The sequence below is a fragment of the Pleurodeles waltl genome, chromosome 5 (assembly GCF_031143425.1).
Source record: "Pleurodeles waltl isolate 20211129_DDA chromosome 5, aPleWal1.hap1.20221129, whole genome shotgun sequence".
NCBI classification, from domain to species: Eukaryota; Metazoa; Chordata; class Amphibia; order Caudata; family Salamandridae; genus Pleurodeles; species Pleurodeles waltl.
In genome coordinates, this window is record NC_090444.1 from 1,604,336,512 (window position 1) to 1,604,408,600 (window position 72,089).

Consider the following 72,089-nt stretch of genomic DNA (forward strand, 5'->3'; position numbering starts at 1 on the left):
AAAATGGCATTCTGACCGCAGCGGTCACCGCCGCGACCGACCGCCACTTCCCCACTCCGACAGCCACGGCGGTCATGACCGACGGGCTGGAGTCTGCGCACTCCGGTCCGGCGGTCGACCCAAGACCGCCAACGGTATCATGACCCTGCTTACCGCCGCGGTTTCTGGCGTTCGGGAACCGCCATGCGAACCATGGCGGTAGGCACTATCGGGGCCAGGGAATTCCTTCCCTGGCACTGATAGGGGTCTCCCCCACCCCCCAGTGCCCCCCCGAGTCCTCCCCCCACACCCTCCACCCCCCTGCCACCCCCCAGAGGTGGTACGAACCCCCTCCCCACCCCCACCCCGACATGCACATACACGCACCCCGACATGCACACACCCCCAACATGCACATAAACACACCCCCTACACACACACATACACAACGGGGACACATACCCGCACACATACATGCCGACATGCGCACCCGCCGAACTACACACATTGCCCATAGGCACAGCAGCACTCCCCGCCCGCATGCACGCACTCACACACCCCCTCTACACACTCACACGCACACCCCCATGCACGCACACATCACACAACACCCCCCCACCCCCTCCCCTCACGGACGATCAACTTACCTTGTGCGTTGGTCCTCCGGGAGGCGACGGGAGCCATAGGGACGTGACCGCCAACAGAAGACCGCCAACAGAAGACCGCCACACAGAAATGTGGGTCGTAATTCTGGGGGCGGTGTTCTGCTGGCGTGGCGGTGGAGGTTGACCAGTCTCCACTTTCCCGCCGACCGCCAGTGTGGCTGCTGGCGGTATTCCGGCGGAACGCTCCCAGCGGTCGGTATATGCGCAGCGGCATACCGCCGCGGTCGGCGGTCTTTACCGCGGCGGTAACTCGGCGGTCTTGCGAAAAGACCGCCAAGGTCAGAATGAGGGCCTTAGTCTCTTTTTTGGATGTTTTTCTTTACCGGGACAAACCACGAAGTCAGGCCGGGTCGCGGTTGAGGCAAGCCGGCTAGAATTTCCGCGGCGGGTCGGTCCCTCTCTGGAGCTTTTTTCCAAAAATTCTCAAATCTTTTCCAAACTTCTGGGGCTTCACCCAGATGTTCTTTTAAGGTTCTTTTGGGGTCCACAGCTCACCCCTGGGGTCCAGAAGTTCTGTGATGGTCCTTGGGGGGTGCGGACTTCAACTCCCAGAATGCACCTGACGCAAACTCCTTTTTGGCCACTGGACAGTGGTCAGCTGGTCGCTTTCTTCAGGAGTTGGTGCAGGGGACTCTGGTTTAGTAATTTTTCATCTGTAGCAAACAGGGAGTCCCTCCTTGAACCAGTTGAAGCCAGGCAAAGTCCTTCTTGTGGTGAAGCCCAAGTGTGCAGCTGGTGCAGTCCTTCTGAGTGCAGGGTCCAGGTGCAGGCCAGGGGTCCAGCAGGGCAGTCCTTCTTCTTCTTTAGTTCCTTTCTTGTTGAATTCTGGAGGGGATCTGAGGTGTGGGTGCAGGTCTGCCAGTTTTATCCTTGCTCCTGGGTGAAAAGCAGGGGGGCCCTGGTTCTCCAATCAGGGACAGGGTCGTCCCCCTGTGATGACCACTTCCTGGGAAGTGTGGCAAAAATCCATCCCAGAAGGCAACAGTCTCTAAAAATCCAACATGGATGAATCTGATTTTTGGAGGTTACATCTGGCTGAGCCCACCCACTGGTGTGGCTAAAAATCATAAACACACCCCTCTCCTGCCCTCTCCTAATCTAATCAAGGGGGCACCTAGCTGTCTGGGGTTGCAGGATGTGGGGGTGTTGCTGGGTGCTGCAAATGTCCTTCTCTGCCTTTGAAGACCAGTTTGGCAGCCCTCCCCCTTCCTGCCTCCCCATCTGCTGAGGGGAGATTCTCTCCCCCAAGCACATTCCTTTGTGTGAAGCCAGGCCACTTCACACCTAATCAAGGCAGCCTGGCAGAAGCTGCTGCAGGCTGGCCAATCAGAGCACAGCAGCAAAAACAATGCAGAGCTGAAATTGGCAACTTTTTAGGTAAAGTCTAAACTTTTTACCTGGACAAGTTATATTAAATCCAACAACTGGAAGTTGTGGGATTTATTACAACAATCAATTTGATACCAAATTCTTGGTATGTAACATTTAAGGAGACTTTAAAATTTAAAATAAAGTCTGCCCATTCTAGCCTATGAAGGCCATTTACTTCAATGAGGGAAAAACGAATTTGGCTGTTTTTACCTCACCAGGGCCTATAAATCTATTTTTATAAAGTCCCTGCTTATAGTTACATGGCACCCAGCCCTAGGGGCACATAGGGCACACCTTAGGGGTGACTTATATGTAAAAATAAGGTAGTTTAAGACTTTGGAAGTACCTTTAATTCCAAAGTCGAATTTGCATATAACTTTAATTTAAAAGCAGCCAGCAAGGCAGGCTTGCTTTTAAAATGACACTGGGCACCTCAGCAGTGCACCTAGGTGTGCACCACCTATGCTGTGGTCCCTAAACCTACATGCCCTACCATATACTAGGGACTTATAGGTAGGTTAACTTAGCCAATTATAATTAGCCTAATTTGCATATCCATTTTACACAGAGCACAGGCCCTGGGACTGGTTAGCAGTACCCAGGGCACCATCAAAGTCAGGAAAACACCAGCAAAAAGAGGAAAATGGGGGCAAAAAGTTATGGGGCCTCTGCAATCAGCCCTGTTTTCTCACACAACCCCCCCCCAGCCCACACGCCCAGGAGACTCAGCCCAACCCTGGGAGAGTCTTCCTGGCTTGTTAGACGAGGAAGACAGTGAAGAAAACTGGCTGTCCCTTTGCAGGGCCTACTCTGCCTTATATCCTCCTGTCAGGGTCACTCCCTATGGGTAGTGAAGCCATCCCAACAGTAAAAGGACCCAACTCAAACTGAAACTTTCCTCTAGGGGGGTCTTCCTCCTTTCTCTCTGCCAACTTGGGTAGTGAGGTGCCCACCTCCCCTACTCCAAACTTTGCTAGGGCAACACCTAGCTTACCCAAAGAGGTCACCCAACACTTGAGCAACCCCACCATGACCAATAGGGTCAGGGGGCCTAATTTGCTATTGGCCCTGGGGTCTGCCTCCCAGGCCAAGTACAGTGCTGCCAGGAAGGCTAGCACCCAGCAGAGGCTACTGACAGCTGTCAGTACCCAGAACCACACCCTAAGCTCTCCACTGACAGGTGGCTGAGCTGCTTTAGGGGCATCTTTGGGGTCCTGGCACCCCTCTTGCTGTCTAGAGTGGGGGGCTACCACCTCCTGTGGCAGACACCCTCTTTCCACTCTCCCTTCTGTCAGTGCAGTGCAGTGCAGTGCAGTCTGGACAGCTGCCTGACTGCTCAGGACTTCCTTGGGGTCAGGTGAGGCCTCACCAGTGCCAACTCTGGGCTCCCCCCTTACTGGGGCAGAGGGCCCTTGGCTCCCTGGAACTCTCTTTAAGAGTGGCCTACCCTTCCTTTTCTTCTTTCCTTTTCTTGGGGACCCCTGTCTCCTAACTGTAGGGACCGACTCCCCAGGACTTTGGGTTGGGGGGGCGCCCTGGGCGACCACCCCATCTGTGACCAGGCTCACCTCTGGGAGGTCATTGCCCAGGATACAGTCTAGGGGGAGGTCAGCACTGACTACCACCCTAATCCAGTCAAGGATACCCTCCCTCTCTAGGGGCACTATGGCTACAGGTTTGGAGGTGACCTCCCCTGTGGCTATCCTGACTTTCTTTGTCTTTCCTGGGACATACATGTCTGGCGTCACTAACCGGTCACTCACTATAGTGTGACTGGCACAGGTGTCCCTCAGGCCAGTGGTAGGGATCCCATTCACTTGAATGTGGTGGAAGTGCATACTCCCACCCTCAGGGATCACCAGCTTACCATCTGGTCCTGTCTCCCAGCACAATGCTAGGAGGACTTCATCATCTGAGGAATCCTCCTCTATGGCTACACTGGACAGCCCAGTGCTAACCACCTTCTTTGGACAGGCTGCATCTCCTCTGAAGTGACCTGTCTGCTGACAGTCAAAGCAAGCCCTACTGTCCAAGAGCTTTTTTAACCCTGGGTCTAACTGTCTCTGCTGGTCAGAGTGGGATTTACTCTCCTCCTTCTTAGGGTTCTGGGGTACAGAGGGAGTCTCTGTGGTGGGCTTACCACCTCCCTCCTTAGGTTTTTGGGGACCTGTCCCCCCCTTCTTGGAGTCTCCCCCCTGGGACTTGACAACCACCCTGGTTCTCAACCACTCATCAGCTGCCTCCCCTAGCTCTCTAGGGTTGGTCTGCTTAGAGTCCACTAGATGCTGGCGTAACCTTTCTTGGGTACAATTGGTCAAGATGTGCTCTCTCATGATCAGATTGTATAACCCCTCATAAGTATCTACTTTGTTACCAATAATCCAGCCCTCTCGTGCCTTTAGTGAAATGTCCACAAAGTCAACCCAAGACTGGGTACTGACCTTCTGGGTGTCCCTGAACTTCATTCTATATTGCTCTGGGGTCAGACCAAACTTCTTGGCTAAGCACCTCTTCATACTAGGGTATGAATCTGCCTCATCCCCCCTTAAGGACAGAAGCCTATCCCTCCCTGAGTTGGGGACCAACTCCCACAAAAGGGAACCCCAGTATTGAGGCCTAACCCTTCTCATTTGGAGTGCCCTCTCAAAGGCCCCCAGCCACTTATCTATGTCATCCCCCTCTACAAAAGCAGGAACCACCCCCTTGGGTAATATGGGGCAAACTCCCCCACCCATGGACACCTCAGCTTCTTTATCGCTGCTTCCATCTCTTTTCTCTTTGTATGCCCACTTTTTCTTTTCTAGGGCCAGCTTCTCTGCTTCCAAAGCTATGTATGCTAGCTGGGCCTCCAGCTCTCTTTCTCTGATGGATGGGTTCTCTCCTCCTGAAAGGACCCCCTTCCCACCACTAGCTTTTGATCTGCCCCTAGTGACTGTGTTTACTGAGGACCGTTCTTCCTCATCCTCACTTGGGCTCAGATGCCTTCCCTCCCCTGAGTGGTTAGAGCTTGCATCCTCCCTTCTTTCTCCCTCCTCTGGAGCTTCTTCTGACTCTACCTCTTGGGCCTCAGCCCATGCTGTCAGGGATGTGATCAGGATTTGCTTCCTGAGATCACTGGTTGCAGGCAACCCTCTTTCAATACACAACCCCCTAAGCTGGACTACTGTCAGTGTGGGTAGGCTAGCCAGATCAAGCTCCATGGTTCCCTAGTTTTGTGTCAACAAAAACTTTTTGCAAAAATTGGAAACAAGAATTTAGAAAAATTAAAAAAATTCAATAATTGAAATTAATCCCAAAAAAATGAAAAACAATTTTTGCACTAGGACAATTTAAAGGATTTTTAATTTGTTTTACTCAAAACTGTAACGTGATATTGAACACAAGTACAGGATCCCGTCGCTGCTTCCAATTATGTTGGAAAATGGGTTATTGGTAGGGCAGGTAGGTACCTACACCTAGCAACAAGCCACTAACCTCCACATAGGTACAGTTAGGTCTCAGTAAATTAATCCCAGCTCAACCCTTGGTAGCTTGGCAACGAGCGTCAAGGCTTAACTTAGGAGACAAAGTGTAAAGCATTCAAATATCACAAAACAGTAATTAAATAAAACACAGGAAACAGTTTAAAAATCCAAAACCAATTTATAAAAATAGTTTATATTTTTATCTTTAAAATGACACAAAAACGATTAAAATCGGTTCAGGGGAACCGGAGATATGAATTTTTAAAGAATTATTACTTTTCTAGCGCTTTGAAACAAAAAGCGCCAATCGGGTCATCTGGTTGCACCTCGACCGGGGCAAAGTCAAACTTTCAGGCCGACCGCGATGGAGCCCTGCTCGGCTACAGGTCGCGGGAGGCCTCGGTTAAAAAGTTACCTTCTGACTTAGTCTTTATTTTGAAGTTTTTCTTCACCGGGACGAACCTGCCAGTTGAATCCGACCTCCTGGAGCCCTTGTCCGGATACGCGATGTGGGTTTCCTCGGTGGAGACTTTTACCTTCGGACTTAGTCGTTTTTTCGAGATGAAAATCCTTCGACCGGGGTACACCTGGATCTTGATCCGACGTCCATGGAGCCCTTCTCGGATACGATGGCTGGGAGGTCCCGGTCAACTTTTTACGTTCGGACTTAGTCTCTTTTTTGGATGTTTTTCTTTACCGGGACGAACCACGAAGTCAGGCCGGGTCGCGGTTGAGGCAAGCCGGCTAGAATTTCCGCGGCGGGTCGGTCCCTCTCTGGAGCTTTTTTCCAAAAATTCTCAAATCTTTTCCAAACTTCTGGGGCTTCACCCAGATGTTCTTTTAAGGTTCTTTTGGGGTCCACAGCTCACCCCAAGGGTCCAGAAGTTCTGTGATGGTCCTTGGGGGGTGCGGACTTCAACTCCCAGAATGCACCTGGCGCAAACTCCTTTTTGGCCACTGGACAGTGGTCAGCTGGTCGCTTTCTTCAGGAGTTTGTGCAGGGGACTCTGGTTTAGCAATTTTTCACCTGTAGCAAACAGGGAGTCCCTCCTTGAACCAGTTGAAGCCAGGCAAAGTCCTTCTTGTGGTGAAGCCCAAGTGTGCAGCTGGTGCAGTCCTTCTGAGTGCAGGGTCCAGGTGCAGGCCAGGGGTCCAGCAGGGCAGTCCTTCTTCTTCTTTAGTTCCTTACTTGTTGAATTCTGGAGGGGATCTGAGGTGTGGGTGCAGGTCTGCCAGTTTTATCCTTGCTCCTGGGTGAAAAGCAGGGGGGCCCTGGTTCTCCAATCAGGGACAGGGTCGTCCCCCTGTGATGACCACTTCCTGGGAAGTGTGGCAAAAATCCATCCCAGAAGGCAACAGTCTCTAAAAATCCACCATGGATGAATCTGATTTTTGGAGGTTACATCTGGCTGAGCCCACCCACTGGTGTGGCTAAAAATCATAAACACACCCCTCTCCTGCCCTCTCCTAATCTAATCAAGGGGGCACCTAGCTGTCTGGGGTTGCAGGATGTGGGGGTGTTGCTGGGTGCTGCAAATGTCCTTCTCTGCCTTTGAAGACCAGTTTGGCAGCCCTCCCCCTTCCTGCCTCACCATCTGCTGAGGGGAGATTCTCTCCCCCAAGCACATTCCTTTGTGTGAAGCCAGGCCACTTCACACCTAATCAAGGCAGCCTGGCAGAAGCTGCTGCAGGCTGGCCAATCAGAGCACAGCAGCAAAAACAATGCAGAGCTGAAATTGGCAACTTTTTAGGTAAAGTCTAAACTTTTTACCTGGACAAGTTATATTAAATCCAACAACTGGAAGTTGTGGGATTTATTACAACAATCAATTTGATACCAAATTCTTGGTATGTAACATTTAAGGAGACTTTAAAATTTAAAATAAAGTCTGCCCATTCTAGCCTATGAAGGCCATTTACTTCAATGAGGGAAAAACGAATTTGGCTGTTTTTACCTCACCAGGGCCTATAACTCTATTTTTATAAAGTCCCTGCTTATAGTTACATGGCACCCAGCCCTAGGGGCACATAGGGCACACCTTAGGGGTGACTTATATGTAAAAATAAGGTAGTTTAAGACTTTGGAAGTACCTTTAATTCCAAAGTCGAATTTGCATATAACTTTAATTTAAAAGCAGCCAGCAAGGCAGGCTTGCTTTTAAAATGACACTGGGCACCTCAGCAGTGCACCTAGGTGTGCACCACCTATGCTGTGGTCCCTAAACCTACATGCCCTACCATATACTAGGGACTTATAGGTAGGTTAACTTAGCCAATTATAATTAGCCTAATTTGCATATCCATTTTACACAGAGCACAGGCCCTGGGACTGGTTAGCAGTACCCAGGGCACCATCAAAGTCAGGAAAACACCAGCAAAAAGAGGAAAATGGGGGCAAAAAGTTATGGGGCCTCTGCAATCAGCCCTGTTTTCTGACACGCAGTGTCTAAAAGCCAGCAAAAACAGTGTCCAAAAAGTGGAGGGAGGCAGTCAAAAAGTTAGGGGTGACCACCCTAAGGCATGTCATGTCTAACAGTGGGCCAAGTGCCTGTGACAGGGAAGAGCCAAAAACATGTCGTAATTGAGGGGGAACCAAAGCGGGTCCAAAAGGGCAGTTTGAAAAAAAAACATTTTTAGGATGACAAGTGGGGCAGACTTTTTATCGGTATAGATGAGACCATACTGGGTGGTAGGAATTTTGTGGATTCCTGCAGATTCTGGAAGGTTCCATCACAAAAATGTAGAAAAAATGTGTGATTTCCAGCAAAGTTGGAGGTTTCCAGGGCATTATGGGTAAGAAAATGGTGCGGGATGCATGTGAAACACACTACCCTAGACTCACTCAGATGTTTGGTTTTCCGCTGTTTCTAGGTCTTGTGGATTTTTCTACATGGCAACATCCCAAAGTCCAAAAAGTGCAGCCCTCACCATTCCAAGTGGGACGATTTTGAGAGTTAGCCAAGCTCTCATGGCCCAAATGTAAAACCAAAACCCAAAATAATCAAATGTCTTCTTGCTTGCCATGGGATAAGATGTTTTAGTGTTGGGGGGAGAAGTGAAAGACTGTTACCCCCTTCAGTTGGAGTGGGGTCATAACCATGCCCATACTGGTTAGTAGCCACCACCACACAATTTTTTTTAATTCCCTGGCATCTAGTAGACTTTCTGCCCCCCCGGGGTGTGGATCGGGGGTAATTGCCCCATCTGCCCACTGGTTTAGCAGAACCACTTTGGCCCCATTTATTTGGGGTGGGGGTATGGCCATACCCCAACCCTCTTATTTTGAAAAAATAAATCTTCCCTGGTCTATGGTGGGCTTTCTGCCCCCCTTGGGGGCAGATGGGCTTTCCAAAAATAGGCCAATATGCCCCCAAGGGGGGCATATATGGCCAACAGTAATGTGCTCCCATGGGGAGCGCCTTGTGCCCAAGGGACTGCCCCCCAAACAAAATACACACATTCACACACCAATCCCTGGTGCCTAAGTGGTTTCTGCCTCCCCCGGGGGCAGATCGTCTAATAGAAATATGCCGACCTGCCCCCAAGGGGGCAGAAATTGCCTAAAACAATCCCCCCCACCCCCGGGGAGTGACACTTGTCTAAGGGGTCACTCCCCTTAACAATATAAATAAATAAAATAATCCTTGGTGTCTAGTGGATTCTGCCCCCCCTGGGGGCAGATCAGCCTAATGAATATAGGCCAATCTGCCCCCCGAGATGGGACAGAAAAGGCCTAATAAAAAAATTGCCCCCTGGGGAGCGACCCTTGCCTAAGGGGTTGCTCCCCTTATCAATATAAATGTAAAAAAAAATCCCTGGTGCCTAATGGCTTCTGCCCCCGGGGGCAGATTGGCCTAATTAATATAGGCTGATCTACCCCAGGGGGGCCGAAAAGGCCTAATAAAATTATTGCCCCCAGGGGAGCGATCCTTGCCTAAGGGGTTGCTCCCCTTATTACATAAAACAAAATAAACAACAAAAAATAATTCCTGGTGTCTAGTGGATTCGGTCTAGTAAATATTGGCCTATTTGCCCCCTTGGGGGCAGAAAAGGCCTAATTATTATTTTCCCTCTGGGGAGCAGCCCTTGCCCAAGGGCCCACTCCCCTTATTACATAAATAAAAAAAAGAAAATCCCTGGTGCCTAGTGGGCATTTCTGCGGACCAATCATATCGCGATCAGGCTGCAGAAATGCTCAGAATGACATCAAAAGAAAGGAAAAGGCTTTCCTTTCTTTTGATGTCTCTCCCGGCACCCTCCTTCCGAGCCGAACAGAAATTCTGAGAATTTCTCCTCCGCATCGCACTGGAAGCATGCTTCCTGTGCGATGGGAGGTGACCTCTGATGAGGTCAGCATGCAATTGCGTGCTGACGTCATCAGACATCACTGAGGGGGTGGAAGCAGTAGGGGGTGGAAGGGGAAGCGATTCCCTTTCCATCCCTGTCCATGGGAGGGGGTGAAAGGCCCGGGGGGCAAGCTAGCTCCCCCCGTGGGCCCGATTCAGGACGAGGTGGTTACGTCCTTGGTGCCTGAGCACAGCGCCACCGGTCGTAACCACCTCGTCCACGGCACCCGAGGGGTTAATGGACAAACACACCCCAAAGTTTCCCAGTCAATGACCGAATATTTCTCGTCTGCCGCAGGCAATGCTCGGGAAGCAAATACAACTACACACTCATCTTCTTCTATTTGGGACAAAACTGCCCCAAGCTTTTCCCACTATCATCTGTAGTAACAATGCTCTTGCGTCTTGCATCAAAGCATTGAAGAGCTGGTGCCATGCAAATGTCTTCTTTGATGCATTCAAAACTTCTCTTGCATTCTTCAGACCATTTGAATTTACAACCTTTCTACAAAAGTTGTCTGATGTGAAACATTTGACCAGAAAAATTGTGAACACATTTAGAATAGAACTCCGCTAATCCTAAAGAGGATCATACCTCATCTTTGTATTGTGGTGTATGGGCTTCCCTTATAGCCTTTACTAGATCAATTTTGGACTTAATACGTTCATAACTAATTTCATGTCCCAAATATGTTACAGCGTTTTTAGCAATCCTGCACTTGGTTTCTTCAGCATCTAAACCATATTGCTCCAATGTTTTCAGTATCCAATTAAGTTTCAAATCATGTTCCGATTTGTCTTTCCTCATCACCAAAATGTCATCCTGGAAAAATATAATATTCTTCTTATCATGGAATAGCTGATACATAAGAGGTTGGAACATAGAGGCAGCTGAGGCTAACAGAAAAGGTACCCTTTTAAATTGGAAACATCCCATGGGAATGATAAATGCAGTGAGATGTTTACTGCTGTGATGTAGAAGGATATAGTGATAGGCTGATGTAAGGTCGATAGCTGAGAGCTACCACATCCCCTTTGCTACCAATAGCAACTCACTAATAAGGGGCAAAGGAAACATGTCCACAAAAATGTTTTTGTTTAATTCACGCAGATTCACACACAACCGGATGTGACCAGTCGCCTTCCTAGCTACCACAAGGGGAGAAACCCAATTGGACGATTCCACTTGTTCAATTACACTGTTCTTGACCAACTTATTAAGTTCCTTAATAACATCCTCTTTCACACTTAAAGGAATGTTCCTTAATTTGTGAATTCCGTTAATACAATCTTATGTATGAATCCTCTAAGTTCATCCACTTCACCGGTGAACACCCTAGGATATTTGTCAACAACATCAGACCTTTTGCTTCTGTTATCACTTACCATTAAAACAGGGTCAGGGCATTTAGGATCCAGCATTATCCCTAACTTCCCCTAAACCCACCATCCTAAAACACATCTGCTTCATACAACTTGCATTGTGCCTCTCTCCCTTTGAATGTGAGCAACAATTTATGGAAACCACACAAATTTATATTTTCTCCAGTGAAACTTTGTGGATGAATATCAGGTTCCTCTAAAACCGTGCCTATTTTGTTGTAAAATTAACTTCTTCATGTATTTTTATTGATTATAGTGAATGGTGACCCAGAATCAGCTACCAATGCTAACTGAACTCTACCTGCCACCGAGTAACTAATGGATTTATTATCCTATGTTCAATTTCATTTTTATCCACACTTAACACACCACCCTCCTGTATACATAAAACATGTGGATTCTCAACATCCGTACTAGAGTGTTCATAATCCTGTTCCCACTCCTCTACAATGCACTTGACTTTTTTGGCTTTACAGCACACTTGAGCATAATACCCCTTGATAATACAAATAGAACCCTTTTGTCCAAGAGCTGGACACTTTTGTATCCACAGCTAAGTAAGCTGTACTACCACAGCGGTAAAATTTGCTTCTTAAATCTTCCATACTTCTATTAAACTTCTGTTTTGTCAGGTTTGTATTTTTTTTTTTATGGCACTTGGTTCATCCTTTGTGAACCTTTTCTTCTTGAAAATCTTAACTAAATCTTCAACCTCATTTTATTTTAGACAAATTACCGCTTTTGTACATCTAGACATACGTTCAGACTTGCGAATAATACCGGCGACTTCTTGTAAACTAGACTTGCCATGAAGCCAAACTTTGACCTGTAAATTTGGATTACTGCAATGCATAATCAATTGCTCTCTTATAAGATCCTCCCAAACTTGCACACCAGGGCTAACTTCCTCAATGCGCCTGCATAGTCCTCTATCTTTTCATTTGCTCCTTGTTTCCTATGGTAAAAGCTATACCGATCTATTACTTTACATACTGTAGGAGCAAAGTATGCATCTAGATCTGCCAAAGCATAATTGAAAACATCCCCTTCATCTCCAGAGTGAGTTTTTTTCTCCATGCGATTGTATACTTTTAATCTTCCTGGGCCTAAGCAATGTAATAAGATTTGTTTTCCTTTCTGGATTCATATCATCACTTCGAAATGTTTCTATGTAATTTATAAAGTAATCTTTCCATTCTTCCTATTTTAAATTACTGTCTATATCCTCTGTAACCATAAAAGGCTGTGGAGAAGTAAGATGTATTGTGGCCATGTTGAATCTCTAATGAAATGTTCCCAAAATTAAAATAATAATAATTAAAAAAGTTAATAGTGTGCTTTTTAGATATAATAAAACATTGCGTGACACATGCCGAACGTAAATGGAGTGCCTGTCACCCTGGAAGCAAGATTTCCAAATAGTTAATTTCCTGAGAAAAACTTGATGTAAACACAGTCCCTCCTCGTCCATTTTTACTGGCTTGTGAAGCTCCAAGCCAATATGGTGAATACTGAAGCCTTTCATGTACGGCTTCACCTCCAAAGGATGCGTCTACACGGAAGTTGAGCTGATGCACAAAAGTCTTCCACTCAATACACGGCTTCCAAGCACCAAACAGGTAACACGCTATGCAGGATAAGTGAGGCAATAATATTCTTCTCTCGCAGACAGTTTGCTCAGGCCTCATGCACCAATACTGTTTCCTCTCCAGACACTGACTCCCTTCTCTTGCTCACAGATGCTATGCGTTACCGCCATTATAGTTTGTCTCTTCTCGCACTGACTCCAAAGTACACGCTCTATTGAATGACGAATAATTTCCTTGAAAAAACTATTATGATGCTGCTTGACCATAAACGTAAGAGAGTATAAATGTACTGTGGTTTCTAACTGATGCCGTTAGATCCAGTCTGGACGGTCTCCCCAACATGGACTTTACTGGATATAGCAAGTAACACAATGGAAGTATGTATGAAATCCTTAGTTGTTGCTGGTCGTGCCAACACAATCTTTATAAATATTGCAAGTAGCACAATGGAGGTATGGATGAAAAGAAACTCTTTCTGTAAATGAAATACTTGTGCACTCCAATGGGTTCGATGATTGGTTTGGACCGCTCGTCACCAATTATTATATTTTTTTAAATAAATCTTTTTATTTGGTTTTCAACAGGTGCATAGCATATCCAATTAAGCTTTACATAGTTGTATATCATCAAAGCACCAGAAATAGAAAGAGATAACGAACAATCCCATCCCCAGACACATGAACCCACAGTTCATCCAAGCAATCGTCAGTCCCATTCCTCATCTATCCACATCATAATCCATAGGCCATTCAATATTCGGTAGCAAATAGCCCTCAATATGGCCCACAGGTCAATGCTCGGCTAGCGTTTGTACCTCCAGGGAGTAATATGTCATCCTGTCCCCTCACACTTTCCTGAACTTCCATGGGCAGCCTCTATTCATATAGGTCACCTTCTCTCCCATCATAAACCCATCCATTCCCCTTCTCTATGGGTCCACAGAGGGACACATCTCAGAGCTCCAGAGGTGGGCAATATCCCTCTTGGCCACCACCACCCTGAGGCTGCAGAATTTAAGCTTCCTTCGGGGCAGATCAATATCATTGGGAATTCCCAATAGAATAAATTTGGGATCAAGAGGGATCTGCTCCGATACTATCCTCCCAAGCTCCCCAATAATCCTGGATCACAGGGCAGTCCAAAGTGTATGTAGGAAGGTTCTGATATTCCCACGACATCTAAGACAATTTGGTTGCTGTGCCCCTCCCATCATATGTAAACGTTCTCTATCATAATATATCCTGTGAAGGTTTTTTAATTGGGTCTGAGTCTCGACCGGATAGCCACTTCTTTTGGAAACATCAGCGCTACCTCCCAGTCTATGTCCTCTAGTTCCCCTAGCTCAGCCTCCCACCACCTATGCAGTTTTAGAAGTGAGTTTGGAATGTTATTATTGATAGTCTTATACGTCATAGACGTCACTTTTGTGTCAAAGCCTTCCATCAATAGTCTACCTTCTAGTTGGGTGTAGTCACGTATTACCTCTCCCGGGAGGTCCTCCGCTTTCCACGTGTGTCGCAGTCCCACATATCGGAGGAATTGTGTTTTGCTAAGATCATAATTGGCCTGGAGGGATGGAAAAGGCATGATGTCATCCCCTTCCATCACGTCTCCCACCTCGGAGATACCAATGCAGTCCCAGGTCTTAAAACCTGTCAACGTACCGATTTCCAGCAGCCAACATCCCTCCCAGAGGGGGGTCTCCCTCGTGAGATGGCGGTGTCATCCCAGTACCGTGGTAGCCCTAGTCCATGCCCTGAGGGACACCTGAGTGGCCGGCAGGAGATGTTGACTCCCCCCTCCTCCATATAGGTACTGTGTACAGGATTTTCTTTCCCATTACAATCTCTCTAAGTGGAAGGTGGGATGGTCCCCAGGGGCAAATAGCCAGTCATTTATGTTAATCAGATGCGCTGCCAAGTAATATACCTCCAGATCTGGGAAAGACAAGCCCCCTGCATATTGATTGCGCTGTAGCATCTTGAGGGCTATTCTCTGGTGTTTCCCCTCCCACAAGAAGAACTGCATGTCTTGTTCTATAGTCGTAAAGAATCCCAGAGGGATCTGGTAATATGTGCTTTGCACAGCACAGAGGAGCTTCGGAAGAGGGATTATCTTAAACATAGCCACCCACCCCATTAACGTCAGAGGAAGACTTCTCCAGCGCTCCAGGTCAGCTCAGCATTCTCTCATCACCCTCTCCAAATTATTAGCCTGACAGAGGTCTGGCCTATGTGTCATATAAATACTGAGGTATTTGAATCCCTCAATAGAGCTTTGCAGGTGAATTGGAAGAGAAGGAATCACTCTGTCTCTCTGTGGGGCATATAGTATTGATTTTTCCCAATTAATTTGATACTACAAGTATCTCCCATATTCCTCAAACAAATGAAAGAGTATCAGAAGGGATACCTCGGGCCGCATGACATATGTCGTCCGCATACAGGGAAATGTGTTCCTCATCAGTCTCCTCCTCTCTCAAGTTGAAGCCATGCAACCCAGGATGTGTACGGATCCTACATGCAAAGGACTCTATAGTGATGGCAAACAACAAGGGGGACAGGGGACATCCCTGCCTCGTACCACCTGCGATGGGGTATTCAGAGGAAAAGATCCCATTCACTCTCACTGCCGCTACTGGAATACAATAAAGTAGCCTCACCCACTCCCTATATTGAGGGCCAAATCCAGATCGCTCTAGTGTGGCTTCCAAGAATGGCCAGTGTACTGTGTCAAATGCTTTCTCAGCATCAAGGGCCAAAAATATGAGTGGATCTGGGTGACCCAGTGAGGTATTCAACCAGTTGTGTGCTTGCCTCAGCTTGTGCTTTGTAGAGTGTCCCGGAATAAAGCCAGATTGGTCCTTATGAACTAGGAGGGAAATAACGCCGTGAAGGCAGGTTGCGAATACCGTGGCCAGAACTTTCACCTCCACATTAAGGAAGGAGATTGGTCTGTAGGATGTACAAGACAATTTGAGCCTTCCTTCCTTGTGTATAAAAACTATCTAAGCTCTTCTCAAATGAGGGGGGAGAACTCCTTGTCATCGGGCCTCCAGGAACATATTTAGAAGATGGGGAGCTAGGATATTGTGCGGGATCTTAAATAGCTCGGCTGGGAACCCGTTGGGTCCACGGACTTTGCCTGGGCGAAGCCGTGGCAAAGTGGCTGTAACCTCCTCCAAAGTGATATCCCCTTCTAAATCTGCTTGGGTCTCTGCATCCAGAACAGGAACAACTATATTCTGCAAATATTTAGCAATCCGACAAGCGTCTTCCTGTGGCCTTGCCTTATATAAGTTGGTATAATAGCAGGCAAAGCACTCCGCAATGTCTTTATCTGAGGACACTCTTACCACCTCCTGAGTCTCTATCTCCTGTATCCACCTCGCTTCCGTCTCCCTTCTCCCCAACCAAGCAAGGAGTTTCCTGGCTTTGTCTCCCGCCTCATAAAGACTATGCTGGGCAGAACGCAACTGACTTTTAGCCTCTCTCTCTGCAGTTTCCCAGTACTCAGCCCTCACTAACGGTTGGCGGAGTGCATGGAGAGGCAGTCCCAAGGTCTTGTGCCAGAAACTGTTGTTCCAACTTACTCAAGGTTTCTTTCTCCTTCCGTCACTTCTGGGCTACTAAATTCTAGGCGCAATTCCAAAGCACCATCATGTATGCCTCCCTATGCCTCCCATGCCACCACTGCAGACCCGACTGACCCCACATTTTCTTGGAAAGATAGTTCAGTGTCTACCCAGAGCTCATGTGACACCTCTTAGACCTGTAGGTCCCAGGTCCCCAACCTCCACCTCCAATCTCTCACCCCTCGACTCCTTATAAGAACCACAGGGGTAGTGGTCAGACAAACCTCTCACCAGGTATTCCGCCTGATGTATAGTTCCCACCTCTCCTGCCGGGGTAAAGATATAATCCAATCTATAAAAAACCTTATGGGCCAGAGAGAAGTGGGAATACTTTCTGTCAACGGGATGGGCATGTCCCACAGGTCTGACAACCCCAGGGCTATAGCAAACTCGTAAAGTGGGGTGGAGGGGCAAGACGGTCCCAGCATCCCAGATCTGTCTATGTCCGACACCATCACATCATTGAAGTCCCGCCCCAGGACATGCACCGGAGAATTTACCTCTAGCAGGATCTTCGCAAATATCTCCAACAAAGGGGAGTACATGCTCATCAACAAGACCTCTCTCCGCCCCCAGAACCCTTTCACGCCCACATATCTACCATCTGGGTCTATCCATTGTTGGGTGATGCAGAAAGGGGGGGAACTACGAATCACGATTGCCACCCTTATGGAACTGGAGGGAAACCTGCATGTGCTAACGAGTCAAAAGGCCCTCTGCCTAGAAATGTACACTTCGTGCCCCTGAGGTGTGTCTCCTGTAAGAGTACGACATCCGGTTGCAGCCTCTTGATATACTGGGACACCAAGCCACGCTTGACCTTATCACCCAGTTCATTCACATTCCAAGATAGAACCGTGAGGCCCTGCGTGTCCACCAAAGGAGGCCCTGTTCCACCACTTATGGGGGCCATTTTGAGTTAAAGGGAAAAATGACAAGAGCGGAGAAGTTCCCTGTCATCCAAGGCACCCAGGAATGGGAAGGGGAAGCACGGAAACCATCTTTACAAGGGATAGACGTATTGGCTGCATGTGTCTGTGGGTTAACTTTGTGAGCTATGAACAAGAAATAAAACGAGCCCCCCTGAACAGAACACCATCCCTGCCAACCTCCCCATCTCCCACCAGCCCCTGAGAGTGCCAACCCCCATACACCAACTCAGCAGGAGTCAAAAGGTCTGTAGCCCACCAACTCTCCTTCCCCCTTAACTATCAAAACTTAGAACTAGTTTAAGGGGTTCACCCGCTACAGGGAGCGGAGAACCCTCAGTTCAACACACAGCACACAAAAAGTTATTTCCCACGTAGAGAAGATCCCAATATCCATATGGGAGCCCTCTATCAGCAGGGGGCGGGGCGGGAGAAACCGGTCCATACTCTTCCGGCCCCTATTCACAGAGTTGCCTCCTCGGTCTCACCACCTCCATCGCCCCCCGGGGCCTCTTTATCAGACTTTAGATGATTAATGGCCTCTACCAGTGGATAGGCAGACTCCGATCTATTCTCCTTAGCTGCGCTCAAACGGCTTTCTGGTGTGGCAACATCAGTGTCCTTTTTCTTGTCTGTCCTCTGGATACTCATGCTTTGGTTCCTTTCGGAATCAGATGAATTTGCTCCACCCATGTTCCGCCAGGGTGGCCGCCGCCAAAAGAAGAACGCTTTTACCTGGAACAGGACCTTCATTTTAGTCGGAAAAGGAGCATATACTGCAGCTGAAGACTGCAGGGCTGGGATTTCACAGAGTCAAAGGTGCGACGGTGTCTCTGAACTTCTCTGGTATAGTCCGGAAAAACGAGGATCTTGGGATTTTCATACCGGACTTCCCCTATTTTGCGTACCTCTGTCAGAATTGTGTCTCATTCCTGAAAATATAGAAAGCGGGCCATCACTGGTCTCACTGGGCCACTGGAGGAGGCCTACCCCCCAGCGACCTATGGGTCCACTCAATTACAAAACAAGGAGAGAATTCCTCAGGTGGGAGGACTCTCCGTAACCGGTTCATGTTTATCTCATTGACCCCTTCTGCAAATCATAAAATTGCAGATTGTTCTTTCGAGCCCAATTTCCCGCGTCTTCCAGCCGCCACACAATATCTTTGTTGAGGACCCTGGTCTCCGACATCTTCTTGTGCAGGTCCCAGACAGTGTCTTCGAGATCCGAGATCCTCGCCTCCGCTGTCGTAACTCACTCAGCCACATTCAGCAGGTCCTGTCGCAAAAGGGAGACCTCCAAACGTACCTCCCCCATGCACCCCTCCAGGGCCTCTCTAGAGGCTTGTATCGCAGAGAGGAGAGCAGCGTTGTACGAGGCTGTCAGCAGAGGGGTCACAACTTTCGTGTAGCAATCCAGTTTGCCCTGCCGGGCCTCTGACAGTCTTTCCAACCCCGTCTGTCCACGCAGTAAAGTGCCTCTCGGGCAGTATATTGTGGTCTCTATCCCCCAGATTTCTTATCTGACCCCCCTGGGGTGCCCTATCCACGTCAGCTCTGTCTTTCTTGGCCACCAGCGCCTCAAATATACAGGGCACTCCAAGTGCGAATCGCTTTGGGGAGCACCAGTCCCTCTCCGCCACCTTCCCCGGGGAAGGGGGGAACCACTCCAACTTCAGCAACCCCTTCAGCCTTCCCCCCCTTCCGGTGCAATCCCACCGGCAATACCGGGGCCATACAGTTTGCACCGTTGAACCCAAGCAGCCTCCAGCACCCATCCTTGTGCACCAGTCAGCAAGGGGGGGCCCACACAATCCTTCTGAGCTGGGGACCCAAGCCCAACTCTTGGGTCTCAGTATCCTCAATTTTCGCTACCATATGGTGACAGTGTACCTCATAAGCTCCCACCAGCTCCCCCGAGCTCAGATTCCAGGCATCGTCAAGCGGTTCAGTTCTGTCTGAACAGTCTTAGCTGCTGCCTCCACAAGCCGCGCTGCCCGTTGTTTGCAGGCCTCCACCATACCAGCCAGGTGTTTCCTTTGCCAAGGCCGACTCCGAGGGCGCCACAGACTGGGAAGCCACGTGGGCCTCACAGCCACCCAGGAGTACTCTATCACCGCTGTGGCCCCTCCGCAGGTCGCATTAATTCCAGCCCCGTGCCCAGACAGGGGGGCGAAGGATGCGCCAACAAGATTAAAGAAGAGGCCGATATGGAGCTCTCTCAAGGAGCGTCCATCTCCAGCGCCATCTTAGCTCAGCCTATCGCCAAATTTCTTGTGTTAAATCCACAGACTCTTAGGCTAGTTCATGTTAAATATTTATTGTTCTGATCCAAACCCCCAGCAACCGCAGGAAAGCGACCGTGGTCTCCCAACCGTCTCTCACCACAAATCTTCACCCACATTCCATATATGAGGTCACATGCTTCAGAACTCACAACATTCTATATGCCTGTCTCTAACAGATACAAACAACCATTGGTACTAACAAGTATAACATAACAGTTGACTCAGATTCATTTAAATATTTTTTGTGGTAGGCAATAATGAAGGAAACGTTGCAGTGGAAAAATAGTTTTGCAAACTCAGAGGGAAACTCCTAAGAGCTTAAAATGTTGGGTGTGCACCATCCACATAAGCAATTAACAATGGTACTGTTAAGGCAAGCAAAAATAATATTGGTAGGGTTAGATATTGAGAACCTGGATAAGAGGTAGCATGGGAAATTGGCAGTAAAACTGTATGAACCCTTCAATGCACCAAGTTATCTCATGTTGCAACTGGCGCTACTCCAGAAACGGCAGCTAATAAAGCTGAGATTTGGTCTTGTTCCTCTAAAAAACCCAGTGGTATGGGAGATTAAGTGGCACCACTGGCAAACTTTGTAGACTATGCAGTGTTACCCCGAAAACATTGATTCAGGTTGTAGAAAGCTGCAAGATTTGAGGAAGTGCTGGCTGCAACCAATTACTAGACTTTTTAACATTCAATCTTGTACAGAAGCTGTAAGTCATGCCTGGAGAAAGAATCCAGCCAACTGTCAGAACCATTTTTCAAATATATGGCTGCAGCAGTTAAGGAATGGAATCAAATAAGGAACTAGCACTAGAGTGAGGTTCACCCTTCATTTGTGAAATGGGAAATACTTTTAAACTGCCAGCTATGTAATGAAAGTAATTTAAAGAACCAATCAAATGCTATTTTATTGTGATTTGGTAACATGTATGTCTCTTAGTTTTTAAAGTATGAAAATTTGTAATACTTTTAATCAATCCTACAATAAAAATATATCTATCTATGTAGTTGAGTAAATGTAAATAGGAGATAAGGAAGGTTTGTTGTGTTTCGTTGATAGCCATTTTCTTCCAAGTGGGTCATATGGAGATACTGTTTTTCACTTTGTATCTGCAAATTTGTGTGCTTTTTTGTACAACCTAGACTTCTAGAGATGTAGTATTGCCTGTTTCTGGATATCACAGAGATATGTCACCCCCAATGTCTCCCCTAGATGGCTGCCAACATCTTGTTAGGGTTTTGTTGGAACCATACATGTTTTTGGTGAGGTCTATGGCTGCAGAAGAAATCATAGTACTTGGGGACTTCGGGGGGAGTAGATATGATTGTTCCTTTAGTCTATATGACAGTTATTCTTGATGAGCGAGTATATCCGAATTGGGGAGGGACTGATAAGAATGAGCCTCATGTATTTTAAATGGCCATTCATTAGTACCATGTGTGATGTTCCCTGAGGTTGAGAGGTAGCTAACTGCTTTACGGTCTCCATTTGTGCTTTGCATAGCTTGGGGATAGTAGGAATTTGCATGACATTGAGGTTCATGCAATTCCCGATGCACTTGAGTCAATTTACACCCTGCCAGAAATCCCCATCACAGAGAGAGAGACTAAAATTTGCAGTTGCATGCATATCCTGGCCACCATGGTGACTAGAACCAGAAAATTGAGCCATATCATTATTGGTGCTCAAAAGGGGCCTCTGTGTTTCAAGCAGTGTTGCTCCATGGATGGACAGGAAGAGCCAGTCAATGGAATGTCCTAATTTGCCTACAATACATGCAGAGTGCTTCACTTGCAGCTCTCTCCTCACTCCAGCATGTGCTTGGTGCGTAACTGTGACAACCCGTTTGTTGGCCGGTCTATTCAGATAGTTGCATCAGGCGATCAATATGTCCAAACCGATTCACAAATATTCACATCACCGTCTTGTCTCCTGGACCTAAATATCATTTTATACAGAATACAGCTTTTAAAAATTATTATGAACATAATATTAATTTCATTATTCTTAGGGCTATGTGTCCTGTTCACCTCACCTTCACTTAGGTGATTTTCTTTACCAGTTGGAGGCAAACATGAATCCCAGTACACTAGCATAAACGTAGTACAATATACATGCTGCTCACATGGCCGTCATCCCTGGGAGAGAACCTTATGAAATTAAAAATATTTCAATCTCTGGGCCAGTTCATAGAATGTATTTAAAACGTGGGAGAGAGGAGTTCCACCACTGATTATCAGACCTCAAGACAGGCATAACGCCTATCCCCACAACCTTCAGATACACGTCGTTTGAGATTTAGGATTATCTGATGATCGTCATTATGTCAAATTCAATTCAGGCTCAACGTGCGTTTGTGTTTGAGGTCATATACCATATATTTTGATTTAATAATATTATACTTAACAAAAGAAATCGGCCTTTATTTTGATTCCACAATCTTACACTTCACAAGAAATGTTCCAGCACGTCTCATAACTTTATCATCTATTGTCTCTTCAACAGGGCCAAAAGTTATAAAGGTTTTGAGAGTTGTATTGTTTAACAATACTGAAAGAAAGAAACCGAGAAATAGAAATAGAATTCAGATTAATAGAAACACAAAATGCACAATCGTTTGTAGTCTGCAAGCACAAAACATTGGGCAATATTTAAATATGTTCTATTGTTTATTTAAACAAGAAACTGAAATTAAACACGGCAAAGTAAAGAATAAAGCCCTCCATAGGCTGTGACCCAAGAGGTGAAGTGAAAAAGATCGAAGATTTAGGCAAAAAGTGCAACAGAACAATGTTTAATTAAATGTTCTGAAAGAATCAGACCATGTGTAAGAAAGTTACCTAGAAAGCATCCCAAATTGTGTAATAAAATAAAGGAAGGAGCCTTGATTAGCAAGTTAGTGCAAAAACCTGATTCCCTTAAGATAAAACTTAACACCTCGTGGCCATTTAGTCGTCTCAAACATTTACATTGCTTTTCACCAATCTGCGTACCTCAGACAATAGTTTAATCACTAATTAATCTGAAAATGTTCAAGTGATGGCTATAAATTTCTTCGCAAAGTTGTTTCCGAGTTCCTAAAAGAGATGAACTGGAAAAAAAGGTTGACGCACATTCGGCGCAAACTGTGCACCATATTTAAACTATGACACCCGAGACCGTGTGTGCGTCATTTTTTTGGATGCGGGAAACTGCCTTGCATTAATGACATGCAAGGTAGGCGTTCCCGCACAAAAATGACTTCAAGGCCTGTGCGCCTTATTTATACTCCTGCGTCATTTTGACGCCCAGGAGGGGGCGGGCCTTAAAAAATGGCGCACAGCCTGATGTGTGCCGTTTTTTAACACCTGGGTCAGGGCAGGCATTAAGGGACCTGTGGCCTCACTACCATGGTCCCTGACCATGGAAGGAGTCCAGAGGTGCCCTTTCCTGCCCCCAGGGACACCCCCTGCCACCCTCGCCCACCCCTGGAGGACACCCATGGATGGGGGGTCCCATCCCAGGTAAGTACAGGTAAGTTGAGGTAAGTATTTTTTGTATTATTTTAAAGTGGCATGGGGGGCCTAATTTGGGCCCCCCTTCTACTACTGTGCCCAAGCCATGCCCAGGGGACAGGAGTCCCCTGGGCATGGCCACTGGGCAAGGGGGCATGACTCCTGTCTTTGGTAAGACAGGAGTCATTTCAATGGGGGTTGTGCATCAAAAAATGGCACAAGTCCGGTTTGAGGCATGATTTTTGCCTCAAACCTGACTTGCACCATTTTTTGACGCACAACCCCCATTTTCCCCTACGAATGCGCTGCCTGGTTTGAGTAATTTATTTTGACTCAGACCGATCCGCAGCGCCCGCTAATGCCATTCCTTAAATAAGGCACCCGCATGGTGCGTAGGAATGGTGTTAGCCGTCGGTAAACATTTTGACGCAAACCAGCGCCAGCGCTGGTTTGCGTAAAAAGGTATAAATATGGGCCTAAATGTGCCTAGGACTTGTAAATTACATGCTATTACTGGGACTGCACCACTGTTTGTGCCACTCACTGAAGTAGCCCCTAAGCATGTCTCAGGCCTGCGATTGCAGAGCCTGTGTGTGCAGTTTACACTGCCATGTCGACTTGGCATTTAAAACCTATTGTCAATCCATCAACTCCCCTTTTTTTTTTTATGTCACTCCTAAGGTATGCCCTAGGTAGCCCATAGGATGGTGCCTAGTAACTAAAAGGTGGGACATGTACTTTTAAGTTTTACATGTCCTGGTAGTGAAAAACATCCAAAGTTGTTTTTCACTACTGTGAGCCTCACCCCTCTTATAGGTTAACATTGGGGATTCCTTATTTCTTTTAATAAGCTGTAATACCTAATTGAGAAAACAAGTAGCTATGTCATGTTAAGTACCTTAAGTGGAATTGTAATGGCAAATCCTCTTTGATGATAAAGTTGGATTTATTATTACAATTTTGAAAATGCCTCTTATTGAAAGTTGCCATTTTCCTGCTCTGTATGCCTGCAGCCTGGCTCTCATATACGTCTGGAGAGGGGTGACAGCTGGTTTCCTGTCTTCCCTTTAGACAGCCTCAGACAAAGGAAGGGTAGGTGTGACTGAGTGGCTATCTGAATTTTGATGGGCTATCTTGGACTGGATGGGAGGCTGACAGGAATAGCTGACACACCTGAATAGGCAGTGTCCTGCCCCCCCTATACAGAGTCTGGAGCCAGGGTAGGAAGCAAGGACCTCTGTGGACTGCAAAGGCTCTTCTTTGAAGTAACCCCCACTTCAAAGGACCTGGACCTCTGACCCTACCAAATCAGCACACGTCTGGACCTATGAAGAACTCTGCCAAGAAGGACTGCCGTGCTGCTACAAAGAATGCCAATCTGGACTGCTACTCTGGAAGGTCTGTAGGAGGCTGGCCCTCTATGTAGTGTGCAAAGCTAGGCACACTGTTCGGGGGGTCCAGGAAACCACACGTTGGTTTCCAGAGGTTAAAATTAGACCACCTAATGCTACAATTTTTAAGGGCGCTGGTTGAGTAGTTAGGCTAATCCAAGAGATGTGCTAAGCATTTCTTGTACTCACAAATCCAATCATTCAGCACACACTGAATCAATAACTCGAGACCAGAATTTATAAAAATATTTCAGACTTTTATATAAATTTGAAGAGAAATGACTCTTCAAAGTTTTAATAAAGTTAGTCTCCCTGTGCATGATTACGCACCATAGGAATCTATAGGCAGTCACTTTTAAAAATGAATTACAAATCATAGACTTGAGTTACCAGTCTCTTCTTTTGTAGGGCAGTTGCAGAAGTCGGTGGGTACACTGGCCAGATGGAGAGCCTCGGGCAGCTTCCAGTTCCGGCGGGAGCAGAGTTGAAAAGTCTCTTGGCACAGACACAGGGCCACCTGGATGAGCCACTTGGAAAAGAAGATGGTTTGCAGATTTAAAGATGGTGGCTATGGGTCCCCTTGGGATGTTGAGGTCACAAGAAGTTGGGGACCTTGGGCGCACATCAGATCCCACAATGCAAGGCTCAGGGCAGCCGGGTGCAGGGCAATTTGAAGGACTTGGATGCTGTGGGCAAAGGGACCCTTTGGAGCAGGAGGTAAGTCTTCTTCCGTGGGCCTTGCAAGATGTTGTGGGCTCTCTGGTGGGAGGTCCGGGGTGTCACTGACATTCCTTGATGGGGGCTTCCTCCTGGTCCAGTTGCAGCTCTGGGGGAGCTGTTTTTGAGGTTGTCCGATGTGGACTGACCAGTATCTGGGGTATTGGCACAGCTCTGCCATGGGAGGGCGCCACCAAAGTTGGCACACTTGCAGGGCTCATCCAGGCTGTCGTTGTTGGGTTGTCAGGTCTGGCTGTGACTTCTGGTTGTGGAGATATCGTCCGGTTGGTGAGGTGTCCCTCACCGGTTTGCTGGTTCCTTGTAGGTTTCTTTAGTTTCTTGAGTGGTGCCTCCACTCAGGAGGGAGATCTCGGGGTAATCGCAAAGCCTGGAGGACCTCATGGTCTTTTGAGGTCAGACCTGTGGTCAGCTCCTCCGCAGCAGCGATTGTCAGGACTCTGGTGGAGCAAGAGGGGGTCTTGGAGCCTCTTCTAGTGCAGCAGGTTCTCTGTTCTTGTCCTGTCGGGTTCTTTGGTGCTGTCTTCTTTTCTTCTAGATGAATCTAGTTTCTTGGTCTAGGGAAGCCCACTAAATAATGAATTTATTGAGCATTTTAGGGGGAACCTGGTAGTGTCTAATGGGACCCTTACCCCTGGGTTGCTACACCTACTACAGTGACCACTTCCTGTGGGAAGGGTCACTTTTCTAATCCTCATTGGCTATTTTCCTGCCATCCAACATGGAGGAAAATAAAATGGGGGGGTCCACTTTGCCTGCAGGCCCCTAGGGGTGGTGCATGCTCAGTGAGGCCACTCCTCCTACCCTTTGTCTGGTTTCCTGCTTTTTCTCCCACAAAAAGTGGGGGTTTGCAAAAGGGGGAAGCCATCTGCTGCTAGCAGCAGGCCTGGAGGCTCGAGTTTCAGAGGCAGCAGCCCTTTAAATCTCACCACCAGGGTGATGCACATTCCTGAGGGAGGGGGTGTTAGCTCCTCCACCCAGGAGGGGCATTGTTTTACAAACCAGAGAGCCAGGGCTGTCCCCCAGGTTTGTATATTGGCTGTCTGGAAGTGGCAGGTTGGAGGGAACCAGTCAGCAACTATGCCAGTTAGGTTAGCTTGTGCAAGGGGCCCCTCTAAGGTGGAAACATCCCCAACCACGACTCCTGAACAACGAAGTCCTGAACAACGAAAGCGGAACAATGCTTTCGTTAACCACAACTTTGTTTTTCTGTGCCTTAACCACGCATGTGCTGAACAATGCACATGCATGGTTAAGGCACAGAAGAAGGAAGTCGGCTTTGTTGGAGGACGCAATCAGGTAAGTGGGGCTGGGACCGTTTTAGGGGAGGGTGGGGGATCGGGGCAGTTTTAGGGGTGGGTTGGGGGGTCAGGATATTTTTAGTTTTTAGGGGCTGGGGTGGGGGTAGTTTACGTTTTACAGGGGTGGGGAGTCGGGGTAGTTTAGGTTTTAGGGGGGTGGGGGTCGTGGTATTTTTAGGGGCTGAGGTGGGGGGTCAGGGTATTTTTAGTATTTAGGGGCAGGGATGAGGGTTCCGGGTAGTTTAGGTTTTAGGGGGGTCGCAGTAGTTTTAGGGGCAGAGGTGGGGGGGTCGGGTATTTTTAGTTTCTAGGGGCAGGGTGAGTGTTGGGGTAGTTTAGGTTTTAGGGAGGTGGGGGTCGTGATAGTTTTAGGGGCAGGGGTGGGGGTCACTGTAGTTTTACGGGCAGGGGTATTTTTAGTTTTTAGGGGTGGGGTAGTTTAGGTTTTAGGGGGGTGTGGGTTGTGGTAGTTTTAGGGGCTGTGGTGGGAGGTCAGGGTATTTTTAGTATTTGGGGCAGGGATGAGGGGTCCGGGTAGTTTAGGTTTTAGGGGGGTCGCAGTAGTTTTAGGAGCAGGGTGGGGGGGTCTGGGTATTTTTAGTTTTTAGGGCGGAGTTAGGGGGGTGGGGGATCGCAGTAGTTTTAGGGGCAGGGGTGTGAGGACTGGGGTATTTTTAGTTTTTAGAGGCGGGTGTCAGGGTAGTTTTTAGAGACAGGGGTGGGGGGTGGGGTATTTTTAATTTTTAGAGGCAGGGGTGGGGGGTTGCAGTAGTTTTAGGGGCAGGGGTGGGGTGTCTTTGCAGTTTTAAGGACGGGGTGCTTGAGTATTTTTAGTTTTTAAGGTCGGGACTGGGGGATCTGTGTAGTTTAGGTTTTAGGGGGGTGGTTGCAGTAATTTTTAGGGCGAGGTGGGGGATTGGGGTATTTTTTGTTTTTACGGGCGGGGTGGGGGGTCAGGGTAGTTTCAGGGGCAGGGGTGGGGGTCAGGTCTTTTTAATTTTTAGAGGGGTGGAGGGTTGTAGTAGTTTTAGGGATGGGGTTGGGGTAGTGGAGGAATTGTTTTTGGGGTGGGGGGTTGGGGTATGATCGTTTTAGGGGTGGGAGGAGTCGCATGCTGTAACCATGCATGCAGTTCCACGCATTCCTTTACCAGGAATGCCTTTACAACGAAAAATCATTGTTAAGGTATTCGTGGTAAAGGCATTCGTGGTAACAACGCGGTCGTTGTTCCGACCGCGTTGTTTAGGCATGCGTGGTTCCAGCATTCGTGGTTCCGACTCCTATTCCCCCTAAGGTGACCCATGGGTACACTTAGTTAAATCCAATACTGGTACCAGTTTGGATTTAACATTCTGAGTTGTTTGATACCAAACAAACCAGGGTGCAGAGTGGCCATCAAGTAGCTGGGGAACTCATGTTGGAGCAGTGTACCGTACATGCACTTAAAATAGCTGCTCTGTTCACTCACTATGTCCAAGGTTTGGCAAGGACACAGTGGGGGCATAGTGCTCGTGCAATTATGCACTCACATATAGCATGGTGCACCCTTCCTTAGGGCTGTATGGCCTACCAGAGGAGTGACTTACCCACATTGTAGGAAAGTACCCTCTTTTTGCCATGGTTACCCCCATTTTCTGCCTGATGCCAGTGTGCTTGACTGTGTTCACTGGGATCCTGCTAACCAGGGCGTCAGTGATTATGCTCTCCCTCCTCTAAATTTGGTTGCTGCTTACTGGTAACCCAGTATTTCTCCCTCATTTGGCATACTAGTGTAGGAAAGTACCATCTTTCCTGGCATGTTAACCCCATTGTTTTTACTGTATGTATGTTTGTTTTTGCCCATGTGTCACTGGGATCCTGCTAGGCAGGACCCCAGTGCTCATAATATATGCCCTGTATGTGTTCCCTGTGTGGTGCCTAACTGTATCACTGAGGCTCTGCTAACCAGAACCTCAGTGTTTATACTCTCGCTGCTTTTTAAAATTGTCACTGCAGGTTAGTGAATAATTTGACCAATTCTCTCTGGCACACTGGAACAGCCTTATAATTCCCTTGTATATGGTACCCACGTACCTTGGGTATTGGGGTTCCAGGAGATCCCAATGGGCTGCAGCATTTATTTTTCCACCCATAGGGAGCTCAGACAATTCTTACACAGGACTGCCACTGCAGCCTGAGTGAAATAATGTCCACGTTATTTCACAGCCATTTTCACTGCACATAAGTAACTTATAAGTCACCTATATGTCTAACCCTCACTTGGTGAAGGTTGGGTGCCAAGTTACTTAGTGTGTGGGCACCCTGGCACTAGCCAAGGTGCCCCCACATTGCTCAGGGCAAATTCCCCAGACTTTGTGAGTGAGGGGACACCATTACACGTGTGCACTACAAATAGGTCACTACCTATATGTAGCGTCACACTGGTAACTCCGAACATTGCCATGTAACATGTCTGGGATCATGGAATTGTCATGGAATTGTCATGGAATGCAATTCCATGCATCCCCGGGTCTCTAGCACAGAACCCGGGTACTGCCAAACTGCCTTTCCGGGGTCTCCACTGCAGCTGCTGCCAACCCCTCAGACAGGTTTCTGCCCCCCTGGGGCCTGGGCAGCATGGTCCCAGGAAGGCAGAACACAGGATTTCCTCTGAGAGAGGGTGTTACACCCTCTCCCTTTGGAAATAGTGTGAAGGGCTGGGGAGGAGTAGCCTCCCCCAGCCTCTGGAAATGCTTTGATGGGCACATATGGTGCCCAACTCTGCATAAGCCAGTCTACACCGGTTCAGGAATCCCCCAGCCCTGCTCTGGCACGAAACTGGACAAAGGAAAGGGGAGTGACCACTCCCCTGACCAGCACCTCCCACGGGAGGTGCCCAGAGCTCCTCCAGTGTGTCCCAGCCCTCTGCCATCTTGGATTCAGAGGTGTTGGGGCACAATGGACAGCTCTGAGTGGCCGGTGCCAGCCGGTGACGTCAGAGACCCCCTCTGATAGGTGCTTACCTTTCTCAGTAGCCAATCCTCCTTTTGGGGCTATTTAGGGTCACTCTTCTGGGCAATTCCTCAGATAATGAACGCAGAGCTCACCAGAGTTCCTCTGCACTTCCCTCTTCGACTTCTGCCAAGGATCGACCGCTGACTGCTCCAGGATGCCAGCAAAACCGTAACAAAGTAGCAAGATGACTACCAGCAACATTGTAGCGCCTCATCCTGACAGCTTTCTCAACTGTTCCTGGTGGTGCATGCTCTGAGGGCTGTCTACCTTCACCCTGCACTGGAAGCCAAGAAGAAATCTCCAGTGGGTCGACGGAACCTTCCCCCTGCCAACGCAGGCACCAAACTTCTGCATCACCGCTCCTCTGGGTCCCCTCTCATCCTGACGAGCGTGGTCCCTGGAACACATGAGCTGGCTCCAAGTGTCTCCCACAGTCCAGTGGCCCTTCTGTCCAAATTTTGTGGCGGTAAGTGCTTGCCTCCCCACGCCAGACAGTAATCCTGTGTACTGCATGATCTGCAGCTGCTCTGGCTTCTGTGCACTTTTCCAAGGATTCCTTTATGCACAGCCTAGCCTGGGTCCCCAGCACTCTGTCATGCATTGCCCAACTCGCTGAGTTGGACTCCGACGTCGTGGGACCCTCCTTTGTGACTCTGAGTTTGACCGCTGTCCTCAGATCTTCTAAGTGCTTGTTCCAGTACATCTGCGGGTGCTGCCTGCTTCTGTGGGGGCTCTCTGAGTTGCTACATGCCCCCTCTGTCTCCTCCTCCAAGGGGTGACATCCTGGTCCTTCCTGGTCCCCAGCAGCACTCACAATCCTCAACCGCGACTCTTGCAGCTAAAAAGGCTTGTTTGCGGTATTTCTGTGTGGGAATACTTCTGCATCCTCCAGCATGCCGTGGGACATCTTCTGACCAAAGGAGAAGTTCCTGGAACCTTCCGTTGTTGCAGAATCTTTGGCTTCTTCCACCCAGAGCAGCCCTTTTGCAACTTCATCCGGGGTTTAATGGGCTCCTGCCCCCCCCCGGACACTTGCGTGACTCTTGGACTTGGTCCCCTTCCTTTACAGGTCCTCAGGTCCAGGAATCCGTCTTCAGTGTTTTGCTGGTGGTTGTGGTTCTTGCAGAGTCTCCTATCTCGACTATACTGTCTTTCTGGGGTAGTAGGGTAACTTTACTCCTACTTTTTAGGGTCTTGGGGTGGGGTATCTTGGACACCCTTACTCTTTTCTCACAGTCCCAGCGACCCTCTACAACCTCCCATAGGCCTGGGGTCCATTCGTGATTCGCATTCCACTTTTGGAGTATACGGTTTGTGTTGCCCCTAGGCCTATGTCTACCTATTGCATCCTATTGTGATGCTACATTGTTTGCACTACTTTTCTTACTGTTACTTACCTGATTTTTGGTTTGTGAGGGTATCCTCTGAGATACTTTTGGCATATTGTCACTAAAATAAAGTACCTTTATTTTTAGTAACTCTGAGTATTGTGTTTTCTTATGATATTGTGCTATATGATATAAGTGGTATAGTAGGAGCTTTGCATGTCTAAAAGTTCAGCCTAAGCTGCTTTGCCATAGCTACCTCTATCAGCCTAAGCTGCTAGAAACACCTCTATTCTACTAATAAGGGATAACTGGACCTGGAACAATGTGTAAATACCACAAGGTACCCACTATAAGCCAGGCCAGCCTCCTACAACTGGTGCCCCCTTTTAAGACCCTAGTATATGGTACCTAGGTACCCAGGGCATTGGGATTCCAGGAGATCCTTATGGGCTGAAGCATATCTTTTGCCACCCATAGGGAGCCCATGCAAAGGCTTCTGCAGGACTGCCATGGCAGCCTGCGTGAAAAGGTACATGCACCCTTTCCCTGCAACTTACACTGCACCAGGTCACTTATAAGTCACCCCTTTAGCATACCCTCCAACCCTGAAGGCAGAGTTCAGAGTACATGTGTGTGAGGTTACCCCTGCACTAGCAGAGGTGCCGCCACGACCTCCAGGACCATTTTCTCAGACTTCGTGAGTGCAGGGACACCATTTTACGTTTGTACTGGACATAGGTCACTACCTATGTCCAGCTACAAGATGGTAACTCCGAACATAGGCATTTTGGTATCAAACATGTTGGAATCATACCCCAAGGCTTTTGCAAGCATTGGTTGTATGATTCCATGCACTCTGGGTGCTCCTTAGAGGAACCCTAGTATTGCCATTACAGCCTTCTGAGGTTTTCCAGGCTGCTACAGCTGCTGCCACCTCTCAGACAGGTTTCTGCCCTTATGCTGCTTGAAAAGCTCAAGCCCAGGAAGGCAGAAGAAAGCATTTCCTTTGGGAGGGGGGTGTTACACCCTCTCCGTTTGGAAATAGGTGTTACAAGCTTGGGGGAGGTAGGCTCCTCAAGCCACTGGAAAAGCTTTGAAGGACACATTTGGTGCCCTCCTTGCATAATCCAGTCTACAATAGTTCAGGGACTGCCAGTCCCTGCTCTGGCCTGAAACTGGACAAAGGAAAGAAGAGTGCCACTCCCCTGTCCATCACTACCCCAAGGGTGGTCCTCACAGCTCCTACAGAGGGTCCCTGGGTTTTGCCATCTTGGGTTCCAAGTTGTCCGGAAACTCTGGGAGCATCTGACTGGCCAGTGCCAGCAGGTGATGTCAGAGCCCTTCCCCGATAGGTAGTTACCTGTTTAAGTGACCAATCTCCCTTTCAGGGCAATTTAGGGTCTCTCCTTTGGGTGTTTATTCAGATTCAGATTGCAAAACTCCAGCAGCAATCCTCTGCATGCTCCACTTCAACCTCTCACTGTAGAAACTGCATCTGGACCCTCCAGGAACTCTGTAACAAAGAACCAAAGACGACTTCTGAAGCATTGTAACTTCAGCTCCTGCCAGCAACTGCAACTCTTTCCCAGTCATGCATCCTCAGAGGACAGCCTGTCTTCAGCCTGCACCAGAAGAGTGAAGGAATCTCCCTTGGGGTGAAGGAGTCACTCCCCTGCTTCAGCAGGCACCTACTGCAATGACGACTGGCTGCATGGATCCCCTCTCCTTACAAGCTGCGTGGATGCTGCATCACAGGTGGTGGACTGAAGTGGCCCCAATGGTTCTGATGTCCTACTGTCCACCTTTGGTGGAGGTAAGAGCTTGCCTCCCCATGCAAGACAGTACCCCCATGCAATGCATGTTTCGCAGTTGCCAAGGCTGGTTGGCATCCTTCAACAAAGTTCTTTGGGCATCTTCCAGCTCCGGACCCCTGCACTATATCCTGGGACGCACATCTTCCTGAGTGGTTCTCCAGAGGCGTGGGAGCCTTTGTCGTAGTGCTGCATGGGCCTCTTCTTGCACCTCCTTTGTCCCCATGCTGTGGGACTCCTGTGTATGATGCCTGGTCTTCTGTGGGCTCTCAGAGTTGCTGAGAGCTCCCTCTGACTACCTCTCCTGGGTAGAGTCCACCAGGTCCCTCCTGGTCCCGGGCAGCGCCATTTTCCACTAACTGCGAGCCTTGTGTGTGCCAAGGCTTGTTGGTGGACTCCAGTGACACAAACCAGACTGCAATCCTCCATCCAGCGTGGGACATCATCTTCACCAATCAGGAACCAGACTCCATCTTCTTAGGTGCAGTACTGACTGTTCTTCTTCACTGGTGGTTCTTCTTTTGCACCTTCATCCGGGTTAGTAGGGTCTCTTGTTCTCCCTTGACTCTTCTGTGCTTCTTGGACTTGGTCCCCTTCTTCCACAGGTCTTCAGGTCCAGGAATCCACTGTTGGTGTCTTGCAGTCTCTTCTGGTTCTTGCATAATCTTCTTTCTCATGTTTCTGTGTGTTCTGGGAAAGTTACTGTGTACTGTGTTTTACTCCTACTTTCCTGGGCTCTGGGGTGGGTTAGTACTTGCCTTTGGTGTTTTCAAGTACTCCCTGTGCCACTCTACACACTACACTTGCCTAGGTGGGAAACCGATATTCACATTCAACTTTCTGAGTTCATGGTTTGGGTTCCCCCCAAGGCCATTTCTAACTACTGTGATTTTCACTATTTGCACTGTTTTCTAACAGTTTTTATGCACATTTCTGCATACTTGTGTATATAATTTGTGTATTACTTACTTCCTAAGAGAGTATAGTCTAGAGGCTACCTCTAGACAGCCTGGCTTCTAGACACTGCCTACATTTCACTAATAAGGGATAACTGGACCTGGTATAAGGTATAAGTACCATAACTACCCACTACAAACCAGGCCAGCCTCCTATATTAGTTGCAGCGATGGGATAAGTAGTTGCAATTGCCTTATCACTCTGTCACCTGGTGCTTTCCACATGAAAGACCACTTTATATCTAGAACCATACAAATATACCTAGTACAGGGATCTAGTCTCTAACCTTCCTTTCCAAGAGACTAGAGGTTAGGTAGGTAAGGTTTGTTATGTAGCTATTTCAGTAATAGCTTCATGCATGTTATTTTAGCACACTAGGCCTGCTGCTGTGCACTTTAACCTAGATATACTGTATTTTATTCAGCTTAATTTATTATTTTAACTATAGCCACATTTGCGGTCTTTTTTATTTCTCTCTATCCAGCTGTTCTTTGCTTAGGCCAGCACTGTGTTCTTAAACAAGCAATCTGTGCTTCTCTCAAGGCTGCAGTGAGATAGGTTGCCGGTAAAACATGGTAACGCTTTGTCTGTGGTAGTCATAGAAACATACACATCCTTACATAGGGACATTTTCTCAGAACATCAGCTGTTTTATTATAAAAACACTTCCCTGTCCCATACATGTTAGAGGAAGATTCCAGCCAGATGACCACAACTGTATGCTGATTGCTGAACGCTTTGCTACAGCTGCTTATGCAGACTTCTGGCCTTTGCTCAGGTATGGGGGATGATGTCTTCCCAGGGGAACCTGAAGGGCAGAACTAGAGCTTAACATGCTGTGCTCTAATATGGCCTAGGTAGGAATTAATCTATTGACTCTAATGACAATACCGTAGCGTTATTTCTATGCTTCACTCGCCTTCTCACAATTTTAATCCTGTCATGCTTTATCGTCCTGGTTATTGCAGTACATGCTGTATTATCTAAGATGCAGTTACTTCATTAAAACCTTATTGAAACATATACTGCCTCTATTTGTCATTGTATATGTGAGACTAATGTAACTGAGAGAAACGGATGAGATCTGAGTGACCACGATTTCCCTGAAGAGTCAATTGAATCATGTGCTCGGCTGCCTAATCATCCCTGCTCTTGGGTAGGGATGAGGGACTGCTAGTTAGCCAGAGCAAAACCCGGATTGGGGGGACAGGTGTCACCTGTAGTGGGTTGGACTCCCCCAGACCACAGGCGATTCTGCCGCTCAAATCCAGTAGTCTCATTAGAATAATGAGACACTACATGACATGGCGCCGCCAACGTTTGGTCAGGCTCTAATCTTCGGGTCCTCCTTAGTATCTCTGTCTCAATATATACAAAGACACTTCAGAACTATATACGGAGACGTCCGTGGTATTGAGGAATTCCTCCTCAGCTTAAGTAGGGAGTACCTAAAGCTGTAGGTTCTTCAAGCTTGAACTCTAAAAGGATAATCCCCATTTGGTGTGCTTATATCTGAACAAATTTACCATTCAGAGCAGGTAGCAATTGCAGTCAATATGAGACCACCCCTTACTGCACATTTAATGGCACATGGCCTAACGGCCCGGGGGGATCCAGTCACATTTGTTGTTGCCGCACATGCAGCCTATAGACCAGAATTTTTTTTATTCTTGGGTCACATTTCCAGCCGTTGATGGGAACACAAATACATTTCATCACTATAGACCTGCAAACGTTCCTGCACAATACAGAGCATTTGCATATTTAGAAATACCTCTATTTTATCAAGAACATAAAAATTGCCTCGATGGCACCCTACCCCACACAAATTTACACATTAGGTTAGGTCCTCTAAGTAATGATGGTCCTACCTGGCCTTTTTGGGCACTTATACACCTCACCCTGCTGCAGCGAACCTAACGGTAGCTGAATTCCGACGCTTATATGCTGATCTGATGGCAATATATAGACGATTAGTACAGTTTGTAATGCAAACATTAAACACAAACCCAGCACGTGCTGCTCCGGCGCAACCACATGCAGTAACGGCACGTATTAACCCTGCACCAGTGCATTCAATCATTGGTACTTGTCTTTTGTGAATATTTCCGCTATACCAATTCCTGATGGGATTGTTTGGGATAAAGTAACATTTGATATATACGGCCCAACAGAGGTCATTCCAATACCATATGTGTTTAAACTTTCAATGAACGATGTAATAATACCCGGAGTTGTTTCCGATGACTGGAATGTGAAAACAGTTGATTCTATGATGACTGAATTGTAGTATTATACTGTATTTGTAAACGAAGATGTTTATCAATCTACAGAGAATTATGGTGATATGTTTTGCTATAATTATTATGGGCACCATTTAATTCACAGAGCAAGTACCCCAAAGACTGTTTTTAATTGCACACAATGGGAACATTGTCCGACTCCAACACAGGGGAGTTCGAAAACATGTTCTGAAAAGTTTGCATATTTTTTTGGGCACAATGTTAAAAATGCTGAGTCATATTTTTAATTGCCATCAATGGAAAATGTACACATATTATTGACGGATATGAAATGTATTTATTTGGATTCCTTGCAGGTGTCCTGGAGCAGCCAGCGGTTGATCCTTGGCAGAAGTTGAAGAGAGAGGTGCAGAGGAACTCGGGTGAATTCTTGCAAGTCGTTATCTGAGGAAAAGCCCACTGGAGAGACCCTAAATAGCCCTCAGAGGAGGATTGGCCACCTAGTCAGGTAAGCACCTATCAGGAGGGGTCTCTGACGTCACCTGCTGGCACTGGCTACTCAGAGGCCTCCAGAGTGCCCTCACACCTCTGGATCCAAGATGGCAGAGGTCTGGGACACACTTGAGGAGCTCTGGGCACCACCTCTGTGGTGGTGATGGACAGGGGAGTGGTCACTCCCCTTTCCTTTGTCCAGTTTTACACCAGAGCAGGGACTGCGGGTTCCCTAAACCGGTGTAGACTGGCTTATGAAAGGAGGGCACAACCTGTGCCCTTCAAGGCATTTCCAGAGGCTGGGAGAGGCTACCCCTCCCCAGCCTTTAACACCTATTTCCAAAGGGAGAGGGTGTAACACCCTCTCTCAGAGGAAATTCTTCATTCTGCCTTCCTGTGACTGGGCTGCCCAGATCCCAGGAGGGCAGAACCCTGTCTGTGGGGTGGCGGCAGCAGTAGCTGCAGAGAAAACCCCAGAGAGCTGGTTTGGCAGTACCCGGGGTCCACAATGGAGCCCCGGGGATGCATGGAATTGGCATCCCAATACCAGATTTGGCATGGGGGGACAATTCCATGATCTTAGTCATGTTACATGGCCATATTCGGAGTTACCATTGTGAAACTACATGACCTATATGTAGTGCACACATGTAATGGTGTCCCCGCACTCACAAAGTCCGGGGAAATGGCCCTGAACTATGTGGGTCACCTTTGCTAGTGCAAGAGTGCCCTCACACTTAGTAACTTTGCACCTAACCTTCAGCAAGTGAAGGTTAGACATATAGGTGACTTATAAGTTAGTTAAGTGCAGTGAAAATGGCTGTGAAATAATGTGTGCGTTATTTCACGCAGGCTGCAATGGCAGTCCTGTGTGAAGGTTTGTCTGAACTCCCTATGGGTGGCAAAAGAAATGCTGCAGCCCATAGGGATCTCCTGGAACCCCAATACCCTGGGTACCTAGGTACCATATACTAGAGAATTATAAGGGTGTTCCAGTGTGCCAATTAAAATTAGTAAAAGTGGTCACTAGCCTATAGTGACAAATTTAAAGGCAGAGAGAGCATCAGCACTGAGGTTCTGATTAGCAGAGCCTCAGTGACCCAGTCACTACACATGTACACACATGCAGGCCACAAACTATGAGCACTGGGGTCCTAGCTAGCAGGATCCCAGTGAGACAGGCAAAAACAAACTTACATACATGTAAAAATGGGGGTAACATGCCAGGCAAGATGGTACTTTCCTACAGGGAGGAGTTAAATGTGGCACAGCAAACCTGCCCCAATATTGAGGGTTTGAGACAGCAATCTCCCAAAGAAGAAGCAGAGGCTCTCAGTGGCACCTACAGGATGTACTGGGAGAACAATCTCTTGTATTCTGAGACAAGGGACCCCAAATCTTGTGCCACCAGGAGACTGGTCATTCCGTTACAATACAGAGAATTTTTGTTAACCTTGGCACATGATATTCCCCTTGCTGGACATGTGGGGCAAAGTAAGACTTGGGACAGACTTGTCCCTCACTTTCACTGGTGTTACATGTCTGAAGATAGAAGGAGTTTTGTCGCTCCTGTGTCACTTGTCAAGCCAGTAGCAAGACAGGTGGCACTCCAAAGGCCCCCGTAATTCCACTGCCAGTGGTTGGGGTATCCTTTGAGAGGGTAGGGGTTGATATTGTTGGCCCCCTTGACCATCCCACAGCTTCTGGAAACATATTCATTCTGGTGGTGGTGGACCATGCCACCAGATATCCGGAAACTATACCTCTTAGGACCACTACAGAACCTGCAGTGGCCAAAGCCCTCCTGGGAATCTTTCCAGAGTGGGTTTCCCAAAAGAGGTGGTGTCAGACAGAGGTTCTAACTTCATGTCTACATACCTAAAAGCAACATGGAAAGAGTGTGGTGTAATTTATAAATTCACCAAACCTTACCATACCCAGACAAATGGGTTGGTTGAGCGTTTTAATGAAACACTCAAAGGCATGATTATGGGACTCTCTGAAAAACTCAGGAGGAGATGGGATGTCCTATTACCTTCCCTCCCTTTTGCCTACAGGGAGGTATGGCAAAAAGGAGTGGACTACAGCCCCTTTGAACTCCTCTATGGATACCCAGTTAGGGGGCCACTAGCACTTGTTGAGGAGGGTTTGGAGCAGCCACTGAAGCCCCCTAAACAAGATGTGGTGGTTTATGTGCTTGGCCTAAGATCTAGAATGGCTGAGTACATGAAAAAGGCCACTAAGAAGCTTCAGGCCAGCCAAGAATTGCAGAAGCAATGACATGGCCAGAAGGCTGTCCTGACAGTGTACCAACCCGTGCAGAAAGTGTGGGTTCTAGAGCATGTGGCACCAAGGGTACTCCAAGATAAATTGAGTGGACCACACATTATAGTGGAGAAAAAGGGTGAGGTCACTTATTTAGTTGACCTTGGCACTCCAAGGAGTCCTCTAAGAGTACTTTATGTGAATCGCCTAAAGCCCTCAATGACAGGGCTGACTTAACCCTGCTCATGCCCACTGATGAGGGACTGTAGGAGGCTGGCCTGGTTTGTAGTGGGTACCAGAGTTACTTACACCTTACACCAGGTTCAGTTATCCCTTATTAGTGAAATGTAGTCAGTTTCTAGCAGCCAGGCTGTCTAGGGGTAGCTGTAGCTGAGCAGCCAAGGCTGATCTAGGAGACATGCAAAGCTCTTGCAATACCACTGTAGTCACAGAATACTCACATACATGACATAAAATACTCAGGCCCATATTTATATTTATTTATATGTTTGCGTCAAATTAGCATCTTTTTTTTTTTTTTACGCTAATTCGACACAAACCTAACTCCATATTTATACTTTGGCGCTAGACCCGTCTAGTTCCAAAGTTATGGAGTTGGCATCATTTTTTTACTGTGAAAACCTACCTTGCATCAATGAGATGCAAGGTAGGTGTTCCTGGGCAAAAAATGACTCAAAGGCTTTAGCTCCTTATTTATCCTCCGTGCAAAAATCATGAATGGGAGGAGAAGGGCCTTAAATAATGGGGCTAAGCATGCTTAGAGCCATTATTTAACGCCTGGGTATGGGCAGGCGTTAGGGGACCTGCTTGCACCATTTCATGCAGGGAACAATGGCAGTCCTGCAGAAGCCTTTGCATGGGCTCCCTATGGGTGGCAAAAGTAATGCTGCAGCCCATAAGGATCCCCTGGAACCCCAATGCCCTGGGTACCTAGGTACCATATACTACGGACTTATAAGGGGGTACCAGTATGCCAATTTGGGATGAAATACTGGGTTACCAGTATGTAGTGACAAATTTGAGAGGAGAGAGAGCATAAGCATTGGGTTCCTGGTTAGCAGGACTCCAGTGACATAGTCAAACACACTGACATCAGGCAAAAATTGAGGGTAACATGCCAAAAAGAGGGTACTTTCCTACAGAGACAGGAGGAAGAGACTGACCCTCTCCCTGATCTCTTCTCCAGCACTGCAGCTGATGGCTCAGTGGATGGAGTAGTCCTGTCAGACTGCCTTTCTGAATTTCAGAAGGAGGACTGGAGGAACCTCCTAGGCCAGTTCTCTGAACTGTTATCTCTGACACCTGGTCAGACTACATGGTGTGAACACACTATTGATACAGAAAACAGTTTGCCTGTTAAAAGTAAGACTTAATCGGATCATGTTAGAGATTGCATTAAGGCTGAAGTTCAGAAAATGTTTGACCTAGGAGTGATTGAGCACTCTGACAGCTCCTGGGCTACTCCAGTGGTGCTGGTACCTAAACTTCACTCCCAAAATGGGAAAAGAGAGATGAGGTAATGTGTAGATTACAGAGAGCTCAACACAGTCACCCAGACTGATGCTCATCCTATACCCAGGGCAGATGAGCTAATAGATACACTGGCATCTGTCAAGCACCTTTGAATTGACTGTAGAGTATTGGCAGATCAAATTATCAGAGGATCCCAAACTGTTTTCTCAACCATTGGAGGGCATTATTAGTTTGTATGTTTGAAGAATGCACCTGCCACTTTTAAGAGGTTAATATAAACCTGAGCACACCAATGTAGTCCAAATGTGTATGTCCAAGGGGAAATAATTTTTCTGTCGGGGATCCTATCCCTGAGATAATAGGTCTGCCCGGTGGGAAGGCACCTGTTTTGTGTATTTTGGGAAGTGTGTATCTACATGGTGATGTAGGCACAGGTTTGTATATATAACGGTATTCCAGGTCTGTGATAAGACTTCTGTCAAGCCAGAAGTTCAATTTCTGATGTATGCATGGCCAGTGCCAGCAGGTGACATCAGAGACCCCTCCTGATAGGTGCTTACCTGACTAGGTGGCCAATCCTCTCATGAGGGCTATGTAGGGTCTCTCCAGTGGGCTTTTCCTCAGATTACGACTTGCAAGAATTCATCAGGGTTCCTCTGCACTTCTCTCTTTGACTTCTGCCAAGGATTGACCGCTGACTGCTCCAAGACGCCTGCAAAACTGCAACAAAGTAGCCAGAAGACTACCAGCAACATTGTAGCGTCTAATCCTGTCATCTTTCACAACTGTTTCATGGTGGTGCATTCTCTGGGGGCTGCCTGCCTTCAAACTGCACTGGAAGCCACGAAGAAATCTCCCATGGGTTGACGGAACTTTCCCTGCAGGCACAAAACTTCAGCGTCACTGGTACTCTAGGACCCCTCCCATCCTGACGATCGTGGCCACTGGAACACAGGTGGTGGACCAAAGTGACCCAGACTGTCCAGTGGTCCAACTGTCCAAATTTGGAAGAGGTAAGTCCTTGCCTCCCCTCTCCAGACAGTAATCCTGTGCACCGCTGAACTGTAGCTACAAGGGCTTCTGTGCACATTTCCACGGAATCCTACAAACACAGCCGAGCCTAGGTCCCCAGAACTCTGCCCTGCCGGTGTCGTGAGATCGCCTTTGGCAGTGTTGAGATGACCGCCGTGTTCATTTTTCTTGAACCCATGTTCAAGGACTTCTGCGGTTGCTTCCTGCTTGTGCGTGGGGTCCCTACGTTGCTGAGGGTCCCCTCTGTCTCCTCTCCCAAGTGGCGACATCCTGGTCCTTCCTGGGCCCAGGCAGCACCCTTTTTCTCCAACTGCGACTCTTGCAGCTAGCAAGGCTTGTTTGCGGTATTTGGCCAAAGGAAACAGCTCTGCCTCCTCCAGCACGCAGTGGGACATCTTCTGCATGAAGAAGAACTTCCTACCTCCTTTTGTTGTTGCAGAATCTTCAGCTTCTTTCAACCGGAGGCAGCCATTTTGCACCTTCATCCGGGGTTTAGTGGGCTCCTGCCCCCACTAGACACTTTTGCGACTCTTGGACTTGGTCCCCTTTCTTTGCAGCTCCTCAGGTCCAGGAATCCGTCTTCAGTGCTTTGCAGTCTGGTGTGGTCCTTGCAAAATCCCTTATCACGACCTTGGTGTGTTTTGGGGGAAATAGTAGTAATTTACTCCTACTTTCCATGGTCTTGGGGTGGGGTATCTTTTACACCCTTAGGGGCATATTTATACTCTGTTTGCGCCGAATGTGCTTCAAAAATTTTGATGCACATTTGGCGCAAACCGTGCACCATTTGTAAACTTTTACGCCTGAGCCCGTGAATGCCAAAATTCCGCCGTGTGCGCCATTTTCTGAATGCGGGAACCGCCTTGCGTTAATGACATGCAAGGTAGGCGTTCCCGTCCAAAAAATGACTTAAACACCAGTGCGCCTTATTTATCCAATCGTGCAAAAATCCTGCATGGCCGGGAGGCGGAGTGGAAAGATGGCGCACAGCCTGATTTGTGTCAAAAAGTAACGCCTGGGTCAGGGCAGGCGTTAAAATGGGGCAAACACACCTGTACTTAATGAAAACACACAGAAGCAACAACAGAGCTCCAAAGGGAAGACATGGAGGTGTTTTTCATCCAGCATGCACGCAGACGCAGAGCACAGGACCAACAACAGCAGCTTCCACAACACCAGCAGGGACCCCAAGGCAACGCAGAAGGCAGGAGAGGATATTCCCCACCAGGACAATCCTTCTGGGACTCCGCAACAAGACATCATCCAAAGATACAGGATCAACTGGAAAGCCATTCAGCAGCTGCTGCGTGTAGGAAGGTAGCCTTTTTCTAGCCTTGTTACCCCCACTTTTAGCCTGTTTGTGAGTATATGTCAGGGTGTTTTTACTATCTCACTGGGATCCTGCTAGCCAGGGCCCCAGTGCTCATAGTGGAAACCCTATTTGTCAGTGTGTTTGATATGTGTCACTGGGATCCTGCTAGCCAGGACCCCAGTGCTCATAGTTTGTGGCCTATATCTGTTCCCTGTGTGGTGCCTAACTTTATCACTTGGCTCTGCTAACCAGAACCTCAGGCCCATATTTATACTTTTTGACGCTAAACTGCGCTAACGCAGTTTAGCGTCAAAAAGTTTTGCGCCGGCTAACGCCATTCTGAAGCGCCATGCGGGCGCCGTATTTATTGAATGGCGTTAGCCGGCGCAAGCAGACCGGCGCTGCCTGGTGTGCGCGAGAAAAACCACGTACACCAGGCAGCGCCGGCGTAGGGGGAAAATGGCGCATGGGCGTCTTAAAATGGGGCAAGTCAGGTTACGTCGAAAAAATCGTCGTAACCCGACTTGCGCCATTTATTTTCGACGCCCATCCCCCATCAACATGACTCCTATCATTGTAAAGATAGGAGTCATGCCCCCTTGCCCAATGGCCATGCCCAGGGGACTTCTGTCCCCTGGGCATGGTCATTGGGCATAGTGGCATGTAGGGGGGCACAAATCAGGCCCCCCTATGCCAAAAAAAATTATTTAAAAAAAATAAAAAAATACTTACCTGAATGTCCCTGGGGTGGGTCCCTCCAGCCTTGGGTGTCCTCCTGGGGTGGGCAAGGGTGGCAGGGGGGGTCCCTGGGGGCAGGGGAGGGCACTCTGGGCTCATTTTGAGCCCACTTGTCCCTTAACGCCATGCCTGACCCAGGCGTTAAAAAGCGGCGCAAAAGCGCCGTTTTTAGCCACGCCCACTCCCGGGCGTCTCTTTTGCCCGGGAGTATAAATACCACGTAAAGGCCTGGGAGTCATTTTTTAGACGGGAACGCCTCCCTTGCATATCATTAACGCAAGGAAGGGGTTCACGCTAAAAAATGACGCACATTCCGGGAACTTTGGCGCTATTCGCCTCTAACGCCATAGTATAAATATGGCGTTAGTTGGCGTTAGTTTAGCGTCGAATTTGCGTCGAAAAAAATGACGCAAATTCGGCGCAAACGGAGTATAAATACGGCCCTCAGTGTTTATGCTCTCTCTGCTTTTAAAATGGTCACTGAAGGTTAGTGATTAATTTTACCAATTCTGATTGGCACGCTGGAACACCCTTATAGTTCCCTAGTATATGGTACCTAGGTACCCAGGGTATTGGGGTTCCAGGAGATCCCTATGGGCTGCAGCATTTATTTTGCCACTCATAGGGAGCTCAGACAATTCTTACACAGGACTGCCACTGCAGCCTGAGTGAAATAACGTCCACATTTTTTCACAGCCATTTTACACTGCACTTAAGTAACTTATAGGTCACCTACATGTCTAACCCTCACTTGGTGAAGGTTAGGTGCAAAGTTACTTAGTGTGTGGGCACCCTGGCACTAGCCAAGGCGCCCCCACATTGTTCAGGGCAAATTCCCCGGACTTTGAGAGTGCGGGGACACCATTACACGCGTGCACTACATATAGGTCAACAGCTATATGTGGCGTCACAATGGTAACTCCGTACATGGCCATGTAACCTGTCCAGGATCATGGAATTGTCACCCCGATACCATTCTGGTATTGGGCGGACAATTCTATGCATACCCGGGTCTCTAGCATAGAGCATGGGTAATGCCAAACTAATTTTCTGGGGTTTTCTCTGCAGCTACCGCTGCTGCCAACCCTAAGACAGGTTTCTGCCCCCCGAGGGCCTGGGCAGCCCAGTCCCAGAAAGGCAGAACAAAGGATTTCCTCTGATAGAAGGTGTTACACCCTCTCCCTTTGGAAATAGGTGTGAAGGGCAGGAGAAGAGTAGCCTCTCCTGGACTCTGGAAATGCTTTGAAGGGCACAGAAGGTGCCCTCTTTGCATAAGTCAGTCTACACCGGTTCAGGGATCCCCCAAGCCCTGCTCTGGTGCAAAACTGGACAAAGGAAAGGGGAGTGACCACTCCCCTGACCAGCACCTCCCAGGGGAGGTGTCCAGAGCTCCTCTAGTGTGTCCCAGACCTCTGCCATCTTGGATGCAGAGGTGTGAGGGCACAATTGAGAGCTCTGAGTGGCCAGTGCCAGCAGGTGACATCAGAGACCCCTCCTGAGAGGTGCTTACCTTTCTCTGTAGCCAATCCTCCTCGGTGGGCTTTTTAGGGTCTCTCTTGTGGGTTTCTCATCAGATAACGAATGCAAGAGCTCACCAGAGTTCCTCTGCACTTTCCTCTTCGACTTCTGACAAGGATCGACCGCTGACTGCTCCAGGACACCTGCAAAACCGCAATAAAGTAGCAAGAAGACTACCAGCAACATTATAGCACCTCATCCTGCCAGCTTTCTCGACTGTTTCCTGGTGGTGCATGCTCTGAGGGCTGTCTGCCTTCACCCTGCAGTGGAAGCCAAGAAGAAATCTCCAGTGGGTCGGCGGAATCTTCCCCCTGCCAACGCAGGCACCAAACTTCTGCATCACCAGTCCTCTGGGTCCCCTCTCATCCTGACGAGCGTGGTCCCTGGAACAAAGGAGCTGGTTCCAAGTGTCCCCGACAGTACTGTGCCCCTTCTGTCCAAATTTGGTGCAGGTAAGTCCTTGCCTCCCCAATACAGACAGTAATCCTGTGTACTGCGTGAATTGCAGCTGCTAGGGCTTCTCTGCATCTTTGCAAGACTTCCTTCATGCACCGCCTAGCCCATGTCCCCAGCATTCTGTCCTGCATTGCCCAACTAGCTGAGTTGGACTTCGACTTCGTGGGACCCTCTTTTGTTGTGCTGAGATGACCACCATGCTCAGATCTTCTGAACACTTGTTCAGGTGCTTCTGCGGGTGCTGCCTGCATTTGCATGGGCTCTCTGTATTGCTGAGCGCCCCCTCTGTCTCCTCCTCCAAGGGGCGACCTCCTGGTCCTTCCTGGGGCCTGGCAGCACCCAAAACCCTCAACCGCAACTCTTGCAGCTAGCAAGGCTTGTTTGCGGTCTTTCTGCGTGGAAATAACTCTGCATCCTCCAGCGCACCGTGGGACATCTTCTGACCAAAGGAGAAGTTCCTGGCACCTTCCGTTGTTGCAGAATCTTCAGCTTCTTCCACCTGGAGGCAGCCCTTTTGCACCTTCATTTGTGGTTTAGTGGGCTCCTGCCCCCCTGGACACTTGCGTGAATCTTGGACTTGGTCCCCTTCTTTTGCAGATCCTCAGGTCCTGGAATCCGTCTTCATTGCTTTGCAGTCAGTTGTTGTCTTTGCAGAATCCCCTATCTAAACTTTACTGTCTTTGTGGGGAAGTAGGGTAACTTTACTCCTACTTTTCAGGGTCTTGGGGTGGGGTATCTTGGACCCCCTTGTTTTCTTGCATTCCCAGTGACCCTCTACACACTACACTAGACCTGGGGTCCATTCATGATTCACATTCCACTTTTGGAGTATATGGTTTGTATTGCCCCTAGGCCTATTGTCTCCTATTGCATTCTATTGTGTCCTACAGTGTTTGCACTACTTTTTTAACTGTTTACTTACCTGATTTTGGTTTGTGTGTATTTTGTGTATATTACTTACCTTCTAAGGGAGTATATCCTCTGAGATACTTTGGGCATATTGTCACTAAAATAAAGTACCTTTATTTTTAGTAACTCTGAGTATTGTGTTTTCTTATGATATAGTGCTTAGTGATATAAGTGGTATAGTAGGAGCTTTGCATGTCTCCTAGTTCAGCCTAAACTGCTCTGCTATAGCTACCTCTATCAGCCTAAGCTGCTAGAACACTTCTAATCTACTAATAAGGGATAACTGGACCTGGCACAAGGTGTATGTACAGCAGGATTAGGCGATACAATGTTGCTGGTAGTCGTCTTGCTACTTTGTTGTGGTTTTGCAGGTGTCCTGGAGCAGTCAGCGGTTGATCCTTGGCAGAAGTCGAAGAGGGCAATGCAGAAGAACTCGGGTGAGCTCTTGCATTTGTTATCTGAAGAGAAACCCACAGGAGAGACCCTAAATAGCCCTCAGAGAAGGATATGCCAGCTAACCAGGTAAGCACCTATCAGGAGGGGTCTCTGACGTCACCTGCTGGCACTGGCCACTCAGAGGCCTCCATTGTGCCCTCACACCTCTGCATTCAAGATGGCAGAGGTCTGGGACAGACTGGAGGAGCTCTGGGCACCACCCGTGGGGTGGTGATGGACAGGGGAGTGGTCCTCTTTCCTTTGTCCAGTTTCGCGCCAGAGCAGGGGCTGGGGGATCCCTGAACCGGTGTAGACTGGCTTATGCAAGGAGGGCACCATCTGTGCCCTTCAAAGCATTTCCAGAGGCTGGGGGAGGCTACTCCTCCCCAGCCCTTAACACCTGTTTCCAAAGGGAGAGAGTGTAACACCCTCTCTCAAAGGAAATCCTTTGTTCTGCCTTTCTGAGACTGGGCTGCCCAGACCACCGGAAGGCAGAAGCCTGTCTGTGGGTTGGCAGCAGCGGTAGCTGCAGTAAAATCCCCAGAGAGCTAGTTTGGCAGTACCTGGGGTCTATGCTGGAGCCCCAGGGATGCATGGGATTGGCACCCCAAAACCAGATTTGGCAAGGGGGCCAATTCCATGGACTTAGACATGTTACATGGCCATATTCGGAGTTACCATTGTGAAGCTACATATAGGTATTGATCTATAGGTAGTGCACATGGGTAATGGTGTCCCGCACTCACAAAGTCTGGGGAAATTGCCCTGAACTATGTGGGGGCACCTTTGCTAGTGCCAGGGTGCCCTCACACTTAGTAACTTTGCACCTAACCTTCACCAAGTGAGGGTTAGACATATAGGTGGCTTATAAGTTACTTACATGCAATGTAAAATGGCTGTGAAATAACGTGGACGTTATTTCACTTAGGCTGCAGTGGCAGTCCTGTGTAAGAATTGTCCGAGCTCCCTATGGGTGGCAAAAGAAATGCTGCAGCCCATAGGGATCTCCTGGAACCGCAATACCCTGGGTACCTAGGTACTATATACTAGGGAATTATAAGGGTGTTCCAGTGTGCCAATCAGAATTGGTAAAAATGGTCACTAGCCTGCAGTGACAATTTTAAAGACAGAGAGAGCATAAGCACTGAGGTTCTGGTTAAAAGAGCCTCAGTGACACAGTTAGGCACCACACAGGGAACACATACAGGCCACAAACTATGAGCACTGGGGTCCTGGCTAGCAGAGTCCCAGTGAGAGATATAAAACACACTGACAAATAGGGTTTTCACTATGAGCACTGGGGTCCTGGCTAGCAGGGTCCCAGTGAGACAGTAAAAACACCCTGACATATACTCACAAACAGGCCAAAAGTGGGGGTAACAAGGCTAGAAAGAGGCTACCTTCCTACACAACCCCCTCCCCAAATGAAGGACAATAAGGGTAACCTTGGCCAGTTGAGTCTTTATTGTCTAAGTGGCGATAAGTGGAGAGTAGCTCTGCAATAGATTGGTTACTCCCTTTATCATCCATTGTGTGGCTACTTCCCTGGGTGGATGTGAACCACCCTGTTTGGAGTTTTTTAGCTAGCTAACAATGTGAAGTTATATTCTCAGAGTTCCTATTAGTATGTTTTAATTCAGAGCAGTGGGAATTGTCCACTGGGCCTATGTCAAATGATGAGAATGCCAGACAGGGATGCTGTCTCAATAAAGCCATAGCTGGGCAAAATCTTTGTCCATATGGCTGTAAGAGGGAACAGGGTTGCTGTTTCTCTTGAGTTGGACCAGGGCAGGGCTGCTGTCCTATAAGCTCTACACTAGGGCAGGGCTGCTGTCCTAAGTGTGTGAGGCAGTGCAGGGTTGCTGCACTAAAGTGTCTCTGGGAGGGTTGGAGGGATCCTCCATGTTAACTAAAATGGTGCCCTTTTTCTCACCAATATTAGTTATCCCACAGAGAGGTACTTTCACCTTAGGGAGTACAGCTGTGCTAGCTGATGGTTCCCCTGGCACAGGTTCCACCCCAGGAGAGGTTTCTCCCACCACAGAACTGGTATCCTTAGTGGCAGGGTGGGTAGGGGATACTTTGATGGCCTTTTCACCTGTTGTTGGAGAAGGATCCTGAGATTTCATGCCTTTTTGTCTCCTTTGCTTTTCATTTCAGATGAAATGAGAGGAAGCAATTCTTCAGGGATACCCAGCATGCATGCATGGGTATTAAACTCTACCTCAGCCCAACCTGAGGTCTCTAGGTTATTACCTAAGAGACAGTCTACAGGTCAGCTAGGTGATACTACCACCTGCTTAGGGCCAGTAACTCCACCCCAACTAAACTGAACTATAGCTAAGGGGAGGAACTGAGTGGAGTTATGGACATCAATAATCTTGTACTGTTGTCCAATGATGTGTTGTGCAGGAGACACTAGGTTTTCAATCGTCAAAGTGATACTGGCACCTGTGTCCCTGTAGGCCTGAGCCTCAACACCATTTATTGAAACTGATTTCCTGTACGTATCCATTGTAAGGGGACAAGCAGCCAGTGTGGCAAGGCCTATGCTAACAGGTGTGACAGAAACTGTCTTGGGACTGACTACCCCAGTTTCTATGATGGACCCAAAAGTGAACCCAACTACACCCTTATTTTGACTGTTGCCAGCAGTCCCACCACTATTACCACTGCTGCTAGGGGCACTAGAGTTAGTTAGTATTAGTGGTGGTAGGCTCAGGGGGTTTACCTGGGCAGGACTTATCCCCTGGCCTATGGCCTATGGCCTTTATTTTTACACACATAGCACCAAGGCTTTTTAGTGTGTGTGGGTTGTGAAGAAGAGGAAGAAGATGATTTATCCCTACCCCCTGAAGAGTGTTTAGGATGTGAAGAAGGATCTTTAGTTTTACCTTTATCCCCATGCTCATCCTGAGATTTCTCACCATCTTTCTTCTTGCCATCCTTGTCACCACCTGTGTGAACTTTTTTGTTCATTCTTGTTCTGACCCATTTGTCTGCCTTCTTTTCCAATTCTTGGGGAGAGGTCAGATCTGAGTCTACTAAGTACTGGTGCAACAAATCAGACATACAATTATTCAAAATGTGCTCTCTCAGGATTGGATTATACAGGCTTTCATAGTCAGTCACATTACTGCCATGTAACCAACTCTCCAAGGCCTTCACTGAACAGTCTACAAAGTCTGTTCAGTCTTGAGATGACTCTTTTCTGGTATCTCTCAACTTTATCCTGTATTGTTCAGTGGTTAAGCCAAATCCATCCAAGAGTGCATCCTTCAAAACTTTGAAATCATTAGCATCAGTTTCTCTGACAGTAAGGAGCCTATCCCTACCCTTACCAGTCAAAGATAGCCACAAGATAGCAGCCCACTGCCTTTGAGGGACCAACTGTATCATGCAAGCCCTCTCAAGACTGGGACCAAATGTACCATACAAGCCCTCTCAAGTGCAGCAAACCACTTGTTAATGTCATCCCCCTCCTAAGGGGGGACTATCCTATGCAGGCTTCTGGAATCTTGTTCTCTTACAGGATTGCTATCAAAAACACTGCTGCTGCCACCATGGGGAACTAACCCCAACCTCTGCCTTTTCCTCTGTACATCTAGAGATTCCTTGTCTAAGGCCAGCTGCTGCTGTCTTAGCTTCAGCCTGGCCTCTTCCATCCTCAGCTTTCTGAGTTCCCTTTACATAGTGTTATCCTCAGGGTGGGAGGCTTGGGAATTCTGAGACACAGCAGAAATGTGAGAATTGGCAGAGTGTGACCTATCACTAACTGGCTGGACTCTAGTAACCTGGCCTTTTGGAGTGAAAGCTGCCATACTAGTGTGTGACCCACTCCCACTATCAGTGTCACTAGATGGCCTGTTAGCTGGCAGGTCTTTGGATGAACCCTCCCCAGCATCCTCAGGGGACTCCTCTGAGTCTTGTGGGGTACCCCCCTTCTGTACCTCCTGATCCTGGGATGGGCCAGACTGGTTCTGGTCACTTTCTAGGAGAAGGTTAAGGAAAAGATCTTTGGTAGGGTTCTTACCAATGTTTAAACCTCTTTCTATGAAGAGACCCCTTAAACCTTTAAAGTTTAAACTACCATATGTTGCCTGGACAACCGTGGGAGTACGTTCTAGTGCAGACATGATTGTTAGAAAGGGTTTGGGACAGAGAGAAGAAAGTTTAGAAACTTTTATAGAAAAAAGAAAATACTTTTTCAAACTTTTCAAAACTTTTGAAAACTTTTCAGTTTAGGTTAACTGTGTATATTCTGAAGTATTTGGTATATGTTTTTCTTATGAAAAGCACTAATGACAAAGTGGTAAAGCAGTTACAAGTACTTATCCCACAGCTGCACCACCAATGTAGGAGGCTGGCCTGGCTTATAGTGGGTACCTGATGGTACTTACACCTTGTGCCAGGTCCAGTTATCCCTTATTAGTAGATTTGTAGTGTTCTAGAAGCATAGGCTGATAGAGGTAGCTATAGCAGAGCAGCTTAGGCTGAACTAGGAGACATGAAAAGCTCCTACTATACCACTTATATCACATAACACTATGGTGGTCATTACAACCCTGGCGGACGGTGTTAAAGCGGCGGTAAGACCGCCAACAGGCCGGTGGTAAAAAATTGCAATTACGACCGTGGCGGAAACCGCCAAGAAAGACAGCCACTTTAACACTCCGACCGCCACGGCGGTACAAACAAACAGTGCGGCGGTCACTGCCAACAGACAGGCGGGAGACAATGTACCGCCCACACTATTATGACAGGCCATTCCGCCATCTTTTCCGGGGCGGATTCACCGCGGATAAAAACACGGCGGAAACAGGAATTTCGAAGGGAAAACGCTCACCTCTACACACTCCACGAGGAACGAGGACACCATGGAACCGGAACTCCAAATCCTACCTGCGATAGTCTTCCTGCTCCTCTACCAGGAGCATGAACGCCAGCGGCAAAGACCATGGTGAGTACTGCACCTACGACACAGGGGAGGGGGAGGCAAAAAACAGGGACAAACACACGCAACACCCCCACCCACTACAACACACACACTAATGCATATCAATACATCACAGTTACACCCCCCAACCCCACCGGAAGAATGCAAAGACCAAAGAAAATGAGTGTAACCATCGGAATATATTAAAAACAAGTAGGCAGAAACATATATATATATATATATATATATACACCATGTCCAAAATAAATACCAGGCATAGTAGTCCAGGTACTGCACAAAGAAAGTCCGTGGAACACTGGGACCACACGGTATGGGCGAGGCCCACACAAGATCCCCGACCATGAACGAGAGAACACTGCAGGGGCATCAGATACCAAGAAAACAGGCACCTCAGGGGGAGGGAAAGGGGGGGGCACCTCAGCCGCTTGAGTGCACAACGCCAAATCCACGAGGGGGCCACATGCCCACTGTTCAATCCTGGGCAGTGCAAATTCACAGTCTCTCAAGCGGATAACAGTCTCCACTGGTTCTGGAGGGGGCATGGTGCCCAGAGTGCTTTATCCTGTGAAGGACAGAGGTAGTGGATGGATCTCTCCACTGGTTCTGGAGGGGGACTGGTGCCCAGAGTGCTTTATCCTGTGAAGGACAGAGGTAGTGGATGGATCTCTCCACTGGTTCTGGAGGGGGACTGGTGCCCAGAGTGCATCACTCCCCCCATGACGGACCTAGCTGCGTCAGTGCCCCTGCCGCTCATAGGCTAGCGGTGCTTGAGTTGGCGGTGCCCTGTTCAGTGGTGCTTGAGTTGGCGGTGCCCTGTTCAGCGGTGCTTGAGTTGGCGGTGCCCTGTTCAGCGGGTCTTGTGCTGGCGGTCCTTCATGGCCCAGCGGGGCTGGTGCTGGTGGTCCTTCATGGCCCAGCGGGACTTTTGCTGGCGGTCCATCATGGCCCAGCGGGGCTTTTGCTGGTGGTCCTTCATGGCCCAGCGCGTCTTTTGCTGGTGGTCCTTCATGGCCCAGCGGCCCAGTGCGGCTTTTGCTGGTGGTCCTTCATGGCCCAGCGGGGCTGGTGCTGGCGGTGGCCTCCTGGCAGCTGGGCTGGGGCTGGCGGTGGCCCCCTGGGCAGCTGGGCTGGGGCTGGCAGTGTGGCGGTGGTCTCCTAGGCAGCTGGGCTGGGGCTGGCGGTAGCCTCCTGGCCAGCTGGGCTGGGGCTGGCGGTGGCCTCCTGGCCAGCGGGGATGATGGCGGTCTTCTCCGCTGTGCAGCTCTTCCCAGACTTGCCGGGTTTCTTGTGGCCCTTCCCCACCTTGGAAGGTGTCACAGCTGACTTCACACTCCCACCGGGACCCCTGGGAGCAGCTTTGGTGGCTGGAGTCTTCCCCCTTTCCCGCCGGGCACTGGCCAACTTCTGATGCTTCACAGGTGGGGGACTGTCTGTGCTGTGGCTCCGTTCCACACTGGCTGTCCTGGTGGCCGGTGCACTCCACATACCGGTGATAACAGGCACCACTGGTGCCGGAGATGTTTTGGCTGAGGTGCTACTTCGGGACCTATGAGATGGACGGTGTGGGGGAGGTGTGGGAAAAAGGTCAAGGCTGGACAGGAAAAGTTTTTGGGACACACTGGGACGGGTAGGTGGAGGGGGTTTGGGAGTGGAAGAAGAGGTGGTGGTAGTAGGAGGTGTTTGTTTGGTGACGTGTCGAGGTGGATGGCTGTTGGGTGGGTGTGTGCCTGCGTTTGTGTATCTTGGGAGGGGGCGTCACAGACACACTGGGAGAGGACACATCGGACGTGTGAATGGTAATGGGGATGGTGACTGCACGTGAGCGGGTGTGCTGGTGGGTGTGCTGGTGAGGGACGTAGTGGCTGTAGAGGTAGTGCATGCAGGTTTGAGTGTAGATGAGACTGGGAGGGAGGAGGGAGACGGCGACGAGGGGGACACAGTGGAGGCAGTGGATGTTGGTGTGTCTGCATGTGTGTGTTGCTTGCGTGAGTGCCTGTGGGATGTATGGTGCTTATGTTTGCCAGAGCTTCCCTTGTGTGTTGAGGTGTGTGCAGGCTGGTCTGGTGGTATGCTTGGGATAGGCAGAGGGGTCAGGGGATTGGGTCTGGGTGGAGGAAGTTGGAGGGGGGAGGCTAGAGACGGGGACAATGGCTGCCATCAGTGCTGAGGCCAGAGTTTGAAAAGCTCGGTGAAGGGCTTCCTGACCAGAATGAATGCCCTCCAGGAATGCATTAGTTTGTTGCAACTGCCTTTCTACACCCTGGATGGCATTCACAATGGTAGACTGCCCAACAGTGAGGGACCTGAGGAGGTCAATGGCCTCCTCACTGAGGGAAGCAGGGGTGACTGGAGCAGGGCCTGAGGTGCCTGGGGCGAAGGTGATGCCCATCCTCCAGGGTGAGAGGGCACGGGGCGAAGGCTGAGGGGCTGCTGGGAGGGTGGTGCTGGTAGGGGGGTGGCGGCTGTACCTATAGATGCGGGGGGCACAGATGTTGCCACCACCACAAGGGAGCTCCCATCAGAGGACGAGTCCGCGTCGCTGGTGTCAGCTCCTGTCCCCGCCGTGGAGCTCCCCTCGCCCTCCTTCCCACTGGTGAATTCCGAGTCTGTAGTCTCGCCCTCCAGGGCCATGTGGGATGCAGCTTCCTCGTGCTCTGGTGCCACTGCTCCTCCGCCTGATGATGCTAATGCACACAAGAACAGGGAGACCACAAAAAGGGGGGGACGACAGAAGAAAGACATGTTGAGTGCATGGATTACCGCTACCGTTGGCGGACAGGACAGACACAGAAGCCCCCTGCACTATGCCGCGCTCTAGGGCTCCACTTTTCAATTCCTGGGAAATGGCCTACAAGGCTATGGACGACATCTGCACACATAGATGACACAGGGGCATGACTAGGTGTACTTGCCACTCTACAGAGGTGTGCTGGGGTGCCACATAGCCTGCCTTACGGAGGGGCCTTGCTTACGGAACTCATCCTGGCCTAGGGAAACCCACAGCCCTCCTCCCCCACCCAGACAATTCCACTGCACGCAAAGTCAGCAGAATGAGAGTGTACTCACCCCCTTGTGTCTGCTGTGATGCCCTCAAGCACCCATCCAACTCCGGGTAGGCCACCGCCAGGATCCTGAACATCAGGGGGGTCATGGTGCGACGGGCACCCCTTCCACGTTGGGAGGCCATCCCCAGCTGAGCCTCCAGCGTCTTCTTGCTCCAGCGGCGAATGTCCTCCCCTCTTTTCCAGCAGTGGGTGCTCTGTCTGTGGTAGACCCCCAGGGTCCGGACATCCTTGGTGATGGCACGCCAAATATCTTTCCTCTGCTGGGCGCTGACCTACATGAAATGTACAGGGGAAGAAGAGAAGTCATTACCAACTGCACCGTCAAAGTGATTGGCCCCCATCCCTACCCTTGCCATGTGGCACATGTATTCACCGTCTTTCATGCATGCAGCACTCTGCCCCCTTCCTTCTTACATCCAGCCCTCTCCACACAGGCATAGCCCATACAACATGCTCCCTGTGTACTTACCTGTTTGCCTGGAGGATCGTAGAGTAGCGTGTACTGGGGGAAGACCCCATCCAGGAACTTTCCCAGACGCACAAGCCATTGTCTCTTCCAGATCGAGGTCACAGCAGCATTTGCAGTGCAGGTCCTCTCCTGTCGAAGATCAGGTATCGAGTGATTGAACAGATAGAAAATGGCGGTCACGTCCACGTCGGTGCGTACCGTCACCCCCGGCGTACATCGTCATTGGCTCCTGGGACCCATAGGATCCAATGTTAACCAATGCAGCATTGCACCGCGGTCTTCGACCGCCTACTGCAACGGTGTACAACGCCAGCGCAGATACCTCACATCCCATTGTCCCACTTTAGAGGTCAGGCAGCCGCCATTTCATGGGCCCACATGGCTTCATTTTCAACTGCGTCACACATACCTAGGCCTAGAATCAACACACATACAGGCCACCTTTTGTGTATGATTGGTGTTCTGGGTAAACTGTGGGTACGTACCTCTGAGTTGTTTGACTCTGTGCTCGCTGTTGTCCTTCATAGGCACCGTCCGCTGGGACATGTGAGGATATGGCGGCATCCTCCAGTGTACCGACCGTTGGTGGACCTGTCAACAATGGAGGAGCGACATTTGGTAATCACCTACAGGCTTGACCGTGCCACAATGCAGGAACTGTGTACCCAGTTGGAGCCAGACCTGATGTCAGCAATTCGCCATCCCACAGGAATCCCCCCTCAAGTGCAGGTGCTGTCAGTGCTCCATTTCCTTGCAAGTGGGTAATTTCAAACAACTGTGGCCATGGCATCAGGGATGTCCCAGCCTATGTTTTCCAACGTATTGTCCAGTGTTGTCTGCCCTTCTGAAACACATGCGGAGCTACATCGTTTTCCCTCAGGTGGAGGATTTGCCTACAGTGAAAGGTGATTTCTATGCCCTGGGACATATCCCCAACATCATTGGTGCCATTGATGGGACCCATGTGGCTTTGCCCCCCCCCCCCCACAGGAGTGAACAGGTGTACAGAAACCGGAAGAGTTATCATTCTATGAATGTACAGATGGTATGTTTGGCAGACCAGTACATCTCCCATGTGAATGCCATGTTCCCTGGCTCAGTGCATGATGCCTACATCCTGCGGAATAGCAGCATCCCTTATGTGATGGGTCAACTCCAGAGGCACCGTGTGTGGCTATTAGGTGAGCACCTGGAAGCTAGTCAGTGGGAATGGTTGTCTGGGTCTGGGGTTATCCCTCCAGGTTAGTGTGTGTCTAACAGTTGCCCCTCGCCATTTGCAGGTGATTCTGGTTACCCCAGCCTGTCATGGCTACTGACCCCAGTGAGGAATCCCAGGACAAGGGCAGAGGAACGCTACAATGAGGCCCATGGGCGAACTAGGAGGGTGATCGAGCGGACTTTCGGCCTCCTGAAGGCCAGGTTCAGGTGCCTCCATATGACAGGTGGATCCCAATTCTACTCACCAAAGAAGGTGTACCAGATCATCGTGGCCTGCTGTATGCTTCACAACTTGGCTTTGCGACGCCAGGTGCCTTTTCTGCAGGATGATGGTCCAGACAGCGGTGTTGTTGCAGCTGTGGACAGTGATGAGGAGGAAGAAGAGGAAAAAGACATGCAGAACAGGGACTCAGTGATCCTGCAATATTTCCAGTGAGACACATGTAGGAATACAAACCTGCCTACTACATGTACTTTGACACTACTACCTCTCTCCTGTCTGTCGTTTTCACCCAGTGTATGGTCACTGAGTTGTCACTTTCCCTTACGATTTCACAGATGTGGGTCCCACTGTGAGACATCTGCTTAGATTCCTCATGGACTAGAGCTGTGTGACATAGGTATGTTGACATTACTATTTAAAAAACATGTTGTCACTGTAATTGCTAATACACTATTTCAAAATCACAGACAGACTCCAGATCATTTTGTGCTTTAGGTGTGTTTATTTAAATGCTCAATATTGGAGGGGGTAGTGAAATGGTGAGGGGTGGTGATAGAGGAATGTCCTTGGCAGAGTCCAGTCTATTAGTCTCACAGGTGCATTGCCCATATGGGCATAAGAAGTGGAGCTGGGGCATTTTAATGATGGACAGGGTGACAAAGTGGGACAGTAGGATGACAATCAGGGTGGTCTCATTTTTTGGCGGGGGTCTTGGCATCGTGCTCTGTCTTTGTCCTGGATCTCAGGGACCGTTTGCAGGGTGGTTCTCCCTCTGCAGGGGGTGGGGTGCTGGTGTGGTGGTCCTGTGGTGGGGCGTCCTGTCCACTAGCGCCGGCGGAGGTGGTGGGCAGTTCATCGTCCATGCTAGTGTTAGGGGCCCCTTGTAGTGCCACAGTGTCCCACCTGGTGTTGAGTACTTCCTTCAGCACCCCTACGATGGTGCCCATGGTAGAGCTGATGGTTCTGAGTTCCTCTCTGAAGCCCATATACTGTTCCTCCTGCATGCGCTGGGTCTCCTGAAACTTGGCCAGTACCGTTGCCATCGTCTCCTGGGAGTGGTGGTAGGCTCCCATGATGGAGGACGGCCTCGTGGAGAGTGGGTTCCCTTGGCCTGTCCGCCCCCTGTCGCACAGCAGCCCTCCCAGTTCCCCTGTGTTCCTGGGCCTCCGTCCCCTGGACCGTGTGCCCACTACCACTGCCCCCAGGTCCCTGTTGTTGTTGGGGTGGAGGGTTAGCCTGGGTTCCCTGTAGTGGTGGACACACTGCTGATTGACGTGTCCTGGGGATGGAGGTATGGGCCTAATGGGTGGGTGCTGTGCTGGTGTTTCCAGAGGGGGGGAAGGTCTGTGGTGGCCTGTGCCAGTGTGAGGGGAACCGACTGTCCAGAGGTCCCCGATGGTCCGGACTGGTCATCTAGATCCAGGATGCAGAATTGCCAAGACCTGCTCCTCCCATGTTGTTAGTTGTGGGGGAGGAGGTGGGGGTCCGCCGCCAGTCCGCTGAACCGCGAGGTGGTGTCTTGAGACCACGAAATGCACCTTCCCCCGTAGGTCATTCCACCTCTTCCTGATGTCCTTCCGATTTCTTGGGTGTTAAACCTGGGGTGTCTTTGCCGTGCCATGGGGTGGTGTAGGTGATGTGTGGGGTGGAGTATGTGGTGATAAGTGTGGTGATATGTAGTGGTGTGTTGTGTGAGGTGCGTGGAAGTTGTGTGGGTGATGGTGTTGTGTGCCTGTGGATGCTGTTGTTCTTGCTGGTGCTGTCTCTCTTTGGCCTTCTTTCTGAATTATTGGTCGTAGGGGTTTGTGGGTGATGTGGGTGTGTGTTTTATATTGTCTTGGGTGTGTGTATGTGTATCAGATGTGTTTATTTTGAATTGTCCAATGTGGCTGTGTTTTGTAAAAGTGTGTGTATTTTGAGCGCGGCGGTGTGCACCGCCAATGGAATACCACGATTGAAAGACCGCCACGTGGATTTGTGTGTCGTGACAGTGTGGGCGTATTTCTGTTGGAGTGACGGTGTCGGTTTTGTTTTAGCCAGTGTATCACTGACCTTTGGTGTGGCGGACTTGTGTGGGTGTCTGACTTTTGGCGGATTCCGAGATGTGGGTCATAATAGCTGTGGCGGAATTCCGCGGCGGTGTGTTGACGGTCTTCTGCACGGCAGTAAGCGCCTTTTACCGCCAATGTTGTAATGACCGCCTATATCACAAGAATCACAATACTCAGGCCCATATTTATACTTTTTGACGCTAAACTGCGCTAACGCAGTTTAGCGTCAAAAAGTTTTGCGCCGTCTAACGCCATTCTGAAGCGCCATGCGGGCGCCGTATTTATGGAATGGCGTTAGACGGCGCAATCAGACCGGCGCTGCCTGGTTTGCGTGGGAAAAAACCACGTAGACCAGACAGCGCCGGCGTAGGGGGAAAATGGCGCATGGGCGTCTTAAAATGGGGCAAGTCAGGTTACGTCGAAAAAATCGTCTTAACCCGACTTGCGCCATTTTTTAACGACGCCCATCCCCCATCAACATGACTCCTATCATTGTAAAGATAGGAGTCATGCCCCCTTGCCCAATGGCCATGCCCAGGGGACTTCTGTCCCCTGGGCATGGTCATTGGGCATAGTGGCATGTAGGGGGGCACAAATCAGGCCCCCCTATGCCACAAAATATTATTAAAAAAAAAAAAATAAATACTTACCTGAACTTACCTGAATGTCCCTGGGGTGGGTCCCTCCAGCCTTGGGTGTCCTCCTGGGGTGGGCAAGGGTGGCAGGGGGGGTCCCTGGGGGCAGGGGAGGGCACTCTGGGCTCATTTTGAGCCCACTTGTCCCTTAACGCCATGCCTGACCCAGGCGTTAAAAAGCGGCGCAAATGCGCCGTTTTTAGCCACGCCAACTCCCGGGCGTCTCTTTTGCCCGGGAGTATAAATACCACGTAAAGGCCTGGGAGTCATTTTTTAGACGGGAACGCCTCCCTTGCATATCATTAACGCAAGGAAGGGGTTCACGCTAAAAAATGACGCACATTCCGGGAACTTTGGCGCTATTCGCCTCTAACGCCATAGTATAAATATGGCGTTAGTTGGCGTTAGTTTTGCGTCGAAATTGCGTAAAAAAAAACGACGCAATTTCAGCGCAAACGGAGTATAAATATGGCCCTCAGAGTTACTAAAAACAAAGGTACTTTATTTTAGTGACAATGTGCCAAAAATATCTCAGAGGATAAATTCCCTTAGGAGGTAAGTAAAATACACAAAATATACACACAAACCCAAATCAGGTAAGTAAACAGTTAGAAAAGTAGTGCAAACACTGCAGAATACAATAGGATGCAATAGGCCTAGAGGCAACACAAACCATATACTAAGAAAGTGGAATGCGAACCACCAAGAGACCCCAGGCCTAGTGTAGTGTGTAGAGGGTCGCTGGGAGTGTAAGAAAACACTAAGGGTGTCCTAGATACCCCACCCCAAGACCCTGAAAAGTAGGAGGAAAGTGACCCTACTTCCCCAGAAACACACTAAAGTCGTGATAGGAGATTCTGCAAAGACAACAACTGACTGCAAAGCACTGAAGACGGATTCCTGGACCTGAGGACCTGTAAAGGAAGGGGACCAAGTCCAAGAGTCACGAAAGTGTCCAGGGGGGTAGGAGCCCACTAAACCCCGGATGAAGGTGCAAAATGGCTGCATCCGTGTGGCAGAAGCTGAAGATTCTGCAAACAACGGAAGATACCAGGAACTTCTCCTTTGCACAGAAGATGTCCCACAGCGTGCTGGAGGATGCAGAGTTGTTTCCACGCAGAAAGACTGCAAACAAGCCATGCTAACTCCAAAGGTTGCGGTTGAAGAAAATGGGTGATGCCAGGCCCAGGAAGGACCAGAAGGTTGCCCCCTGGAGGAGGAGACAGAGGGGGCGCCCAGCAATACAGAGAGCCCATGCAGAAGCAGGCAGCACCAGCAGAAGCACTTGAACAGACGTTTAAGAAATCTGAGCACAGCGGTCGTCTCAACACTACAAAGGAGGGTCCCACGAAGCCGGCAGTCAACTCAGCGAGTTGAGCAATGCAGGACGGAGTGCTGTGGACCTTGGCTATGCTGTGCACGAAGGATTCCTTACATAAGTGCACAGAAGCCCTAGCAGCTGAAGATCATGCAGTACACAGGATTGCTGTCTGGCGTGGGGAGGCAAGGACTTACCTCCACCAAATTTGGACAGAAGGACCACTGGACTGTCGGGGTCACTTGGATCCAGCTCCTGTGTTCCAGGGACCACGGTCGTCAAAATGAGAGGGGACCCAGAGGACCAGTGATGCAGAAGTTTGGTGCCTGTGTTGGCGGGGGAAGATTCCGTCAACCCACGGGAGATTTCTTCTTGGATTCCAGTGCAGGGTGAAGGCGGACAGACCTCAGAGCATGCACCTCCAGGAAACAGTCGAGAAAGCCAGCAGGATGAGGCGCTACAATGTTGCTGGTAGTCGTCTTGCTACTTTGTTGCGGTTTTGCAGGCGTCCTGAAGCAGTCAGCGGTCGATCCTTGTCAGAAGTCGAAGAGGGCAATGCTCTTGCATTCCTTATCTGAAGAGAAACTCACAGGAGAGACCCTGAATAGCCCTCAGAGGAGGATTGGCCGCCTAACCAGGTAAGCACCTATCAGGAGGGGTCTCTGATGTCACCTGCTGGCTCTGGCCACTCAGAGGCCTCCACTGTGCCCTCATACCTCTGCATTCAAGATGGCAGAGGTCTGGGACACACTGGAGGAGCACTGGGCACCACCCCAGGGGTGGTGATGGGCAGGGGAGTGGTCACTCCCCTTTCCTTTGTTCAGTTTCGCGCCAGGTGTAGACTGGCTTATGCAAGGAGGGCACCATCTGTGCCCTTCAAAGTATTTCCAGAGGCTGGGGGAGGTTACTCCTTCCCAGCCCTTAACACCTATTTCCAAAGGGAGAGGGTGTAACACCCTCTCTCAGAGGAAATCCTTTGTTCTGCCTTCCTGGGACTGGGCTACCCAGACCCCTGGAGGGCAGAAGCCTGTCTGTGGATTGGCAGCAGCGGTAGCTGCAGTAAAAACCCCAGTGAGCTAGTTTGGTAGTATCGGGGGTCCATGCTGGAGCCCTGGGGATGCATGGGATTGGCACCCCAATACCAGATTTGGCAAGGGGGGACAATGCCATGATCTTGGACATGTTATATGGCTATATTCAGAGTTATCATTGTGAAGCTACATACAGGTATTGACCTATATGTAGTGAACAGGTGTAATGGTGTCCCTGCACTCACAAAATCCGGGGAAATTGCCCTGAACTATGTGGGGGCACCTTGGCTAGTGCCAGGGTGCCCTCACACTTAGTAACTTTGCACTTAACCTTCACCAAGTGAGGGTTAGACATATGGGTGACTTATAAGTTACTTACGTGCAGTGTAAAATGGCTGTGAAATAACGTGGACGTTATTTCACTCAGGCTGCAGTGGCAGTCCTGTGTAAGAATTGTCTGAGCTCCCTATGGGTGGCAAAAGAAATGCTGCAGCCCATAGGGATCTCCTATAACCCCAATACCCTGGGTACCTAGGTAACATATACTAGGGAATTATAAGGGTGTTCCAGTGTGCCAATCAGAATTGGTAAAAATGGTCACTAGCCTGCAGTGACAATTTTAAAGACAGAGAGAGCATAAGCACTGAGGTTAGCATAAGAGCATAAGAGCCTCAGTGACACAGTTAGGCACCACACAGGGAACACATACAGGCCACAAACTATGAGTACAGGGGTCCTAGCTAGCAGGGTCCCAGTGAGACATATAAAACACACTGAAAAATAGGGTTTTGACTATGAGCACTGGGGTCCTGGCTAGCAGGATCCCAGTGAGACAGTAAAAACACCCTGACATATACTCACAAACAGGCCAAAAGGGGGGGTAACAAGGCTATAAAGAGGCTACCTTCCTACATAGATGCACCAAAAGGCACCTACCTGCTAAAGTTCATGTTGGTACAAATCTGCTGGTGATACTGGTAGATGTGCTAGTCAAGACGGGGTGAGAAACCCTTCTCCGACTTCCACCTAGAGTGTTAGCTTGTGCTGGAGATCAAGAAAATGACAGTGGACGCCAGCATCCAAAACTTGACCACTTTCCTGCACTGCCACTGCACAGTTATGAAATAACCATCCCGCAACATTGACAGTGACCGCATTTGGGATTGTAAATCGACAGTTATGGCAAAGCTGAAACAGGACCCTTCGCCCCTGGATGGAATCCATCACCCACCTTCTAGCTTCTCCTTAGGGCATGGCTCAAGATACCTGTATTATCCCAGGGAGTCAGAGCAACAAATGCAGCAAACCAGGCAACACTGCCAAAGACTGCACATTGCAAGTGTGCAAGAACTACAAACAAGAAGGACACACAGCCAGTGTATGTAGAGTAGACTCCATGCAACCTCTGCGGGGCTTTGGGCCACCGCTTCAAGAATTACCTGCAAAGAGCCATGTCCTACGCTCAGGCGGCCAAACCCTCTTGGAGAACCACAAAGGATGAGGTTTTCAAGGCCAGCCCTCCAGTCCCAGCCCCCAGGAAGACCAAGGAAATTGGGAAGAGGAAAGGCCACAAGCAGGAGAGAGACAAACCCCACCAGAGCTCTACCTAAGCTCCTTCGCTGAAGACCCTTGAAGATGCAATGCCTGCCATCCCAGAGTACCCTGGTGTAGCTAAGTAATTTCTCTATTTTAATTCATGCACAATTGTGATTTTTCAGGGAGAACAGGGGTGGCTGTGCACCCCTGGTGGTCTGTGTTGCCAAAATAAGCAATATTAGTATAGTTATAATTTCATATATTTTATATATAGGCACTGTTCCTGATGTCCTGAGGGGGCCAGATTTATAAAGGCCAAAACGCGTCGACTACAATAGTGGAGGAATGCGTGTTGGAATTTTTGAATAATTGGATGTTAAAAACATTGTATCGTATTGGATATTTTTACCAGGGATAGACTCTTGGCTGATGGACGATACGTCTTTTCCATTATTTGCATTACCTCGACATAATACTGCTTGCCACTGGATGGCTAAGCAGCTTATAGGTTCAAATGTAATGGTGCATAAAGGAACTGTTGCTTCATTTGTTTTTAACATCGTTTTGGTTTTGTACAGTACTTTTATATTGCTTTTTGTTATTTAAAACATTTTTGTTTGTATCATTCATTTGGTGATTATAGGGTCTGTTAGTTTGTCACACAGTTGTGAGAGTGTGACCTGTAGATACTAAGCATAATTTAATGTAACTGATTTAACTTGAATAAAGAAATATATTTTCTCAGTGAATAATTCATGTTTCCGCTGAGTTACTTGGTTTTGTATCTATCCCTACTGGATTCCAGTATTTTGGTTTTGTTTCTGTCCCTGGTCCAGTGGAGTTAAAGGGCTTCCCCTCTCTGTCTATTCTTTCTGCCATCCCAGAGAACAGCAGGCCCTATGAGTCGATGGATGAGGCTCCCCAACCTGCCCCTGAGATCCAAGGAAAAGGGCTCTGAATGAAAGGGGAGTGCAGGAAAGGGAGGCTCAGTCCCACACAGGCGGTAAAGAAAATGAGAAAGAAACATCTGGGCAACCACAACATCCACTCCGAATCAGAGAAGGAAGAACAATCAGAGAAAGACAACCAACTGGACCAAGTAACAAAAGTGCTGTAGGAGATCAGGGTGCTGGCAAGCGTTATGGAAGCATCCCTACCCCCATCGCCAGCAAAACCTGATCAGGAAGAGGCCTCCACAGAGGACAGAGAGCAAGGCCTACCTGCCAGCCTGGAGATGGGAGAGAACAAGCTGAGCCAAGGGCGCGAGCCAGGGCCAGTGAACCAGCAAGCATCAGAAGTCTCAGCACCGAAGACCCACCAGGAGCATAACCAGCCCTGTGAGTAGCCTTGTCACTGTGTATAGCATCCAATTACTATAACTTGATAATTAATATTTAAGCCTAAGCTTAACTCTTAAGCACTAATTAAAGATGGCTGTTTCATTGTTTTCCATAAATGTCAGAAGTATCGGAGACAAGCGCAGATGCGCTGGCACCCTGAATTTCTTGCCAGCCAGGAATGTGATGTATACATGATTCAGTAACTTTGCAACTTCATACACACACTTAGAAAAGCAGTGGACATTTGAGCCTTCGTTTCAGTCTGGGGAGAACAGCAGTAGCTCTGTAGGAGTTGCTACTTTCGTCAGAGGGAGGTGCTTCACAATGGGCTTGGTCACCGAGCTGGAGGGTGGCAGGGCTCTTGTTGTTGACAACTCGTAGGTGGAGAGCCAGTTAGACTTATTAATGTGTAATTCTCTTCTGATGTAGATGAGCGACACAAGCTGGTCCAGCGCCTCAGACCACAGACGGTCACCTCAAGAACAATCAATAGGTGGGAATTTCAACTTTATTCTAGAAAGTGGTGATCGATGTGGGACCAAGGCTGGGGAAGGATGGATGGACGATGCTGCAAAACTTCTGGTAGAGATGGTGGGTGAGGTCTGCCTGACAGATGTCATTGGATCCATATGGGCAAACGCCAGGAACTTTACCTGGAGCTGCCCTGATGGATCCTTGCGCTCCAGGATAGACTCCATGTTCACCTCTCAATCAGTGAGGATCAGGGAACACTCCATGGTAACAGTGCACTTCTCTGATCACAGGGCTATCAGGTTCCAGGGGGAACTGATAGGCAAGTTCCTGGCACGTCCAGGCATATGGCAGGTGAATAGTTCTCTGCTGGGGAGAGAGGATGTACCGGAGGAACTGAGGAGGACTTCCATTCAATGGCAAGGCATGAAAGACACCTTCCAGTCCACTGGGGAGTGGTGGGAGTCGGTGAAAGTCAGGATTCAGGATTTCTTCAAGAACGTGGGCAGAAAAGCAGCAAAGGAGAGCAGGAAGGAGTTCAGTAGACTGCACAACAGCTGCAAGAACTGCATGACCTCCAACTTCGGGGATGGGATGTCATGAACCCTCCAGAGGAAGTCAAGAAAGAGCTGAGCGAACACTTTCATGATGAGTGCAGGAGGATCATCTTCCATTCCAAGGTGGAGAACCTGGAAAAGGGGAATAAATGCAACTCCTTCTTATTTAGGAAAATCCACTATGTGCACACCCCTCTGGTTCAACTGCGCTACAGGGAGGTAATTTTGTGTGACATCAAGGAGGACATTAGAAAGGTAGTGACAGATTTCTACGGGGACCTCTACCCAGAGAAGAGGTCAGAGGGAGATCAGGTGGGAAAGATTTTGTCTGGTATCCCAAGAACGGTTTCCCCAACAGCATGGGAAGTCCTTAATGTCCCCTCACTTTGGAGGAGCTGCACCTCGCAGTTCAATCCTTAAAGTCAGGAAAGACACCAGGCAGGGACGGTCTGCCAGTTGAATTCTGCACTTCACTGTGGGACCTAGTGGGACCAGACCTTCTGGAGCTGTATTAAGAGATGGAGCAGGAGTGAATCATGCCCCATACTTAAAGGGAGGGAATGATCACGCTCCTATATAAACATAAGGGGGAGAGATGTGACCTCAAGAAATGGCCCCTCGTCTTTCTCCTGAATGTGGACTACAAGATCCCGGCCAATACAATGGTGAATAGACTCCAGGGGTCTATGGGAGAGATAGTTCATCCAGACCAAACCTGCGGGGTTCCAGGACGTAGGGTCAAGGACAGCCTAGCACTGATCAGGGACACGATCCAGTACATCACGGACCAAAATATTCACGCTACTCTGGTCTACCTCGATCAGGAAAAGGCTTTGACTGTGTTTCCCATGAGTTCATGGAGAGTGTACTGCAGGGCTTTGGGCAGGGGGAACAGTTCTACAATTATGTTAAAGTAACAGATCCCGACATCAGGAGATGCAAAGAAAGAGGTCAAGTGTGGGCTGTACATGGACAACGTCACCCTCTTCTGCGCAGATGGGAAATCGTTGCAGTCCCTGCTGGAGGCATGCAAGAACTTTGGCAAAGCATCAGGGGCAAAGATCAATGTGGACAAATCACAGGCGTAACTCTTTGGCAGTTGGGACCCATGTGATAAGCTCCTCTGTTTCCCCATTGAGGGAGGACTGGTAAATATCCTTAATGTCTGGTTTGAGGGACAAGGAGCAGCGGCAAAAAGCTGGAACGTCTAGCCAAAGTCAAGCAGAGATTTGGGCTCTGGGGCTTGAGAAACCTGAGAATTTAAGGGAAGACTCTGGTGCTCAAAAATAATACACTACCCATGCTGCAGTATGTGACACAGGCCTGGCCACCCCTGGCCAATGTAGCACAGACTATAAACAACATGGTTTTCCACTTTGTCTGGCATTCAAAGATGGACAGGGTGAAAAGGTTAGTCAGGCACAATGAGCCCCGCAATGGAGGGAAGGCAGTTGCTGACATCCCGACAATCCTCAGGGCCTTCTTTGTCTGTGGCTGCGTCCAAATAACCCTGATAAATGAGAACTGTGTCACACCGAGCCTATGGAAGCCCAAGACAATCCACAGACTAATCAGGTCCAGGGACACAACATAAGCAGAGAGCGACCTGCCACCCGCTACAGCAACACAGGTGTGGGGAAATGCATCCTCCCTATCTCTGACCAACAGGCACAAAGACACTGCATTGGGTGGCTGTGAAAGGGAGGCTGTCAGTTTGGTTATTCATGCACAACAGGGGCCTGCGCCCATACAGAGAATGTCCAAGGGGATGCCCCACAGAGGAAACTGCATGCCATCTGTTCTGGGCCTGCCCTTTCGCCCAGAGACTGCAGGCAGCCTTAAGACAGAAAATGGACCCCACATCCGATACCCAAACATTACTCACCACCCCGTGCTATAGGGGCTGTTTCCAAATTCACACTCATTGGAGGCCATCCAAGGCTGCTGGAGAATCCTCTGCTGCATAAAGGACATGCTCCTGTACACCAGAACCCAAATGGTGACCAACGGGGAGGTGGTGAGCAGGGAAGGGTGCCACAGAATATGGTACACAACCTGCTGAGAGACTAAACAGCCAAGGACAACAAAGAGAGTGAGAAGGAGGAAGAACTGTAAACTCCAACCACCCCTCCTTCCCATTGAACTCCTCAGACTGCCCCAAGAAATCAAGCCCTTTTTCTTTAATATACATCCAACTAAAATGTAAAGTATATCTGAAACAAAGTGAAAGAGGGCTGCCTTTCCTAAGGGAAGAGGTACCACTCTTTAAAAAATATATGTATCACCAACTTTTAAGCACTTAAAAAATGTTTTTGAAATATAAAAAAATAAAGAGGAGATTCATGCTGAGGTGGAAACACCTATAACCCTCACCTTAGGTCCTGGAAGTGACTGGGCAGTGTTTCTTGCACTGCAGACAACTTTTGTTTGCTTCTTGGTACAGGACAGGTATTATCCACAGGCATACCGGGAACCTCAAGGCGACCCAGAGAAAAACCAGCAGCCAAGAGGTATCACCGATGGAAACCATGTATGAAGACAGGGATACTGGCGACCCAGTGGCCAGCACAATGGGTATCCCCCCCAGTGGACACCCCAAAGCCTAACCCTAAGCCCCCCAGGGGAGTGCAGGAAGGAGGTAAGCAGGGTGACTCCCCCAAAAGCAAGCACACGTGCTGGGAAGGCTGATGAGCAGAAGGTACAAGGACTGAAGCAGGGGAAACCTGACAACCCCACAGCTGTCAAACCAGGGAACAAGGGTAAGAGCGAGAAGGGACCAGACAAGAGACAGCCCCTGAGCCCTTCAATGGGTACCATCTCACCCATAGGCACACCCAGGTCATGCGATGGGAGGTTAAGGACAAGGCAGGACCCAACTAGACAGGGACCTTTTCTTAGACAAGGTCATCAGGGATCCCAGGGGAGGAGGTGCTGAGCTACCCAGCTTCAGCATCCGGATGGATTTTCCTTCAGAGCTTCATCAAACAAACCCTCTAAAGGAAGAACCAGGGGTTATTCCAAGGAAAGAAGGAGGAGAAACCATACAACTCCTTTAACTTTACGGCGAGATGGGGGCCAGCATCTACCAAGAAGAGGTTCACAGTGGAGATGACAAACCCCAAAATCCAGTACTGTGACATTGCATCGCTTCTCTAGAGAAACTGCATCATCGTGCAAGGACCCACCAAGGTTAGAGACAGGAGAGGCCTTTGGAACACGACTTGGCAGACCATCATCAGTCTCCACCAGGACTCAGCAGGGAAGGATGGACAGATGGCACCCAATGATGAGCTTCTCCCTGGGAACAGACGAGGGCAAGATCCGGTACCCAGGCCAACTTTCACCTGCAGGAAGAGCCAACCCGTGGGACACAAAGGAGTAGTCTGCCCAGAGAAGTTCTGCAGGATCTGTATCCAAACTGGATATGAGGCAAGCAACAGCAGGAAGGCCTGCAAATTCTGCAGAGGAGAAGGCCACACCTATTACCGGTGCCCCAAATCAGAAAATCCGAAGATCTAAGCAGCGGCAGCAGCAGGAAACCCAGCCCCAAAGACCACCAGACCAAAGCTGGACCCAAATGCCAATGCCAAGGTGAATGCCCTCCTGAAGGCTTCTAGGGAAGAAGCACAGCAAAGGCCAGAGCCAACCAGGAGCAGCACCCCAAAAGGACCGGCCTCGAAGGGCCAAAAAACCCCAGGACCTAGCCCAGTGGAGAGACAAGCAACAACAGACCCCACACTAGAACCACCCACAGTGGTGGACACAGCAACCCCACCTGAGGCTACAGCCACAGTGGGGACCCTGAACCCAGAGGAAACACCAGAGGAAGAAGCACCAAAAGACCCACTGCCACCGGAATTCCAAAGGGAGTCAGAACTGATGCCACTAACTGAGACCAAGGAGGGAGAGGAGACCAAGGCTTCAGCCAAGGATCCAGCCAAGGCAAAAGGGATGAAAAAGGGGAAACAGCCCAAGAAGAGGGAGGACAGCAGCGGGGATGAAGAGGAGATAGGGGAGGCACGGAACCAAGTGAGGTCCCAGAGGCTGTGAGACAAGTATAGGAAGGAGAAAGAGGAGAAGGAAGAAAGGTAGCAAGCCACAACCAAAGGCCAACAAGCACCTTCAAAAGAAGCACCATTGCCCAAGGTAATCGAGGAAGATGAAGGAGCAGACCACAAACTCTCAAGTCCAGGCAGAAAAAGGCAAAGGAAAGTGGACTTCTAAACCACCAAGAATTAACTCATCACTTCCCAAGCCAAGCAACAGAATGGAGAACGCATCACCATTGACTCTGACGGGGATGATATTGAAGACACTGGGGCACCCCAGGAGAGCAGAACCTGGCTATCAAATCAGCACTCCAGGAGCTACACCAAACAGCCAGCCATGATAGATGTCACCGGAGCCCCAGTAGGAGAGACCCAGTGGACGGGAGTCCCAGAGGCGACAGCCGAAGTGCTCATCGTGGAAGCTGATGTGAGAAAGGAAGGGGGAAAAGAGGACCAACAGGGGGCTCAGCACCCCTAGTAGAGCAGCTCAGTTCTTCCAACCTCAGTAGTGGATTCTAACCAGACACTGACTGTTAGCGCTGAGACAACGGCTATATCATTGTTCACCCTAAACGTTAGGAGCATGAAGGACCAGGTTAGGCATGTTGGCACATTGACCTTCCTGGCCGCCCAGAACCGAGATATCTGCTTTCTGCAGGAATGCGGGATTCCATACGGCCAATCTTACAGCCAGCAAAAACGGCAGTGGACACACTGGCCATCTTTTTGGTCCAGAGGAAATGACTGCAAATCATCTAGAGTCACCATTCTGATCAAGGGGAGACATTTCACCACGGAAAGAGCTATTGAGCTGCTCAACAACAGAGTGCTGGTCGTGGACGACTCAAGGTCCGGTTAGCTCATTAGACTCATCAATTTCTATGCTCCCAGAGAAGAATGAATGGCTTGAGATGTTCTGGGTGCTCAGAATGCAGCTCGTGAACTCCAGGACTGTCCTGATGGGTAGAATTTCACCTGCACAGTAGAGATGGATGGACACAGTGGGTCAGACTCTGCGGGGATGTATGTGATGTCCAGGCTGTTGGTGGAGATGGTAGGTGAGGCGTCCCTGCAGGATGTCATTGAGAGCATGGGGCCGAATGCCAGGAACTTTTCTTGGCATAGGCCGGGCGAATGTGTGCGTTCACAGATCGACTTCCTCTTCACCTCCCCAATGGTAAAGCCTGGACAGAGCTCCATGGTCGCCATCCACTTCTCGGACCACAACGCAATCAGTTTTGAGGGGGAACTTGCAAGGAAGTTTCCTGCTGGTCACGGATTGTGGAAACTGAACCTCTTGCTGCTGGAAAATTAGGAGTTAGTGGCAAACCTCAGAGTTGTGTATGTAGAGTAGAGAGACATGAGGGACCTCTCTCACTCCACTGGCGAGTAGTGGGAATGGGTGAAGGACAAGTTCAGGGGGTTCTTCCAGGATGAAAGCGGAGCTTCTCCACAGGAAAAAAAGAGTGAGTTCAGGCGGCTGCAAAGCAAACTGCAGCATCTGAAAGAACTGGAGGTCATGGGATGGGACGTGGATGACGAACTGGAGGAAACCTGAAAAGGGCTCACAGAACACTTCTGGGAGGAATCTAGGAAAATCATCTTCCGAAACTGAAGGAGGCTGTCCTGTTGTGTTTCTATGGTACTTGAACTTTATACTAGGTCCAGGTATCCCTTATTAGTGTAATGTAGGCAGTGTTTAGAAGCCGGGCTCTCTAGGGGTAGCTGTGGATGAGCAGCCAAGGCTTATCTAGGAGACATGCAAAGCTCATGCAATACCATTGTAGTCATACAGTACTTACACGTATGAAAGAAAACACTCAGGCCCTGATTTATACTTTGGCCCGTATTTATACTTTTTTTAGCGCCGCATCTGCGCCACTTTTTGATGCAAAACGGCGCAAACCTACAAAATACAATGGTATTTTGCAAGTTTGCGCCGTTTTTGCGTCAAAAAACGACGCAAATGCGGCGCACAAAAAGTATAAATACGGGCCTTTATTTTGCGCCGCACTACCATCATTTTTTAACACAAAAGCAGCACAAGCTTACAAAATACAATTGTCTTTTGTAAGTTTGTGACTTTTTTGCATTAATAAATGACGGTAATGCAGCGCAAAATAAGTATAAATCAGGGCCTCAGTGTTACAACAATAAAGGTACTTTATTTTGGTGACACAAAAAACAAAAATACCATAAAGGCTATACTCCCTTAGGAGGTAAGTATTACACAAATTATATACACTAGTATGCAGAAATAGGCATAAAACAGTGAAGAAACAGTGCAATATAGTGAAACCGCAATAGAGAATAATGGCCCTAGGGGGAGCACAAACTATATACTAAAAAATGGAATGCGAAAGTGGTCACCCACCCAGGTAAGTGGAGTGTGTAGAGGGGAGCTGGGAGTACTAGGAAAGTCCAAAGGTAAGTACCACAACCCCCCAAGCGACCAGGAAAGCAGGAGGAAATCACTGTAAATTCCCCAGACCACCCACTTAGGAGAGAAGAAGAAGAATGCAAAACCTGGGAGAGACTGCAAGACACCAACAGTGGATTCCTGGACAAGAGGATCTGTGGAAGAAGGGGACCAAGTCCAAGAAGCACAGC